Source organism: Pungitius pungitius, chromosome 11 (assembly GCF_949316345.1).
Source record: "Pungitius pungitius chromosome 11, fPunPun2.1, whole genome shotgun sequence".
NCBI lineage: Eukaryota > Metazoa > Chordata > Actinopteri > Perciformes > Gasterosteidae > Pungitius > Pungitius pungitius.
Genome location: NC_084910.1, coordinates 17,153,827 through 17,223,224, shown reverse-complemented (window position 1 = coordinate 17,223,224; position 69,398 = coordinate 17,153,827). Strand labels below are relative to the sequence as shown.

Sequence of the window (69,398 nt, the reverse complement as noted above, 5' to 3'; positions counted from 1 at the left end):
TTTTTCATTTCACACATTCTTCTGCCTTGTCAAACAATGCCTGACTACCCACAATGCAGCATTACTGGCATGAATCGATATCTTGAGCCTAAATTTCTTCATGCAGTTTGATTAAAATTAATAGAATGTGAAACGTTTTTATTCAGTGAGAATAAAACCATCTTCTAGTTCGGATTGTGGTTTTTCTGATTTCTTACCATTACCAAATATTAAATTGAATTATGTATTAAATTATAAATCCTAGGGCAAATGACTGAGACGCTGAACACAAACCGCTTCAAGGATCTTTCCATGAGAAAACTTCTCGTACCTAGAGTATCTCGCTGAGCATTAACAGCGGTAAGTGCACTAGTGAAGTGGATGAGATGAACCACAGAAGGTCCTCATGTCGGTATAACGGGCGTTGCCTGGCCTCGGGCCAATGTTTTTCTCAGCAGATGAAATGACTGTTTTCGGCGTGCGGTTCCTTCGTCTTCTGCCACAAAGAACACCTAGATGCCTTCTAAAAAAAATGTAAAAGAATCTATACAATTAGGGGCTTTTCTATGTGCTTTGCTATTGTTTTGTCTCAAGGCCTCTGTGAATTTGGGTCAGGGCTGACGTCTTTCATCCTCCCCCATGGATGACGATACGGGGGGGGGGATTACAGCGTAGACCAAATAACCGCTCATCTGATAACCAAAGAGGCCTGCCAGCTCCCGCCTGGTGCCCTCATATTACCAGAAAGAAAGCTGTTTGGTTAACGTGTTCATCCCCCCCTGCTCTAGAGACAAAAGAAAAAGGTGCCTCATTTTAAAAAGATAATCCAGTCAAATTCTGCTGTTAATTCTCTTTTGTCTTGATTTCTTTAGAATTTTCATAAATATTTGTGATATGTTTTACTTTGGCTTAATCCAGTGTTTTAAATCCTCCCCTGAGTTCAATCAGAGTTGCTTTAAAACCAGCTTAGAGGGTTTGCAGTTTAGGAAGCGGTGTCCATGAACAGCCAGTATTCACGTTTTCATGCGAATTTTCATAAAAAAGAACGCAACAATGAACCTGTAGCCAAATCCAGGTGTTCATCCCACTGCACCTGAAGCTCCATTCCCACTGTTTAACTTGGAGCCAATCCCACATCGGGCTGTTGCAGTCAGAGACGGAAATGAGTGCGCTGTAATTTGTCGTTATCGCTGATCAATAAGTAACGCCGTTTTAGTGGTTCATTTGACCCAGAGCACTTTGTTTTTCTCAAGTATTTCAACATCTTTCTCTAACGCAGCTGTTTCCTTTTAAGACGGAAGTTTATCGAAAAGAGTGTATTTGTGTCAGAAACCGACGCATGTGTGGTGACTTTCATACAGATATCATACAAACCGTTGTAGACGTTGCCCACAGGATCACGATGCTGGAAATACACACGCTGTACAAACCGTATCAATGCGCAGCTGAAAATAGTGCTCTGCTCACTTCTCTTTGGGGAAACTTAGATTTGATCAAGTAAACAATGAAGGGCTGTTACCTCTGCTTTGATTCCCCTTCACAATGAAACTAGCATTAGCGGTTTATATTTTTATTGGTTGTTTAATAGTAAAACTGAGTTAATGATTAATGATTTTAAATTCCTTTCAAATATTATAGCACATTAGGTGCAAAGTGACTTGGGTTCTTCCACAAGGTCAAATATGGTATAAACGGGAAACAATTAAACCTGCCACGTAAAGTATTTCCTCAATGAAGCGAAAGCTTATCCCTTTTGGATCAAAAGGGCAAAGTGTATAAAACTCCTGAAGAAATGAGTGGATGTAAAGCAATTATGACGGATCAGGATCAGTTAACATGCTTCTCAGGTTAGTGTTTGGTTTAGCTCAGCCTTCCATGAGCATGTGCTGTTCCCCTTCCTGTCGTCCCTGTGGATGGGAAAACAAATCTTAAGTAACATGGGTGTTGCTGCCGGATGCGTTTCCTGTATGAAGAACACAAGCGCACCGTAACAACAGAGATATAAAGTCACAATCTGTATGCCTGAGACTTCAAACTGATGTTTTGAAGCCTGGATTTGAACCATTTTGCCATCTTGGCTTAAAAAAAAGAGAAATAACGATGTTTGGAGTTGGAGTCACGTAAATACGGACACGTCAGCCTTAGCCTGCTTCATGGCCTATATGACTCCCTCATGCTGTATAATGCATGTGACTAGTGATTGACACCATAAACCCATGTTTACCCTCCTAACACAAAAGAGAAGTAGAGTCCTTTTTCTCATAGACCTTCAGCATAATTTATTTCATGACAATGGAGGTTTGGGCCGTATCAAGTCCTGCTGCATAGCTGTTTATTTTGTTAACCGGCCTGAGATAAATCCCGACTCGGCAGTGGCTTGGCGCTCACACAAACACCTGAATGTCAGCGGCCGCACGACAAGCACCTGACCTGTCTAATGGGTGTGTGTGTGTGTGTGCTCTTTGAACAACGAAGAAAATTGCAGCTCAAAAGCACTTGGGTGTCTATCCGGTGTCCCGCAGCCTGAAATGTGCACACGGTGTGTCATCTGATCCCAGTCTGTTTGTGCATGAGCTGTTGTTTGCATTTTGTGCGTCTGCTCCAACGCCGACCGGCGGTGCGTTTGAACTTCCCCCCCCCCTTCCAACTGCTGACCGCAGAATCACTATTTACGGATTCTGTTCTGCACATCGGGTTGACTTAGAGACATTGCTAATTGCGCCATTGCGTAATGTTCCCCCAACGTGTCTCCTCTGCTAGTAAGTCGATCAAATAAAAAAAAAACATTTGCAGTTTTGATGCAATCATGGGTTGCACAGAGAAAAGTGTTGTAGTTCCCACTCATTTGATCCTTCAACCGGTCTTGTAGTTCAGTTCGTACCTTCCTGGTTTGCGTTCGCTCCAGTTTGTTGGTTATTTTTTTCCGTAAATGACCAAACACGTTTGTCTCGGGTTTCAAGTCTTTTAAGCAAACAAAGATGGCCACCGGATGCTGTTTTTGACTCTATTTTGTAATATCTTTCGTTCCGAGGCATGTTCAACGGAGATTAGAGGAGCCGTGCCCGAACCCTTTCCACCGCGTCCATCGTCACGCTGTTATCATTCAGCGTTCGTAGCTCCGCCCACGGGAGTGAAGGAGCGACCATTCATAAATATCACGCACGCTTCAAGTTCTTTTGTATGCCACGTAATCACGAACCAGGAAGTACAAAGATGTCAGGGTGTGAGGCGGGTTGTTGTCTCTGGAGATTGTTGTTCCTTCTTTGCGTGCCAAACGAGAAGTTAACGTTTATCTATTCGTCATGTACCTTTCGGACCTAATTAACGCCACTTCCGTATCTATTCTAGGCCAAACCAAACCGCAATTACAGTCAGTTTTAGGAAAGAATCTGACTGTAGTTAATTTACCTAAACCGATTTCAGTTGTTTCTTCTGAAGGTAGAAGTTTATTTTCAAAGGTCCGTGTGCAGTTTCGGAGCATATTTTTCCACCCGTTAAAAATTTTCTTCCCAAAAAGTGAGTTTTTTTTTAGTGAGATACCCTAAACACCGTCTTCAGACCTTATTGCTCTGGGTCAGTTTCAAGTAGGAGGTTCAACAAACTCTGAGTCAAACCCTAAACTCGGTTTCAGAGCAGCTCATTAGAGTTGGTTCAATCAACTTGGAGTAGGTTGACCCAGAGTTGTGCGCGTGCACCACCACAGTATAAAGGCAGCATGAATGGAGCCATAATACTACGATTTATCATGGCAACAGCCAACAATCGGTCGGCATACATCATTGAGCTGGAAATATTAAATTTGCAAAAAAACACAAAGTGTGCTCTAGTGTGAGAACATGTCCATGATTGGTGACGTTAGTGATATGAGGACAGATGAGGTGTTGTACATATTTGATGGACTGAAGAAAAACGATACCGTTCAAACAAGTCGTTATCTTGACAATCTATCTAATCTGAGGATCAGAATTCTCTCCCGACATTTAACACCCTGCGAAGTAAAACCGCTTCTTCATCAACAGGATCGTCAAGAGTATGAATGAAAGAGGAAATGAAAGCGCGCTGTGTCATTGGCTGGCTGCTGTCAGAGGGAGGAGCCTGTGAAAGAGAACCTGCTCCCGACCAGGTGAGGTTCACAGGCTCAGTTACCATAGTGACTGACCCGGAGGTTTAGTTACCTCCTTTTCCAACATTTCCGAAACGGACAACCCAGAGTTTCCCTCATCTCAGGGTTAACAAACTCGGCGTTAGACCTGGGGTCAGTTTCAAGAAGCGGGTTTATGTCACCATCAACATATTAATCATCACAGAGCAGAATGCTGATCTGATTGTATTCCATTTAATAGTTGACACATTTTATACCTCCAGTGAGACGCAAACATTTCTGTTTGTACGAGAACCACAGAACCAAGAAGATGAAACAGACAGGAAGTGAGTGTATAGTACAAATCTGAAGTGGGTTACAAACAACTGCATCCTGCCCCTGACTGAATGTGAGTAAACACATCACTCCTCCGCCCACGCACAACCGCGCACTTGAAATTTGGGAAAGTCGACGGCGATTTCGGCGGTCGAACCTCGAAGCCTTTTGGTGCGATCGAACGCCTGTTTGAAATGCGTAATCTGTCTCTCAAACGAAGCGCCCTCGATACTCTGGGAACAATGGTTTGGGTGATCATACGGTTGGCCTTTTTTCATCTCTTCTGACGAAGTCCTGCCGGCTTGGTGGTTTTTTTGAAGTCTTTCTCAATGTGTCATTGTTGTGTCGTACAATAAGCTCATTGTTGAAGCGCACAGTGGTCAAAAGAACAACACAAGGCTCTAGTTGTTATGTACCAGAATGACCCTGTACAACTTAAATAAATGTGATTGTTTGCTTGTGGTTCTCTGTTTAAAAGAAGTAACTTGTTAGTCAGATTCCTGCCGTTATTAATGTGCACAACAGTCTGCACAGGCCAACCGAATGAACTAATCAAACAAAATGGAGAATAGCCAGAATATTGATGATATTTCCGCCTGCATGTACTCCAACGTCCACTACTACTTTACAGGTGTCTGGTTATCTTATGTGTGATCCGACAAGGCCTCCTTGGCCTCCCGACCACAACAACGCGGGGTTTTCCTGACTTGAGGAAAAAAAGGGGGTCGACCGAAACTGCCCTGCTGGGCGAGCGCTGAAACACGAGAGGCTTCGAGGCGAACGGGCCGAGCGCCGCGGAGGCAACACTCCGGCGTGACCATCAATAATGGACGCGAGTGACCGCTCCTGAGGCGGATCCCAGCGAGGACGCCAGCGAGTGTCCCCCGGACTGAGGTCCATACCCGATTGGCCCCGTCTCCCCGGTGCACGGAACAGCTTAAACGACCACAGTTTGTCTGCCTTTGCTGTACTGAGGAGGAGGGATGAGCACATGTAACGGATGTGTTTTGTGCATGAATGAAGTCGATCCTGCAGAAGACAGTAAAACATAAATAGTGCCTTCTGGTCTTTATTTGCACCTCAGCTCCCTAGACACAAGATTCATAGAGGGGAAGATATAACAGATCCAACTCATCAAAATAAAATTCACACACACACACACACACTAATAACGAATAACCAAAAAAAGAGATGATACATTGAAAATGACAACATGCATTTCTGTTACACACAGTCAAGTCAAAGTTTGTCGAACCAGCAAACATGGATGAGCGAACATTCAATGCAGATATTTACATCCCCTGCCGAGGGTCCGATATCCATTCAGAGGAGGAACAACCTGGATGACCCCCGCGGGTGTGTTGACGGATCTCAGGTGTCTGTGTCACATGCAGAGAGAGGGGGGGGGGTGCCCATGGCCCTGTTGCTTTGGCTCAGTGATCCGAGGCTTTTCAAGGCTTCGTTTGGCATTTAGACCCATGCCCCCCCCCCCCTCCCCCCTCCCGCACGCCCCCCATCTTCCCACCAAACCCTGTGAGTCGAGAAAAACAAGAGCATAGCATGAAGGAATGCAGAGAACCCTTCACTGGACCCTTTAGCAGAAGTTACTGGATAGAGGCAGACTTGGATTATGAGAAGCCTATTTAAAACCAAAACACATTCACAGAATTTTCTCGGAAGCCGAAGGCGTTTGCCAGTAAAATGAGGGAAAAACAATCATTTTCTTGCACGTGACCGAATGTTCGAATGCGATCCGGTTCTTTTTTAGCCCGTTTTTCTCGGTGTAGCGGCTGGAGGCTCGACGGTGATCAGCCAAAAGAGTCTCGTTCCAGGAAATACGATTTACTCATCACATCTCGTTTCTTTGCATTTTTAGTTTTCATTTTCAGTCATTTGCTCGTCTGGGCATTAGGACACTTTCAGATAAACGTGTTGGTTTCCTGTAAATCTTCTCTGCTTCATCACCCCCCCCGCGGAATAAACTCTCCCCGCTTCACCTTTTAAAATACAGACACATCTCACCCCTGGTGTGTTCTTGGTGAAATGCTTTGCCAACGTTCTGCCTCCCGCACACACACACACACACACACACACGTCTGACTTAATTCACAGGCCTTGGCGCCGGAGTCAGCGGACGGAGAAACACACGTCACACTGTTTGGCGATCTCCCCACATTCTCTCTCAACGCTCGCCCACGGTCGTTTTAAGGAAACAGCGCTCAGGTTTCATGTTGTTTTTTGTTTTTTTTTACACACTCCTACAGAAGTTTCAGTGTTATGTCTAGCTGGTAAGAGCAACTATGGTTTACTTGATATTCCCCCCCCTAATTTAAATAACCATACGATGAACTCCAAGCCCTGTGGCGACAAGAAAATGTCAGATCAAACTTTAGGTTTTGTATCCCTTTAGAGCAGAGTTCATCATAAATATGTTGTTTATTTAGAACAGCACCAGCTTCAGAATTCCTTGTGGACATTTACTATAGGATGAGACAATATACAGCTTGATGAGATGCTCTTACGTTCACTAGTGAGATTACTCGTATGAATACATGTAAAACGCTTGCATATGTATCTTAAGAGATTCAGTAATGCATGCATGTGTTCAACAATATATACTGTATATATATACACAACCTTTTCATAGATAGATGCATATAAATGTTTCACTTGTAAGCATTTCATATGTATGTGGATATGACACAGCAGCATATATGTATGCAGTGTTTCATTAGTACGTGTAAGAGTGTCTCGGTGGTTAAGTCCTAAACGGCCCCTCGTAGGTCCAACCATGTGTCACAAAGTGTCTGTTCCATACAGTAGTACAGTTCGAGCAGTAAGGTCATTTGAAAAGTTCTTTCTTTATTGGAGGATTCTGGATTTTAACGCCGTCTTCGTCCGTCCCGAAGAGCAAAACATTTCCATATTCGACATGTGATTTTAGGAGACGTTGTTTTTTGTTAACTCATTGCTCGTTGTCCTGTGGTTTAGGTCGAGTCATGCGGTGTCCATGTGAAAGGAAACCCGTTCAAAGTCAATTAAATTCCTCAATCTTTTGCTGTGGTCATGTGGCCCGTTTCCGAGGGTGTTGAACTTTGTCCACAGTTTGTCCCCTGATCGGATGAGACGCCAATGGAGCATCCGACCAGATCAGGCAGCTGGACGCCCCTTTAAACAGGAACCAGGTGACATCATCTCTAAACCACGTGGGGTTTCAACCAGCTGTGCGGTGCGCCGTCTCTGCTTCAGGTTCAGGTCGTAACGTTTTCCATTTTTTTCACAGCAGAGTTTGGATGAACCAGTTTCATTTCTCCTCCTGGTTTAATGAATGAGTTGCACCAGCTCCTCTTCCCCCCCCCCCCCCCCCCCCCCCCCGGCCCGGCCCTTCCTGTGCTCCTGTGACCTTCGCTCCCCATTGTCACGCTCACCATGGCCACGGCAGCAGAAACCTTGAACCGCGTTCACGCCGAGGTTTTGCAACGTGTTCCTCTGCACTTCACCTAAAAACCGATGACACTATGTCATCCGTTTGCGCAGCAGCTATCTCGGGTCAGTTGTTATGTCCTGTCAGCGCACTGTGTTTGCTTTCTCCCAAAGTAAATTTACCCTGAAAGCAGTCACAAGAGCAGGCTTGTCTTTTGCAAAGTCGTATACCTGTAAAACGCCCGTCAGCACACAGCTCCCCCTTTCATTGCTCCCATTGATCTTTGATCTACAGTGTATTTTTCACCTAGCGAGCTTCTCAGAAGAAGTGCAGTAGGGGGGGGGGGGGCGGAGCGGTTTGTTGTTTCTCTGTTGGGGAGGAATTTTAGGAATGGCGGTTCGGACAAAAAAACACGACTCCCAGAGACACAGAGTGCTGATATAGCTGCAGGAACGAGGCTGTGAACCATGTAAATGGCAGGGTGTGCGTTTGTTTTTCGGAGGCTATGAACCCTGTACAGTGACACGGGGAATGAGAGGAGCTTTTACTTTGCTCTTCAGCCTTGGCCTTTGTCCCCGCTGTGAATAGCAAGGTAGACTTTGAAGCGGCGCCCTAAAAAAAAAAGAAAAAAGAGAGACAATTGAAAGCCGAACCGGCCAGCTGCTGGATTTGCAACCGCCGTTTAGCACCTCAAGTCAAGATCCAACCTGCTCTTTCTTTATTGTAGCAGGCTTTGGTTTTTCCAGTTTACCTTTTGTTTTCGGTAAATGTGTGTGTGTGAATCCCAGCCAATAATGTTCCCACGCGTTTCTCTGGAGAGAAGTAAGCGTCTTGTATGTGTGTGTGTGTAATCAGAGCTCCTCATGCCGGTCACAGCTGATGACCTCCGTCCTTGGCGTCGCCATGTTGAGAGCCGCTGAGAGACAATCGAAATGCAAACGTGCACGTGGCGTTACTCGTCTGTGTTCTAAATACAGTAACCTGTACTGCATCGGACAAACCAACGGGCGACTTCTTAGCCGTTGGTACGCATCTGACATTTTGAGAGCGAAGACGTGGAAACAAAGTCGAGGGAGAGAGAAACATAAGCCCCCCCCCCCCGTTGATTCATAAATTAAATTATGCCAAGTAATGTGTCTATGCAACGTTTAACGCGCTCTGATTCATAAAACCTAGTCCTAAATGTTGATTTAGAAATCATGCCATGTTTTTATTTGTGTTTTTTAACACTTTTCCTGGTCACATTCACTGCGACGATTCCACTGTGATTGGCAATCGATTGAGGCCCCTGAGGTGAAATCGATGATTGCTGGGTGCTAACGCTAGTAAATAATGTGCTAAAGCGAGTAAATAATGTGCTAACGTGAGTAACTAATGTGCTAACCGAGTAAATAATGTGCTAACGCGAGTAAATAATGTGCTAATACGAGTAAACAATGTGCTAACGCGAGTAAATAATGTGCTAACGCTAGTAAATAATGTGCTAACGGTAGTAAATGAAATGCTAACGTACTCTGCTAATGATCCAGCACCAGAAGGTTTTACATACCAACGTGTTTTCAGAAACCTTCATCCCCTTTACTACAACAAATGAACGTAAATATTTGTTATTGTGTGATGACGTTAGCGTGGTTGGTTGGAATGCTAACGTAGAAAAACGCACGCGCTTCACTGAGTCTGTTTCCACGCTGGTATCTTATCACTTAAATATAAGGAAGCGACTCATCAACGGTTCTCTGCCCAACTAGTTCCTGCAATTCAGTCAACCTTTAGAAAACAATTGGTATAAAAAACACTCACAAATGCCTGAGGCATTGTAAACTTATAACATACATTTTTTTTAAATGTAAACAATGGGAATGATGGTGTTACATGAAAGGAATAAATAATGTATGATTCAAAAGCATTTGACATTAAAACCCCAATATAAAAAGTATTTATTAAATATTCACGAGTTAAAAAGCAGCAATTACCATCAAGTGGAGGTTATGTTATTAAGTACAAAACACATTCATCCCACAACCAATTTAGTTTAGAACCATTAAATGTTCACTCAGGAGAACAGGCTGAGAGACGAACCAGGTTTTCACATCTGGGTTTGCATTTCAAACTATTGCCGCTGTGTTTTAATACAATTCTTTTTTTTAATCTCATCAACATTTAGACACAAACGGCGTCTGTTTGTTCTTGGGATGCAGGTCAGCGCTTAAATGAGTCCGTCGGCTGAAGCGCTGCAGAAAGCGTCGCGGTGGAGCGGCCCAGCTGCTTACTGGCGCATAGCGGCTCTTTTTTTTTTTGTCTTTTGGTGCTTTGGGAAGTACCTAAATGTTGCCCTCAGATAGAAATAGTGCAAATCATCGACCCATTTTGACCTCGGTTTTTACTGATAAATTTGACTGAATACCGCTTAGAAAGCTGCAGCTGTGGCCTGAAAAGACTCTGGTGAAAGGGTGTCTTCTTACAAGGCAATTTAAACTAAATAAAAGAAGGAAGGGAACAGGAGTTAATGCTTGTAATTATGAAAGGACACTTCTTTGTAATTAGGTCGTCTGATGTTTTCATTATGTTCCATTTGGGGTTTTTTTTGCTGGTGGAGTTTCCATGGCGGACTTCAACAAAAGATCCCGCCATTTCAACAGCGTATGCAACAATGTGACATCACTTCCTTTTATATTTTTCTCTGTTTGCAGATCTAAGAAGAGACTTATTCCAACGTATCACTTCCTCAGCATCAGGAGATTCGCCTTTCCAAAACAAATTTGCCCCCTGGAATTTGAGATGGGAACATCTGCAAAGCTTTCACTGGAGTGAAGTGAAAAAAAGATGCTGTGTGTTTGAGGGTAAAACCATTCAAACGTTTTAGAAATCTTTAATTAAGATGATTCAGTTTGAATGTTTTAGTTGAGGTTAAATTTAGTGACCTTCTACATAACAAATATCTCAAACTAACTAAAAATGACCTGTTCTTGTTTGGTAAAACCCAAGTTCAAATGCCCATGACTTCAAAAACTTCAAAAAGTTTGAAATAAAACCCTTTTGTGACATTGTTGTTGAAATGATGGACGTCATTTTGGGGAATTAACGTTTCATATGGGACGTAAGCAGCGGTCTCCTCGGTTAAGGCCCTGTGTTGAGTGGCACTCTGACCTCTCAGCCTGGACCACGAAAGGAACCTACAAAGGAACTTCTGTCAAGTCAAAAAACGAAACCAAATCTTGGAGAAACAATGTTAATTTGTAGCATGGGATCGTATCTTAAAGGAAACCCGGCTGCATGGCTTCTACACTCACCGGCCACTTTATTAGGTACACCGGTCCAACTGCTCGTTAACACTTAATTTCTAAGCAGCCAATCACATGGCGGCAACTCAGTGCATTTAGGCATGTAGACATTGTCAAGACAATCTCCTGCAGTTCAAACCGAGCATCAGTATGGGGAAGAAAGGTGATTTGAGTGACTTTGAACGTGGCATGATTGTTGGTGCCAGAAGGGCTGGTCTGAATATTTCAGAAACTGCTAATCTACTGGGATTTTCACGCACAACCATCTCTAGGGTTTACAGAGAATGGTCCGAAAAAGAAAAAACATCCAGTGAGCGGCAGTTCTGTGGGCGGAAATGCCTTGTTGATGCCAGAGGTCAGAGGAGAATGGCCAGACTGGTTCGAGCTGATAGAAGGGCAACAGTGACTCAAATAACCACCCGTTACAACCAAGGTGGGCATAAGAGCATCTCTGAACGCACAGTACGTCCAACTTTGAGGCAGATGGGCTACAGCAGCAGAAGACCACACCGGGTGCCACTCCTTTCAGCTAAGAACAGGAAACTGAGGCTACAATTTGCACAAGCTCATCGAAATTGGACAATAGAAGATTGGAAAAACGTTGCCTGGTCTGATGAGTCTCGATTTCTGCTGCGACATTCGGATGGTAGGGTCAGAATTTGGCGTCTACAACATGAAAGCATGGATCCATCCTGCCTTGTATCAACGGTTCAGGCTGGTGGTGGTGGTGTCATGGTGTGGGGAATATTTTCTTGGCACTCTTTGGGCCCCTTGGTACCAATTGAGCATCGTTGCAACGCCACAGCCTACCTGAGTATTGTTGCTGACCATGTCCATCCCTTTATGACCACAATGTACCCAACTTCTGATGGCTACTTTCAGCAGGATAAAGCGCCATGTCATAAAGCTGGAATCATCTCAGACTGGTTTCTTGAACATGACAATGAGTTGGCTGTACTCAAATGGCCTCCACAATCACCAGATCTCAATCCAATAGAGCATCTTTGGGATGTGGTGGAACGGGAGATTCGCATCATGGATGTGCAGCCGACAAATCTGCGGCAACTGTGTGATGCCATCATGTCAATATGGACCAAACTCCCTGAGGAATGCTTCCAGCACCTTGTTGAATCTATGCCACGAAGAATTGAGGCAGTTCTGAAGGCAAAAGGGGGTCCAACCCGTTACTAGCATGGGGTACCTAATAAAGTGGCCGGTGAGTGTATCTCACGCGCATGCGGGGCGTGGGAGGAGAGAGGAGGAGGGGGAGTGGGGGGGGGGGGTCAATTCATTAACATAGCGGGTGAGATCACAGATTGGCCTCCGTCTTAAAAGGAGCAGAAAATAGTCATGTCGACACCAGTCATCACGCACTATGATTAATGTAAAAGGCTTCACATCCCCCCCCCCCCCCCCCTCGCCCCTCCCTCCCACACGCCTGTTGTGTCACTGCAGCTGTTTCTGCAGCAGAGCCCAACAGCTGAGAGGATCAAGGCTACGGAGAGACTGATGACAACATGCGAACGCTAAATACAAGACCTCAACGACAAGTTAAAGACCTGTGTGAGTTACATGGCTGTCACCTCACCTCCTTCTACCTGCATTCAGAGGCCCCAGGGTCTTTTGACCCTTTTTTATGCTTTAGTGGGGGGGGGGGGGGGGGATTCTCATTTAGCCCACATGGTTCAGCGGAGGCCACGCAATTCTCCGAAGGCCGGGTGAATCGTACGGCCCGGTGCTGGCCGCGCTGCACGCCAAAGCTGCAGTACAGCAGTTGTTGTTTTTTTTTTGTGAGGAAAACACCAAACGAGACTGAACAAGAATGAACAGGTCTTTGAGCCGGTTCCCAGGCGACCTGGGGGAAAGATTCGTCCTCCAAGTTCAAATATGTGCAGACGCAACTTGACACCCGTTGGCCATGGATGAACAAAGAGTCTCTCAGCGAAGAGTTCGCTGGTTATTTGTGTTCAATGTTCAATTGTCAATATATGGATACAAAGTCTGCTAAGCGTGTGGATGAAAGCTTGATGTATACATGCCACGACCTTCTACACCTTCTGATGACCAAAGGAATGTGGCGGAGTGGGCGCGGCTCTCCGTGCGTCCCCACGCGGTCGCGCTCCTGTTTTTGTTTTTGTCCCGAGCGCAGCTTCAAAAGTGCAAAGCCAGCTTCTCCCCGTTGAACTGTTGCAGATAGTGCGCTCTCAGAGAGGAGGACACGTGAGTTGTGTCCAGAATTAACCTCGCGTTATCTTATCAGGGGGAACAATTAGACCTCGTGCAGTTTGTTGTCCTCGGGGGAGACGGCGAGTGCTTCGTGCTGCGCGGCCAACTTGGAAGTGCGTTCACTTGAGTTTAGAGACGTCTGCACCAGCTGGACGTTGGGAACGCACAATCTGTTCTGTGTGTCGATTCCATGCAGCTCAGCTTTTCACTTTGAATCCATTCGTACCATACCAACTATAATGCTACATACACACACACACCTTCCTGCACAAACCCATCAATGCAGTAGTTTCTCAAGAACATTGCATGACCACACCAAGCGCAACAATCATTTAAGCTGTAAAGACAAGGAGAGATTAAAATACACCAGCTCTCGTGTTGATTTACTGGCCTGTGGGTGCAGCTCACCTTCCCCAATGCCAGGAAGCCGGATGAAAACAATACGCCGTCAGGGTGGTGCTTCTAAACCCGGATGTTTACCAGCCTTCATTACTGATTGGCAGTAGTACTGTGGGAATCTTTTTGTGGTTGCCATTATCTTTAATTAATGCACAAAGACTCTTATCTGTAGGTAGATAATTTATTTATAACCACAAAGTCAGGATGGTTCTCACAAGAACAGCTCACCAATGAGATCAAATGATAGTTATTTTTTTATCGTGAGATTTCCAGTTGTTCGTTTGTTCACTCGTTCAAATATTTTTAGGAATACCCGGAGGGAATTTGCTTAAATGAATGGTTTGAAACACCCTTGATTTGGTCATCTTAAGGTCACTTCTTCCTCACGACCAGTCCAACATTGAACCGAGTAGAACCTGACGGTGTAGCATTCAAGCAGTAATGGTTCTGTAGGAGGAGGAGCGTTGCGTAACAGCCTCTTCTCTCTGACCTCTGCAGCGGCTGCAACGTAATGTGAGGACCAGTGATCTTCGACATCCGGCTCTGGAATCGGACCTGCGCCTGCAAGGAAGCTTGATTGAACTGTTTATGCACCGACCGCCAAAGTCAAATCCCTTGTATGTCCAACACATTTTGGTAATACATGTTTTCCTGATATGTGTTTTATTGTCTGTCTGAAACCGCAGCGACGCGACTGGGTCTAAACCAGAGCTTCGGGTATCTCCTGCTACCGAGCATTGACTTGATACCAGCGTTTAATTGATCAGCTGTATTCCTCCGTGCAGGAGACTGAGATCAATGTTCTGCATGAACAATAAATCATACAGATATAAAACATTTTTTATTCAAACAGAAAATCATGTACAGACAGCTTAGCATAAACATTCTAAAGCAACTCGAAGAACAACCAATATAAACCTGTCAGATTTAGCATACGTTGGTCAATCATAATTCAGATGTTTACTTATTTAAGATGTTTTAGTGAAATCAAACTTTTCTTTATTTCTTAAGTTGTGGGAAAACAAATCTCATTAGACCGAGCAAAAGTTTAGAGTTCACAGGGAATTGCTCTGTTTTTCTTTATCCAATACTTTACAATGTATTGTATGGTTTATTTTGATGATCCAAATGTAAAAAATGTGACTTCCAGAAACTTTTTTTTTCTTCTTCAATAGAACAGCTTACCTCGTGTTCAAAGTATGTGGGACTTCTTTCAAATACTTTCAGGTTCAAACTTAATTATACTAAATTGTGTGGCATGAGGAGATTATTTCCACACCAAGCGGGTTGTGCAGGACTTAATTTGTTTTTGTTCCAGTGGTGCGAAACAGTCCTACGTTTAAATTCTTTTGCAACACTTCACAGATTTTCCCCTTTTAATTTCTGTGTGGGCGGATGCCTCATTTTGAAACAATGGCCCTGGATTCTTTATTCTCACAGATCCCGTTTCTAACACCATCCACCGGTGTTTCCAACATTTGCATCCCTTAAATCCGTCACTACACCCGTAAGCTATGATTTCGGAATCGGACGTGTTGCCCCGAAAGCTTTTCTTCTTTTCATTTCCCTCAGATGCTTTTCAATAGAACCGAAAGCACGTGGGCGGGCATGTTTTCTTTTTTCATTTTTTTTTTTTTTTTCAGCTGCACTGGTTGGGAGTCTCCGGGGAGTCTGTTGGATTATGGAGGGGAAATGAAAGACACTGTATGTTTTAACCTCTTTCTCTTGTTGCGTCATCCAATCCCAACGCCTGCAGGCGTGACGTACACCTTTTGTGGAATGTTTACATTCCTTTGTCTCGGACGAGCCTGTGTGTAATTGAATGTTGCGTCATGTCAGTCCAAACAGACCCCGTATGAGCCTTTATGCCTTTTAAAACAGCGTTGGCTTCCATTGATATCTAAATTACACATAATAAGGCCCTTTGTTGTCGCGGATAAGGTCGGCAACAGGAGGCAGATGATTTGACAACATAGACCTTGATAGGAATGGAGTTTGTGTTGCAGGAATTTGATCATAATCTAAAGAATTTGACATTAAGATTGGCCATAAATGAGAAGTCAAGGAATCACCACAGGTACTCCATCCTGTGGTGACCATGAGCATGTCAACCAAATTCCATGGCGATCCGCTCTAGAGCTGCAGGGATATTTCGATCGTGGTAGAGACAAACAGGCCGTTTGATTGGGCCCCTCGGGCCTTTTAGGTGTTTGAGGACGTGCAGAGCTGCAGCTTGTTTTGTGGCCGCCTTCATGTCCCCATAAAAGCCGCATCAGTAGCTGCGGTCATCGTGTTCTGAGCTGCAAATTCCTGCACGCAGCTTAAATATCTGGTTGAAAAGTGCATGTCTGGACTTGCCGAGTCTTACATAAGAAGTGGACGTAATCCCATTAAACGTGACTGGGCCTTAAAATAACAGGCACCACCGCAGAAGAACAGGGCGAGAAGAAGCATTTTTCAAATGACTCAATGAGTCATTACAGCAAACTCACAGCCCGCCTTCTGTGATGTCTTCATATGTAACCCCAACTACTGGTCACATGGTTGCCTATTTATATAAAGCATTCATATATATATATATAGTATATATATATATGGCTCCTTAAACCACATCAGCCGTAAAAAGTTTTCGAACGACTTCGCTCAGTTTAACATTGTCAGAATGTTAGAAAGAAACGCTGTCTGTGCCCCTTCGTACTACGTAAAGAGTTAAAAAACACTCTGCTGTTTTGTTCTCAAGGGCCTTAAACATAAACAACAGAAACCTGTTGGACTTAAAGAGCAGCAAAGAGCGCAGCGTCCACCTGAAATCCGAACCAACTTTCCACCGACAGCTCATGTGCTCACGAACGTTTTGCTGTGACATCTGTCATTTTATATCAATAGAGTATTTTGCGCCCTGACTCTTGGCACATCGGGAAAAATTGCAATCTGTAACCTCACCAGCAGGTGCCGCCAGATCGCACGCACTTTATTTCAGGCCCAGTACCGTCGCTGAACCGTCATTATCAGTATCGACGGAATTGCTGAGAAATATTCAGATGTTGGGGGCGATGGAGTAGTGTGATGCGCTGGCAAACCGCAAGGTTGGCGGTTCAAATCCCAGCTGCTCCCTGTGCCATGCTGAAGTGTCCCTGAGCGAGACACCCAACCCCCAATTGTTCTCTAGCTAGGGGTTACAATTCAAGTCGCTTTGGATAAAAGCGTCAGCTAAATGACATGTAATGGAATGTCAAGGCTGGGTAGGGACATGTCTCATGAGGGTGTAACGCACATTTAGTCCCAGACATAATGACGTGCATCGGCATTCCTTTGATGAGACAATGAATGTACCTTAGTGAAAGAAAGACACTTTGTGGTTGTTCGGTGTAACAACTTCAGTCATGTACCTGTATATGTGTTTTTTTTGCTCATATTCTTTGATCCAGGCTCTTTTAGTTCTGCTGATGACTGTTTTGATGTCTTCAATCTTTCTGCATGTCTTATCTACATATTTTTTTGATCCTTTCTTGCTTGACTTCTTTAGAAAACTCAATTGTGCACAAGAGTTGTCAGAAGACATCTTTGGCTTCTGCGTTGTTGCAGCCTGCAGGCCTTTGCCTAGCATTTGCATGATTTGAACATGCATGATAAACATTTTCCCGACAAGCCTGAAACCACTGGGTTTTTGCCAGAGGCTTTTACCAGTTCTCCTCTTTGGCTTTCATCCTGCGTTTTCTGTTTGCAGCTTGCTTCATTTGACTTGGCACAGAACAGAGCTTTTTTTTCACTGGAGGACATTTCTCTTCATTGGCCTAATTGTGTTTTTCTCTGCAGACATGATCATCAGTTTTTTTGTGTTTTTTATTTCAAACCAGTTTCTTGCTTGAAACTTGGACATTTGAAAAATGTTTTGCATAGTTTTTTAAGCTTATCCCGACTGGTACCCTTTTAGGATTTAGTCGGAGCTACATGCTCGAACATGTGAAAAAAAACGATAGTTCAACCATCAGGAGATGATTATCCAATTGGTGACCTGGTTCTGCCCAAATTACAGCTAACAACAATGAACATTTTAAACGTTTTTAAAAAAACATGAGACTGGTGTTCTTTTCACTTTTCAGTCTTGTCAACTGTAGATCGTAATACAAAGTTAAATGCAATTCCTTTACTTTAAAATCCACTCTGTGCGTCATTTCTCAAAATAAATGAGTATTGTGATGGACTTCTCCCCCAACCTTTTCCTAATCTAACTCAAACTATCCATGAACCTTCAGCTACACGCAGGTTCTCCATAAGGGTCTGTTTTCTCAGTTCTGTCCCCCCCCCCACCATTTCCTCCCCCAGGCCGCGGCTGTGTGTGTGCGTGTGCCATGTGGTTTGGATTCCTGCCCAAGGACTATTCACTGTGGGAGAACAAGGCCCCCCAGTGTGCTCTGTTTTTACACATTCCTCGGCCCTGACATCAGCCCGGCTGCAGGAAAGGACGTTGCCTCACTAGCAGTGTGCGGGAAGAGCCGCCCCCCCCCCCCCGTCCCCCCAAAACTCGACCCCGGCAGTCTGGCTGGCGGACCCCAACAAGGTGGGGGGCCCCCCAAGCCATCTCGGACCGCACAAGCCCCCCGACAACAATGCAATCAAAGGGATGCTTTGCATACCACATGTTGTTTTGGGGCATACATTGGACGGCGATGGTTAAGATGGATTATCCCTAGACGGGCCACATGGAAATTTAGGTCACATGCTGAATGTAAATATTATGCTTTGCAGAATTGCAGCGTGAAGGCTGTGGAGTCGGAACCTCTCCCGAGACAAAGGCGCGGCGCTTTTTCGCCGCCTCGAGCGACCCCAAAGGCAGAAAGATATGAAAAGGATTTAATAACTAACAGAAGCAATACGATTGCAAAGTGAAACACCGTAATGGTCGTGTAATATTTTGCGAAATAGAGGATCGTCCTTTCCCGGTACAAAGCGACCTACATATTTGGGTCTCCGGAAGATTTTAGCGGTCTCGTCGCCGGTGAAAGTCCTTTTGTGTGATTGGCTGCACGTTCAAACGTAGCTCCTCCCACGTCGCCATCGCCTCGTCGCCTCCGCCTCCATTCAGAAAGCGTACCTGAAGTCCCTCTCTCTCCTGACCACTGCCCGAACCCTAAAGCTTCTTCAAGCAAACATAATGTGGCGTTATTTCATCACTTTCCTATATAATCGACTCTAATAACACCACTAAAGTCATCACATTTCACAGCAGCTTAACCGTTGTGTTTAGCTCATTTTAGATGGTCCAAAATCAATGCTCCTCCTTCTTAAATTCTGCCATAAAAGCGTGGACATGGTCCGCATCTCTACAATAATCAGCACGCTAACATGCTAGCGGGCTTAGCTGTAAAACGCTAACAATGTTCACCGCAATGGTCCAAGGGTCATTATTATTATTATTATTATGTCATGAAAATTAAAATGTTGACCTGCTGTAAGTGAATGGGATGCTGATGGGCTGTTGAGACGTTTCACACAGAACGGGCTGTTCTCATGCAGCATTTGTAGCTACCTACGAAACATTAATGAGCTGTAGATTGGCGCATTGGCAGAAATACACCTTCATGCCAGTAATTAGTATTTAACATCTACTGATGTTTCACATCTTCATGTTCTCCTGGAGAGATACGATTTAAAATAAACCAATATGTATTGATTACATTCAAAAAGCAGTTAATCTCAACAAAAAAAATATTACGTTTATTTTCTTAAGGTCCTCTGCGTGTGAGAGGGACTGACCTTCAGTTCTGCACGTGTAAAATTCCTCAGCAATTCAAGATTAAAGAATGATTTGTTCCCAGAAACTTCACGGCGTTGAAAACGCACAACAACGTCCGTTCCGCTTAACAACAAAACATGACAAAATACTTGAACACACGGCTGCCGTCTGCATCTGTCCGTTCACAGCGGCTTTTTATTTCATCCTGAATTTTTTTCCACATGTGGTCACCCGAGGAGATATTCAGGCTTCGTGGCCGTGTGTTAACCTCCAGATGCGGCCTCCCGTTTCCCGTAAGCCGGAGCCAAGGCCGTGTGTGTGTGTGAGTGTGTGTGTGTGTGTGTGAGAGACTGCGTGGGAGGGCGAGTCAGTTGGTATTTGGTTGGGGGGGTTAGGCTAGAAAGGGAAGGGGGGGGGCGGGTAATGGCTGAAAAGAGGAGGCGTGGAAGCGTGGGAGGAGGAGACATCAAAGAGCAGAGGGAAATCGGATCCCCTCGTTCGCACAAAGCGGGCCGAGGGTTTCAGGGACAAAGGGAACGCGATCCACCACGTGACCGTGAAGGCCACGCATGCCTCCCCGTCTGGCTCCATTCAGCTTTTCACTCATTCAAACTTCATCAGGCCTCACAACACAGGGACCACCGATGTCAAAGGGCCACTACTCAGTTATTTAGTTAAATATCCACACATATAAATAATATATGCAGTTTTTACTTTATTTTAGTGCTTTCTGTTACTGACATTCTTAAAGCATCGTTGAATGCTTCTTTTACAATGTGCTTACATTAGGAAGCAATTTGGGCATCTAAATAAATGTTTTTTAGTGTTTGTGTGTGTATGTTCTAACCTGTAAGGTTACACAGAGGGCACTTTTATAAGCACAGCCATGTTAAATTGACAACAACAATTTCTTTTATCATTATTGTGTTCACTAGGAATGGCCTTAGGAAAGTGTCTGTCCCCAGCGCAGCACAAGAGACTGCAGGGGCTTTGAGGCGTTCTCAGCAGATGTCTCTTTTAAAGCTGAGGTGACAATTACGCCTTTGTTTGGCGTAAAACATTCAACAAAAAAAACAGCTGGTTTGGTAAACATGCTTCATGCTGGTAATCCAAGCATTAGTGTCCCGGTCCCGGTGGCGTCCATCTGGTTCCACTGATCTGAGAAGTTGACCATAGAGCAGCGAAGCGTGTCCGCAGCACATATCAGCAAAATAAATTAATTTAACACACAACGAGGGTGAACTTCGGGACGTAAATGGAGGAAGCTGCTCTTTCGGGCGTGTTGCACCATGAGGTTATATCTAACTTGTTACAGTATACGATGTTCTATTTAACTGATATGAAACATTTTAACTTTGAATCCAACGCGTTAAACATTCATCTTATCCAGTGTTTTTTCTGACCATTTGTTTTAGAGGGAATTAGAGGGAAGAATGACACTCATCACTTCTACTTGTACTGCACCCTTACCAGAGGGACCACTAATGTGTTGACGGCCGCTTGAGTCACACAATAGTTGTTTTTTCACATTCCCAGATGTCTGGAAGCGAGCGGTTATTCTGTTCTCCTGCGGGGTGAAAGTCATTGTTTTCAACTGCACCACCTTTTATGTCCCACCTTTCATTACCTTTCATGGTCCCCCTTTGACATTTAAAATGGATACTTCGCCATAACATACTTTAGATCCAAACCAGCCTGGCACTTCATTCCCATGACCTGTCACCCATTGACGATTTTATAACATCCTGATTACATAATTGAAACCCAGTTGGTCATCACTGCCACACATTAAAGTGGTCGAACCATCTACATACTTGTGAGCGCACCTTGATGACAGGTGCGAGTAATTGGCGCCCAGATTCTTTGAAAAGATGTGGAGCTATAATTACTTTTCCGATTATTGGTCTACAGGATTATGACATTTTTTATTTACCACTAACAGTATACCTTTTTTAATATGTAAGAAGCAAACAAACAAATGTAGGCTTGATGAAATAACAGCCGTCAAAAGACAATAAATATGAACATTGAAATCACAATAAAAAGAAAAGAAATTAATTCGGTGAAAGCTTTTCAGCCTATTTCACACAATGAGTCTGCTCTTTTCCATAGAGGTTTCCGGGGCGTGAACTACAGTCATCAGTCTTTGTTCTGATAATAAATGCTTGGGTAACTACTCAGAATATCTAGTTTGTTCTGGTATGTAAGATCCAACCATTCCTAAAAGAATGAGTAATCAACTCCACCTTCAGCAACGTGTACAAGAACATATTAGTGTCTCATATCATTACAGTTTTTATACTGATGGACTTAAATCAGTAAGTGAATATATAACACCATAAAATGTCAGATGAGATATGAATAACATCAGAAAGAATGAGGCCTAAGGTAAGTTTGGATGGAAGACTTTTACTTGAAAGTCTACCTGACCCTTTCCTTTAGTCCCGCCCGTTAAACACAAACTGGCCAATCATAGTTTAGCTTTTTGCCTCGCGCAATTGAATACATTTTGTCTCCGATTTTCTTCATATTCAGGCGGGTTTTTCTATATTTCTAGCTAGTCTTCTTTAATTGTTGTGTAGCAGTGGTACTTGTTACCTGGAGAGGTTTGAAGGAGACACAAGTTTGTTAAAAGTTACATTTCTAGGTGAAAACTAGGAACCAAGCCACCGTTAGCATGGTACGTTAGCTCATGATTAACTAGAGTTAACGTTAGCACTTGTATTTACCGTTAGCTACTGTAGATATTTAATGAGCAATTTAACATTGCGGTATTGCTCCTTTTATTGAAAACTGCATTAGTGCATTTGTTGTGGCTAATATGGACGTTTAGCCCTGTTCACGGTTTGTTAACAAGATGTCTTTCGTAGCCTCAATTGAAATAATCCAGCCTTTTGGTTAACAAGATCAAGAGGGGGGTAGCGCGGTGCTACTGATGTAGAGCCAATAGCATAATCCATTAACTCTCAATATCCTTATTAACTGCTTTTTACTGGCAACAATCTCTTGATTAGATTAGCAAATTAGAGAAGAAAAGCTGAATCAATCCCAAAAGGGGAAACCTTCCCAAAACAACTCGTGGGCGCAACAATAAACACAACTTCAGACTGAAGACACATTACAATAAATAAACATTACCATTAAATGCCAGGTGAGTTATGAATAACATCAAAATTCAAATGGTATCTTTACTCATCGCCAAGTTGAAGTAAAGCTAAAAGACCACCGATCCATAGCTGTCAATGGGACGAGTGCCATAAACAGGTTGACACTCCCAAAACTATTTAATTGTTTAATTTGTGTGCACCGCTAAGCTAACTGCTAAACCATTCCTCAATTAAGTTTGAGAGACGGGTTCGGGCCGTTTTTTTTTTTGAGGTGGAAGGAAGTCTTCGCCCCGAGTCGGACCCACTGGAATGTTCCTCACGTGGTTTGTGTTTGGTTTTCACTCTGAGCTCGGGTGCCAAGTGGGATGTAAGGTCGTCCACAGGGAACATCGTAAACACGGCGAAGGAGTGTGTGTGTGTGTGTGCTGTCAACACAACCGGAGTAGACCAGCTGTGATCATGGAGACACACACATAAAGGACAAGCAGTAGGATGGGCGGCATTCTTCATGAGACAAAGACCTTTTGTCTGTCAGGGTTTGCGAAAATGGAAAAAAACCTGGCTCATTTGTCCCCTCTAGTGGTGGTTGTTTTTACTGGAATTTCATGCATGTGGTTCCTCTTTTCGGCAAATGAGGAAGCACCAGCTGGTCTGAAGGTGTGTTAGAGAGAAGGGAAAGAAAATGTGATCATCTACCACACACACACACACACACACACACACACACACACACACACAGAAGGCCTGCTACGCTGCATTGGTTTTGGTCCACTGAGGTTCTTTGGGCTTGAATACGAGGGGAGAACCCTGCGCGCTTCCTGTTAAAGCGGTGCATCCCCTCCCCCCGTCCCTTCAGTCACACACAGATGTGATGATGAGCGGAAAAAAAACACCAGTTTTAGTTTGGATTTTTTGTTTTCCGTGTCGATCTTCTTGGTGTTTGCAAAAAAAGATAAACTCAGTCAACTTGTCTGTCTATAATCTGCAGCCGTGAGCGGATTATGAGACAATGAGGCTGTGTGGCGCTGGCATGTCAATCTGAAGCAGGACACACACACCCATAGGGGATTGTCCTCTTTGTGTTACTCTGCAGCTGTTTTGAGTCTTGTTGTCGTCATTTGGAATCTTGTTGTAGTCATTTTGAGTCCTTGTGGTTGTTTTTTTTTTTTTTTGCAGCTGTTGTAAATGTCTTTAAAGTTGTTTTTGTCTCTTTATAGACCCACTGTGTCTCTTTAGTTGTTGTATTTTGTCTGTAGTCATTTTGAGTCTCTAAGTTGTGTTTTTGTGTCTCTTCTCAGTTGTCACTCTTTGTTGTTGTTTTTCGTGTCTTCTAGTAGTTCTTTGTGATATTGTTGTTTGTGGTTATTTGGCCCATTTCCATAGTCATTGTAAATGTTACATTGTCGTGTTTTGCATTCATTTTAAGTTTCTTTCCGGTCACGTGGAATCTCTTCCTGCTTTAGTTTCCGTCTGAGTGACATTTAATAGATGCAGACCAGGAGTGTATATTGGCTCCTCTTATCCCTCTTTCCAGTTCTCTCTCTCTCTCTCTCTCTCTCTGTCTCTCTGTCTCTCTGTCTCTTTCTCTCGCTCTGTCTCGATCATACTCCCTTGTTTTGGTTTCTTACCACATTGCTAGCTCACTCCACCCCCCCCTATCTGATTACTGAGTAATTTAACTGGAAACACCCACGCAAAACACACACATACACGCCCTCGAAACAAACTAGAAAAACTTAAATTGCCATGCGTTTCACGTCAAAATGAAAACAAGTGAGTTGAATCTGAGGACGAACTATTTAATAACAATATCCCTGCAGGTATGTCCATTTAAAACAATGGTTTATTGACCTTTTAAGGTTTTATATCTATCCCGGTTGTATGCACACAGTACATGGCATCGCTCAAACAAAAGAAAAGAAAAGCTCAACATCCAGAAACATTACATATTACATGCATAATAACCCATCACTGTTTATTTCTTAACTGTGAGTCACGTGAAACCATCTTTTGGGCGAACTGACCCTTTAAGAAAGTAATTCAGATGCAAAGGCTGCAACAGATCACATCAGGGCGTGCAGAGGAATGTGCCGACTTGCAATAACAGAGACGCTGAAGTAAGTGCTTATGTGACAGAACGAAGAGGACAAACTCTGTGAGAACTCCCAAGCTTTCTGTTCTCACTCGTATCGGATTATGCCATCAGATGAAAACGACTGAGTGTGTGTTGTTGGTATCGCTGCCTTCAGAGAGATGATGAAAACCAAATGCAGTCAGGTAGCATGTTAACACTAAGATGTGCACTATGTGGAGAATTTGGAATTTTCTTTTGTGTAATAAAACAAAGTAAACAAAGTGTAAGTTGCACAACTCGCTTGAATAGACGTGTACATTGCATTAATAGCACATTGAAATGATTGCGTTGAATAGAATCAAAAGAGGTTGTATGATCTAAATCAACCGCACAATAATGTTTTTCCTTTTTTCCCCCAACAACATGTTGCATTTATCCCCTTCAATAATGAAGTCACTATTGCTCGTTGCACATCTTGCTTTGCTCATCCCACCCTTCGGCTCATGCAGGGCCGGGGTGCCAAACACTGCAGGGCATTGTGCAGTGAAAACATTGGGTTGCCTGTGCGGAGGCAATGATTTCATAAGAACACCAACAGCTGATGCCTTTACATTTTTAAGCATTCAGCTGCTGCCATCTGGTGGCCTGCAGATGTGTGCCGTCTGCTTCGAAATGACTCAATCTGTCTCATTTAAGATAATATATAAGAGACAGATTCCTGTAAATTTGAATTCAAAGAATTCTTCTTAAAATAGTTTTTAAATTTCCCTCCAGGGGGTAATTCTTATCTGGTAATTCTTAAATGGCAGAGCAGGGAATGACTGTAAGAGATGGCGGGACATATGCTACACGTCATTAATAAGAACTGAAACCAGCAGAGTGAATAAAAACAATCATCACCACAGGATAGAACCTCTGAGGGACTAGGGGGGAAATACCTGTCTATATATTAATAATATAATTATGTAATACAGTGATACAAACAAGAGATGGAGCATGTCAATGTGATGTGAAAACATTTTTGAAAAAGAAACTCCAAAAATGTCATGGAACAAAAGCCAACAAATATTTGGTCAAAAATTATTCATAATATTAAATGTCTAAATATGTAAAAAAATAAAAAGCAAATACTTATTTGGAAGAATCATCAACAAAATATATGGTTAGGTCAAAAAAAATTCCCAGAGAAAAGTCAGAAAACAATACACTTTTGCAAAAAAATGTATATTTTAAAAAAAAATGTTCAAATGAAGGTCCAAATATGTTAGGTCAAAAATATTTTGAAAGAAAAGTAAAAAGATATTAGATCAAAAGATGTTAGGTAAAAAAATATTTGGTGAACAATTTTTTTTTTTAAAGTTTAAAAAAAAGTTGCATGTGTGTGTTGAAACAAAGGTAAAAAATACAAAAGAATAATAGACTTCAAATTTCTTTTCATCTCAGAATCCATGAAGAAATGCATCTATTTTATAAGACAGAAAATAATGCTGAAATATCCTGTAAAACAGCAATAAAATATGTTATTAAATAGGAAGGAAATGGTTTTGTCTCATTTGCAAAGGTAATACTCAACTCCAACCACCAGCTGTCAGCCTCTATCTGCCTGTGTTCAGATTTTAATGGGATGACAGATGAACTCATTATTTCATGCCCCAATTCTCTCTCTCTCTCTCTCCTAAAATAATTCTCTGACCCCCCCACCCTCCCCTCTCTCAGCCAAAATAACAAAATGCTGACTTCTCAAAGTGCGCCCAGTCAGCATGCCAGCTTCAGCAAAGCAGCCACTGAAGAGCGTAGAGAGTGAGTGAGAGAGAGAGGGAGAGAGAGAGAGAGAGAGAGAGAAAGAGAGAGAGAGGGGAGGGGGAGAGTGGGGGGGCAACTTTCTCTGGTTTCTAACTGCAGACCGCCTTGCAGAGGGGCTTCACCACTGCGCTTCTGTGACGGTAGGTGTGAGGCTGCTTATCCTGTTGCTCTGTGTGTTTTTTCATGGGGGGGGGGACCCAGTTAAATGCGACTCGTTGTCCAACAATTAAAATATTCATTTGCGGACGTTTGGTGACTTGATGCTCAACATTATTTGTTAATTAATAGACATCTTTTCTTCTGTTGCTGGTTCTGATCGGTGTGAGTGTGACTTTCCGGGCTGAAACTCTCCAGCTTGTGTCACCTGATGGGCTTCTGGGGGGGGGGGGGGGGGGTGGGGTCTGCAGGGGGGTCAGGCAAAAGCTGGAATCTTGTCGCTCTAATGAAGCTCAATAGCGGCTCATTGCTGTCCCAGAGGGGATTTGGAGATGTTGTCTTAGTAGATTGCAGAGTTTTGGACCCGGGGGGAGGAGGGTTAAGTTTGCCCTGCGCCTGCACATCTGGAACCAGTTTAGGTACAATATTATATTTTATTTTATATTTATCTGTCACTGGATCAATAATCTGCCTTCGTTGCGGTGAACAATGAAGATCTTTTTACATACGTAACCTCACTGCAGAGTCCAAAGACACACCACCAAACAACCTGCCCCGTGAATCCTCTCGACTTCTTGCCGGTTCCAAATTGGCTGACGTGGTTCGAATGAAACTTTTATGCTTCTCCTTTGGAGCGAAACCTGTGCATCCGAGTGGTTCTCTGGTGCTCACAAGTGGCGCTCTGACGGAGTCTCAAAGAGCAACCCAAGCCGGGGGCAGGATTCACGGGGCTGGAAGTAGCTGACTTGTGAAGCTAAAATTAAGCCGAGGGCAGATTTCGGAATGTTACACTTGGGCTGTAAGACGAGGAGAAGACGACCCGCAGGATGGCGACGAATCTCCTGAGCCGTCCGCGGGCCGAACGGTCGGGTTAAAGGAGACGAGACGAGAGAGTCTTTTGCTAACATCACACCAAAAGAACAAAGATCGGGCAGAGACTGAGAGAGATGACCTCAAAGTTTATTTTCCGCTCCAGTAAAAACAAGCACTCGGCACAGAAGCCCGAGTATAAATAATTCTGGAGCATTTATGAGTGTACAACCTTTGTCACTGTGAAACCCAAATCCTTGTAATGGTCTTACTCCCCGCTGCTGCTCGTCTCGATGCGCTACTTTTGTCTTCCCCCAAAATGAAATCTGCGCTCCTCAAGCAACTCCACGAGCATGTCCTCACTCAGAATGAAGCACCGGCCCGCGACATCTCTGGACGTTTCAACTGCCAAAGGGCCCCCACGCTCAAAGCTCAACAGATGGTCGGAAGGAGCGACTTGGTTGCAAGAACGAGGCCGGTCGGAGCAGCTGCTGAGGCACTCGTCGCGTCCGGGGCACCAGGGCTACGTTTGGGCTGCAAATAAAGCCGATTCGTGTCTCACTGCAATCTTATATTAAATCAGATTTGCGTTATCCAGGCCATCACCAACCCATCTGCATTGGTCGCTGCGGTAACACACTCTTGAAAGGGCGGCAATCCTCAGCAGAACCCAACTCTAAATTGGAATTGGCTCCTTTGATGGCCCTGGAAGGCGGGTTTTCCCCGTTAATTTACAGTAATCTACTGGCAGCCACATTTCCTGTATTCTAGTGTAATTCTACAGCATAGCTACAGTAAATAACAACAGCATAATACTGTTAAAAAATACAGTACAGTGTTCTATAGAAAAAGCATTGTACCGTTATTTTACTGTTCCTACCGTGATGACCATGAACAATTAACTACCGTAAAATGTTTTACAGTATGACCCTGTTAGAAATTTATGATTTAAAAGTCTTACATTTCAAAATAAAACCCCTTAGAATTGCGAACATAAAAAGAACTCGAAGAGATAGTGTAGAAGCTATTATAGTAATTTATTCTTAAATATAGTTTGCTTTATTGTTTGGGTAATTGGGTCACTAATTGGCTGATGCTGTGGGCACCTGGAGGTTACTTAGGGGCATAGCCAGCTGGGACCTGCATGCACCTGGGTGACCAATAGTTGTTACCAGTGAGACAGAGCAGTATGTGTTTGGTGGATTTTGGTTGTAAATAAATGAGAAACAACAAGAAAAGATCGCCTGGACAATACGCTTTCTTACTGCGTGAAAGAAAACAAACTAGGCCAACACAGCTTTTCAATAATATACTTTTATTAAAGTTAAAGCAGTGTCAAACAAACTTAACAGTAATCACATTTTTGGAAAATACAAATAATAAATGTAACATAAAATGGGATTTATTGCAAATGCAAACATATTCAACAACAAAAAACTACTTAACTGTTCAATACAATTGGAACACTGAGCACATTCTCAACAATCTACAACCAAGACAAAGTCTCGAACTACATTTTTAGGGAACTGAACGCAATTTTAAAAGGAAGGAGAGGTAGCACGCTGCATCCTGGTGTGCTTTTCTCCAATGTCCTGTGTATTTTAACACTGAACATCAGTCATTAAACAGCCAGAATAAAAGGACAACCAGGCTCAGGTCGCAGCTTTCGTAAAATAGATAGTTGGGTTTTACAAACTGGCACAAGAAAAGGTCCAGGGCCAGCTGGCCACCGCTCCCAGTTTGTCGTGGTTCATATGGAAATCGTGCTGGGATGCTGTCAAAGTATTTACATCTTCGGTCCGTGCTGCTCTGAGCCGTCCCACTTAGCTCAGGTGTCAGCTCAGGTGTCACTAAACACCCACACGTTTAACTCCACAATAAGCACGGCTCAAAGGCTCGACGGCTGGCAAGTCCCATCAGGCTGTGCATTAAATACAGGAGAAACGCTGATGATAAGCGGGATTGGGAAAGGTTAATGGATGAATTACTCGTTTTAATGTTTTAAATGTGAGACAGCACCTGTCCCTCAGAAATATTAGGTTACTCCAATTTGGTTTGGTACCAAATTTCCAGTTTGGCAAGAAAAAGCCGACGGCCCTGTGGTCGCCCGGCACGTTTAAGAGTTTGTGTTTGTCCCTAAACCAGGACGCTGCGTCTGTGTTTTACATGAAAACGTTTACACCAACGGCCGGGTGGATCCATCCTCCGCCCTTTGAGCCGCAGCCTCATTCCCCCATCCATTTAAATCTCCTCCGTACACGCGTTATCTTGAGCCGGACCAGGTTCCGCTCGAATAGTTTGTGTGTTAGCGGAGAGCAAAGAGTTGCGTTCCCATGGCGACCGAGATTCCGCACGGCTGTCGAGAAAAAACATGCATGTTTGGAGATAGATGGTCGTACTCAGTAGTTTGGACGACTCACCCCGAAGATGCTGGTGCATCCAAGTGCAATATTATGTACTACCAAGTAGAACATTTGGAAAAAAAAAAAACTACCCATGGAAAGATCCCCAACAGGATCCCAGAGCACAGACGTGATTGTGTACTTGTTCCCACGACAGCCCTTGGATGGGTTCGGTTCCTGACGCCACATTCTGCAACCTGAGCTGCGACGGCTTTTCCGTCTCCTGCCAACTTGGGATGAAATTTGGACTTGAAATTAAAACGTCGGACCTCGCGAACCTGATAGCTGCGTTCCTCATAGTTCGACTCGGAGCCGTCCTCCTTCATGCGTAGTTCAAACCAGCTGCTCTTTGCTTCCTCGAGGAGGGTGTTTGTCGTTGTGTTTTTTTTTTTCCATCACTGGGTGCAAACACATTTCGGGTGTGTGCACTACCGTAAGAGCGAGTGTCCGTCAATGATAAATAAGGGATTGCACTATCCACCCCTCTCCGTTCTGCTATTCTTAGTCTCTGTGCGGTGGGCTACGGGGTTTAGAGTTACAAAGAGTTTGCTCTCTCTCCATTTCGCTTCTCTTCACTTCTCGGACTCGCTCTACTTCCTGTCATTTTCAAACAGCGACACACCGGTGGACGGATATTCCCCTCTTGTGTGTTTCTTAAGGTAGAATGGAGCTCTTGTTGTGCTGGCGTGTCTCTATGCAGACTGCAGATTGTTCTTTGCATCTATTATTATAATCCGACTGAATAAAGCTCAACGATGATCCTGGTTGAAATACCGTATTTGCACTTGTTGTGTTGCTCAGGGGTTAAAAGTTTGATGACCCAAGACACTGGAGGAAAAACAATGACACACCCCCTCCCTCCGTCTCCTCTTCCCTTCTCCCACAGTGCCCTCTTGCCCAGGGGTGTGCACCGGCGTGTATGACTGAGTGTGTGTGTACGTGAGCCAGAGCCTCAGGAGCCATGTCGGACCCCCGGGACATCGACGAGGATGCCATCCTCAAGGGCCTCAGTGCTGCGGAGCTGGACCAGCTGGAGTCTGAGCTGCAGGAGATGGACCCCGAGGTACGAGGAAGCTCAACAAAGTTCCTCAACCAGCCGGCTGCTGGTCTCCACGGGCTTCAGTGAGCCCACGCAGTGATTACGTTTGCTACTAGAAGTGAGCAGCGGGAGAACAAAGGTCAAAAGATCAATTGAAGTGAAATCAAGCGGCAAACTCAACCAGTAAAAGGACCTGTTGCCATAACAGCGTTTAAAATGTCCAAAAAAAAAAAGAGAAAAGAAAAGTTGTGTGATGTCTTGCGCGTTCTTAAAAGCCGCATCTACGTAATATCTGACCCCCCCCCCCCTCTCTCTCTCTTCTCCCAGAATGCCATGCTGCCTGCCGGCTTCCGGCAGCGTGACCAGACGAAGAAGGGCCCGACGGGGGCGTACGACCGCGACGCCCTGCAGCAGCACTTGGAGAAGCAGGCCCTGGAGCACGAGGACAGGGAGGACCTGGTGCCCTTCACTGGGCAGAAGAAAGGTGTGGAAAGACTTTTTGTCCCCCCTCCCCCCCCCCCCAGCTGGACGCGATGCACCACAGCACAGCAGCTCCGCCTCTTAGCTTCTGCTCTGTGTGGGGTTTCTGCAGCTCACTGAGTTTCGGGGTAATTTCCATCCCCATCGTCAGGAATTAGATTGGCTGAGAATATCTGGCCTGTAGTTTTCCATCTACATGAACACCAGTTCCAGATGTGTCTTGTGAAATACACGGTTTACACTATTCAGACGGAAGAAACACGACTAAAGAGCGACCAAAGAAAGTTGGCAAACTTGGTCCGCGCACTCACAAACCGTACAAACCGATCTGTTCTGACGTCGTCCCCCAATTACACCTCTCTGCCGTTTTTTTTCCTTCATTTTTCATTCCCTCCTCTGCGTCTCCAGGAAAGAGCTTCGTGCCCAAGAAAGAAGCCGAGATCCCGGGGCACGAGCAGGTGATGCTGGAGCCGGAGCTGGAGGAGGCTCTGAAAAACGCCTCCGACGCGGAGATGTGCGACATCGCAGGTGAGTTCTGACCCACAGAGTTCTATAACACGGACCCCCCACCCCCCCCACACCGATACAGGGTCCAGCCCTCCACGCTCAGCAACACCAGAATAAATAAGCCTGGCCCGTGGCCAGAGGACGGGTGGAGTGGAGGGTGGGGGTAGATACTGTATCTGTTAGAAACAGACCAGGGGGGCGATACGGATGGACGAGCCAACGTTTGTCTACTTTTTAATCAGAGCTCAGTAATCTTTCTTTATATAATTAACATTTTGGATTTGTGGGATTCGACATATTATATGTTGTATTTCTACATGAGTATAGTTCAAGTCAAATACAAACAATGGATTCTTGATTTCAGACCCAGTTCATTAAGCTTTAGTGGGAACGAACAGCATTGAAGCCATTGAGCTTTAGTTCAGCGATTGAAGACAGGTGCTTTGTTTCCTGTTCTGATGTTTCTGGTTTCTTCAAAGCTTAAAGAATAAGACACCTCCCTCCAAAATGTATAAATGCAGAGCAAAACAGAGATGTAAGGAAAGGTTTCTGGATCAGCGAGTACTTCAGCAAGCGTGAAGACCCTCTGTAACTGACATGGACGTTTCCAGGCAGCATCACCGCACCACCCATCAGGCTGGATTGAGATATAGAACCGTGGAGATGTGTTTTTCGTCACTGAGTGCGACCCTTTGAAAAGGCCTGAACACAGAGAGGCAGGCATCCGGAACGGCAGAGCGCAGGGGTAGGCGGGGGGGGGGGGCTTGTCCGACTCCATCGACCTGGATGGAGTCCAGACGAGGATTAAACCCTCAGCGAGACGCGGCCGGTCTTTTGTTTGGGCTTTTTGGCAAAGCGACTAAAAGCAGAAGCTCTTAATGCAGAGAGTTCATCCTCACACTTTATCCATATCCCCACGGTGCTAAATCTGCTGTCTAGTTTGTGTTGTAAAGCTACCATGGGTTATTCTAAGGAGCCAAACCGGATGACGGTGGGAGGATGGGGGGGGGGGTGCTTACTAACCATAAAGTAAGCATCCCCCCCGCCCCTCCCCTGACACCCACCGAGCAGCTGTCTCCCTGGCCTCCCTCTCCTCAGCAGAACCTTCCCATGGTTCCCCAACACTGTGTCAGGAGGCTGGGATGGTGGAGTGAGGGCCACCTGCTGGTCATTAGGAGTAAGGACAGAGAAAAAGGAGAAAACTTCAGTTTAGTAAAAGACAAGTGGAACACTTTATATTTCATATATATATATATATATATATATATGGAATGCGATTATCGTAAGTCGTGGTTGGAATGCGATTATCGTAAGTCGCTCTGGATCAAAGCGGCAGCTAAATGACGCGTAATGTAAAAAATGTTGACACAGCCTTTTCTTCATTTCCCTCCAACGTCTCACTTCACAACATCACCACATCGCCTCTTGACCACCTGACTTCTGTTTTTTGGAAGGAGCAACAGCCTGGCAGTGGCCTCCTCTCTTATAAGAGTGTGTGTGTGTATGTGTGTGTGTGTGTGTGACGTCATCCAGACCTCGGGGGGGCCGTCTCCATCTCGCTCTCACGCCGGTTGTTTTTGCTTTGTTTTGTCCTCGCAGCGATCCTCGGAATGTACACGCTGATGAGCAACAAGCAGTACTACGACGCTCTGGGCACCACGGGAACCATCGCCAACACGGAGGGCATCAACAGTACGTATGGCGCCGCCACATGGGCCATCCAGCGGGTGTTTCATCGGGGGAAAAGAGCTCATTTTGAAAAAAAGTCTCACGTGCTGCCCTTTTTCAGCTCTTAGATAGCAGCAAATCCAATGGGAACAAAAGTTAGTTTTATTTATTCATTAGAGCTTATTAAACTTATCTGTATAGGAGCAGGTGGAAACAGACTCGCAAGTTGAAGAGAAAAAAGAAAAAAAGGCAAATTGATCTTACACTGAGACAGGTTTTTTTGTCCTCTTTTGACATTACGTGTGCGTCATTCGAACGAAAAGGGGTTCCTTTCCTTTGTTGAACCCCGATAAATGAACGAAAGAGGCCTCAGACTGGATCCCCCCCCCCCCCCCCACGTCCCTCTGGAGCCTCAGCTCCAACGGTGTGTGTGTCCTACAGGTGTTGTGAAACCAGATCCATTCAAGATCTTCCCCGATGAGCTGCCCAACCCCACCAACGTGGAGGAGACCCTGGAGAGAATCCACAACAACGACAGCAGCCTGACCGAGGTCAACCTCAACAACATCAAGGTCAGACTACAGATATGTCCGTGGCTAGAGACGCTTCACTGTGGTCACATGACTCCCCACCGTCCCACACTAAGCTAAAGCGGTGCCAGTGCTCTCGTTAGTTAGCATCCGCTGGATTTTGTTTGTGTTTACACTGCAAAAATCCAAAAAGTTAAGAAAAATGTGTCATGCAAGTTGCAATAATCAAAAATCCAATGAAGTAAATCCCACTGTCTGATAAAACCAGACTTCCTGGTAAAACCCATCATCCCAGCTGCTCCCCTTTGAACGAATGAGCGCATAAAGCCGTGTCTCGTGCTGCAGGACATTCCCATCCCAACACTCAAGGAGATCTTTGAGGCCATGAAGGGAAACTCCTTCGTGGAGTCTCTGAGCATCGCCGCGACCCGCAGCAACGACCCCGTGGCCTACGTGAGTGCGACGCGCCTTTCTAGCGCCTCCGCCGTTACACCCCGTCCACGCCGTCCGTCCACAAACCCCCCACGTGGTTTTCGGTTTTCACCCATCCAGGCGTGTGCCGAGATGCTGCAGGAGAACACCAGCCTGCAGAGTCTTAACGTCGAGTCCAACTTCATCACCTCGGACGGCATGATGGCGGTCGTCAAGGCGATGGCCAGCAACGCGACACTGGTGGAGCTCAAGATCGACAACCAGGTCCGGGGACGCGGAACCCGAAACGTGCCTTTTTTTTTTTTTTTAATTTAAAGGCGTAACACTCCTTTGTTTTCCCCCCCGACAGAGGCAGAAGCTGGGCGACTCGGTCGAGATGGAGATCGCCGCCATGTTGGAGAACAACTCCAGCATCCTCAAATTCGGCTACCACTTCACCCAGCAGGGTCCCCGCGCCAGGGCCGCCATGGCGATCACGCGAAACAACGACATGAGTGAGCGGAATCCTTCTCGGTGTCTGTGGAAAATTTTTTGGGAGTGAAGGTGGTGCGTCTTTTGGGGGTTAACGTCGAAACGCCGCGTTTCTCCTCTGCAGTTCGCCAGCAGCGATTAAGATGAGAGCGACGCGAGGCGGGCCTCCTGCGCGCCGGGAGCGCCGAAAACCAGTCCCCCCCCCCCCCCCCCCCCCCACCATGGAGCCGGGGTTGCTGCGCGCGCGGCGCGACCCGCCTAACACCCCATTTTCATTTCATCTGCCCCAGCTGTTTGTTTGTAGAGTGCTGAATTCATCATAAAGGCATGTGTAGGTCACGAGCAAAACGAGAGGTGTCTTTTCTTTCCGTTCTTTAATCATCGTCCTCCTCGTCATCCTAAAACACACAAAGTCTTTTCATGCATGAAATGACATTTTCCAATGTGGCGCTGCCTGTTGGAAGAAAAACTGTAAATACTTTAAATAAAAATATATATATATATATATATTCAAGTATTTATTTTGTAAATGTTTGGCAAGTTGAATTGGATCGTTTCTCCGCCTCGTCTGAACATTGCATATTTTATTTTGGATATATGACGTTCTTAAGTTGAAATACACGAAAGAGGGGCCTACTTTGATGCACATACATATTTAATGCATTCGGGCATTTAAATACCTACAGCTCAACTGGACAGAATGAACTAACTGTGATATAAATCTGCGTTAGAGGCACAGGTCCAACATTTCCACAATCTTATGAGGAACATCCTCCTACCTCAGAACGACAAACACGGCAGCATTTTAAAGCTGAAACCTTCAAATAAAAGAGTCGCAGCGCTCAAGTCTCCTGATCCTCCGACTCTCCTCAAGCACCTGAGCTATTTTTACCCCCCCCCCCCCCCCCCCCGATGGGACCCGTAACCTCGTCCGCTGGGCTTGAGTTACCTTGTTCCAAATATACACCCGACGACTTGAGGAGGGCTGCACCCAAACTTTTACGACCACAAGCAGCTGCCAACCTCCACGACCTCCTCTCACTGCGTCGCTTCTTTGTATTTCGAAGCGTTCTCAACGTCATCTTAATGAAACCATTGCACGAAAGATAGAAAGCTCTTTCATCGTCCCATTAGTGCTACAAGTGAAACGGCAGGCGGTATTAAAAGGTCGTCGGTGTGAGTCTCCACAGCCAGGTGAACTTTATCGAGTGTCTTCTCTCTGTGATGCTCTCAGTTCGGTAACGAGATAAGCGCGTTTTTTTTGTTGTTGTTGTTTTTTTTTAAACGCACATTAGCAGTGTCATCAGAAACTAACCCCGCGCTAAGTCCAGCTGACCCTGGCGGTGTTATCGGATTCATAGCAGCTGTGTGCCGGGGAGCAGCACAGAGCGAACGCCCTGTGAGGGGGAAGCCAACCCGGACACTGAGAATAGAACCTCTGGTTCTGCGGGTGATGAGAGTCGTTCAGCTTTTCACTGCTGAAAAACACACGTGAGAGGGATGGTGCTCTGGTTGGTTTGGAGCGCAGTTTGAAGTCAAAACCACTGGGGCTGGAGAGGAGTCCAAAAAAGTGTCAAGAGGGGCAGTAAACAAGATCCGTCAAATACAAAACGCCGTCCTCACAAAGCACCTAGTGTTTGCCGCCGTATGCGTTCGATTGGGCTGTGCCGAGGTCTCATGACATGGCACATTGAACTTTGACCCAGAGCATATTTGCTGTGCTGAGGAGTGCCTTCTTCAAATTGTTTTATTTTCTCATGAAATCATGATGGTTTCGAATCGGCTTCATGTTTAAACCCCAAAAAACGATAACAAAACAACGCAGGAAAAGTTCGGAATCCAATAAAAAGGTCAATGAAGAGGAACTCCTTGCACCGTGGTCCCTGAACGCACCATTGTGGTGAGAGTTCATCTGTGCTCGCCCACAGTTCTCAGTCCTTTCTCAGGGACGTGCAGGAAGGGGCCCGAGCGAAGGCTCCTCCTCGTCTGAATCAAACTCCACGTTCTCGTCCCTCACCCACTGGCCGCTCCGGTCCTTCAGCCACCCGTCGCTGGGAGGCAGACAAAGAACGATGACATGAAAGCACCCACGTTGGAACAGTCAACAGTCAAATATACTCAGCCGACTTCTGATAAGGGAAAACGCACAAGGTCGGCCTGAGCGACAAAAACCACCGGCCTGTACCTTTTCAGTTTGAGGTAGTGCTGCAGCTCTCTCCTCCTCTCGGCGGGTATAGGCTCCTCCTCCTTCTCCTCCTCCTTCTCCTCCTGTGTCATTGCACCTTTAGTTCCTTCTACGTTTTCCGACGGTGGTCCCCCGTCACCGGCTACACAAAAACATCGTCTCAATTAAAGCACACCGGGGGCCAGGGTTCTCCTCAATAAGGTCTGAACATTAAAGACTTTCACCTGCTGAAGTGCTTAGTGATGAAACGTTTGAACCTTCAGCTTTTCGTTGTTCGGACGCCGTTCTGTTGCTGAATTCGAAGCCCGCGCGCAGCGGCTCCTTTTCAGGTTTCGTACTTGAAAATAAAAATAGATTTAGCTCACGTTTGAGTGTTTTTAAATGATTTGTGGGAGTAGGCGCATTAAAGAGCCCCACTCACCTTGTTTTTGAATGGCAGCTGTTATATGGTGCGGTCTTCAATAAAGCGTGATGCGTCAGCCGCCGTGTTTGTTCCAGCAGAGGGGCTGAACAGGAGGGCTCCTAAAAATGTCACAAAAAACACTGGATGTAGAAGTGATTCAAAAGCCCCCCCCGAGACCTTGGCTCAGAGGTCAGCTCTACCCAATGCTCCGTCAAGGGTTGTTTGTCGTTTCCACAGCAGACAAAATGAAGTCATTCGTCAGGGTCATATGATAGTCACACGGGGGGCTAAAAAATACCTTCAACACCCAACAACAACAACAACAACATGCCTCAACTGTCTTTTGCTTTAGAAATCAGCTGAACGGCAACTGTTAAAAGTCACGAACCTGCGTTGTGTCTTCAGTGTGGACGTAGTTCTCGTGATGCCTTTTCATCCTTTCATTCTTCAGTCGGGCTTTCTTGCCGTAGAATGCTTTTAATCCTGAGGAAATGACACACGGAAAATCTATACCGCGCAAGAACATACACATTCTATGTTTTTTTTGGTATCATTGTGATATAATAAGAGTGACTTAAATAATTTTCTGCATTAACCCAAAGACATCTGGTTATTCTATGCGTAAACATTGATGTTGGTCCAGGTTCTTATTCCTTTAAAAGATGGATAATGAGAGCGTGTCTCACCCTCCAGGTGCCTCTTCCCGTTCCTGTGGACCGTCAGCGTGTCCACGGTGTCGAACACCGGACGGTGGGAGCACACCACGCAGCTGTATCTGCAAACAGAATCGACATGCTGGATTGTAAATGTCTTTTAAACGTAAAGTGACGAGACCTTTCACCCTCAAAACAGGACTGCGTGTTCGAGTTGAAATTCACCTTCCGTTTCTCATTAGAGCCGCTTCATCTTCTGGTATGAAATTGGACAGAAGATCCGCTACGCGACGCTTCTGAAACACGAGGACAAAAAAGAAATAGCAGAGTGCTTGACTCATTGTTGTTGTAAATGTTGTTGGTAATTGTATTAGTTTCAAAGCTGTCATTTATCCCCAGGTGGCTATACATAACAACGTGTTCAACGCAACGGAAAAAACGAAAGTTAAATGATACCTGAAGTATGTTTAGCTGACTCTTGTCATCACCTTCTCTTTTAAAAGACATAATATGTATGGTATGATAATCTGAAACCGATGTCAATAACAGGTTAGCCTAGTTAGCTGGCTAGTAGTAGCAACGTCTTCTTTCAGTGCTACCTTCTACTTCTTCTTCTTCGTTGTTGTTATTAAATGTAGTTAATTTGTTGAACTAGCTTCATTACCACCCTCTACCGACCCTCCGCTGCTATTACGTTCTAAAGCTAGATAGCAATGTTGCGTTCGTAGTTGAATAGGAAATGGAGAAATACTTAGTTACCATATAAAAAAGTACGGTTCACCAGTTTTAGATGGTCATTTGTTTTGATGCCCGTGCGCACCGAACTATTCAATCGACGCGTCGCTAACGGAATGACGCTGTTCCATGGTCTCCATTTTTCTTTACGGGATTTCCGATTGTAACTGAACGCAATTCTTGTGACAAACCACGGGACTGGTTGCTGGGATTCGGCAGCCATGGCAACACATGGCAGCCAGAAGCTAATTATTTAGAAGACGCCAACACATTGGCGACTTTATCGGAAACGTTTCAGTCGTTTGTTTAAGAGATGTACTCTGTGGGACTTGTTGCCAAGTATGTCTGTAGCCGCCACACGGGTCGGACAGGTAACGTTAGCAAGTCAGAGTTTAACACGGGAACTAAAGGACCGGCTGTCAAACCCAAATGAACGCTAGCTAGGTTTAAAGTTGTTAACTCTGCTAACAGGCGAAACTAAGCCGCTTGGTGGGTTACTTAACGTTAGCTTATATAGGCTAACTAACGTTAAATACGCTGCTTTCTCGCGATGTGAGCGACGCGTTAGTTTTCTGGGAGCTGCCACTTAACACCAGTTGATCGGTTTTAAACTTAACGTCAACACCAAGCGCTTCACGACCGTCATGTCCGGGGCCCGAACGCCTTCGCAGCCCGGGGCGAATGGCCTGCTGCGCGGCAGCCGCACCAGGTCTTACGGGAGTTTGGTCCGGTCTCCGCTGTCCCCGGTTCGACAGGGACGCATTGAACACACGCTTCAGCCAGAAGACACACTGCAAGGCCTGTCCCTGAGATACGGAGTGTCCGTAAGTATTCATTTCCTCCTGTCACTACTTCACTTAAGATAGTGTGTATTTATTTTAGTTCCTCTCTCAGCGAGACGTGTAAACTTGTACATTTTCTATGATTATGTTCACAATTAACATTGAATGTTGTGTACCCGTTTTTTCTTGCTGTCTGTTTTTTACTTCTTATTGCAAATTACATTTGTGGTAACTTTATAATGATAATAATATATATATATATATATAAAGTAATAATAATTAGTATGCTCTTTTGCTCCATAATTAAAGTAAGAAGCCAAAAAGCAGCACTCAACTTTTTTTTTGATATTTCTAGACAAGACTTCTGCCAAGTTTGAAACTGATGACTTAATCTCTTGCAGATGGAGCAAATCAATCGGGCCAACAGGCTGTACACCAACGAGTCAATATTCCTGAAGAAGTCCCTGTCGATCCCAGTGTGGTCGGACTGGGAGCAGGGCAGTAACCGTGTGGATTTGGTTGGGGAGGACAGCAACATAGACTGCTGTGCCGGGCTCACCGGGAGCTCCTCTGAGACGGAGCAACAAAATGACGGCAAAGACAGGGAATCGGACCTCACTCCGGTGGATTTTCTGAAGAGGCTGGATGGATTGATATGTCAGTCCAAGCACGCCGCCGTCAAAGGATGCCAGGGCGCAGAGAAGAGGTATGGCCACGCGGCTATTGCTGCTTGACTGGTGACACACGCTATTCACGCCCTTCCGTCACCTTTTGCCTCGTACTCGTACCAGAGCAAGAAGTGCTTGACTAAGATATCCCTGACCGCTGCAGACGGTCGGAATGTGCATTGTGAATCGTCTCAGTCTCCTGACTTCTTGTCTTCCCCTCGTCTGTTCGCTCCTCTCAGGGTCACCGCCATAGAAGCGGCTTGCTCCAGCAGGACGTCAGACTGGCGGCCGTTGGCGAGGTCGCAGAGTGTCCTTTCACCTTCCGGATTGCAACAGCAGCAGGCGTCACACGTGTCTGTGCCCCTCACTATCACCAAACTGACCAAGAACATGAGAGACCGGGAGGATGAGATCTTCCAGTTGTGACATGCTGTAGATCAGGGGTCTCCAACAAGTAGACACACTATTGATTACACAATTTCAGTTCTTTTTTTTTTCTTTCTAATTCGCAGACATCATTTTTCACCAAATGATCACTTCAATTCAGATCAGCTGTCAATCAAATGAGTTACGGAGCTTTCAAGCTTGGTTACATCAGTGAAGCCGTAACATTTGACCGCGATGGCAGACTTGCAAGCGGCCTCCAGATTTGAGTAAGAGTACAAAAAACAGCGAGGCCAAAGATATTATATTATTATTATTAAAAGATATTATTTTATGAGGGTCGATTGCCAAAAGATTCTGGCGCCAATTCAAGTCCACAGCAACTTCTCGTGGGACTTTCTGGCTTGTCTTTAGTTCGGTTTTACCATACGGTCAACAGAGGCTTTGTTTACTGACTACACAAAAAGCCTTTTGCCAAAGAAAAGATTGAAATAGAAGTGTTGACTGCAGGGGCCGAAACCTTCTTACATCACCATAAAAGTAAGACAGGAATTACTAACGATGTACAACTTGGTGCTGTGAGTAGCTCTATGCCACTTCTGATTTCTCCATAGAAGCTGTCAAGGGGTAAAACACGTTGAGAGAGAGTCCGCTGCTGTGGAATATGAGGAGCTTCATACGTCCCGTGTCAAACGTTGATGTGAGCTGACCTTGTCTCTGCCTGTAGAGATGAAACCAATGGATGTAGTTCTAGTTTAAAGTTCCTATACACCAGGGGTCACTATGTTTCACCCTCAAGGGCAAAAACCCCTATTGTAGTGTAATGAATCGTTAAGATGCAAATTTGCTGCAAGGACTCACAAGTTGCTTTTCTTAAAAGGCCTTTTGTCCATGTTATCCCTGCGCAAGGTGTCACTGGGCCCAACAGATTATGAAAAACAAATAATAGACAGCATTTTACCTCACAAAAATATAAAAATGTATAAACACTCATTTATCTAAGCAATAAGGTCATTTTTTATTATATTCCTAATAACACAAGAATAGTGTTGCCTTCAGTGATATAAATGATTTCTTAAATTAACAGGCTATTAGGTGATCTTTTCTTTTTATTGCTTTTATTATTACAAATAAAATTTGTATTTATTTTATAATTTAAAGTGTGGCAAACTGGAGTAACCAGAGAACCACAAAACACCTCAGCCCACTGCCACTGTTTTTAATGTTAGTGGCCAAGTAGAAATATGTCATTATTCAAACCATTGAAGAGATTAAAGCTGTGCTCGCTCTGCTGATGGGGAGTCCGGAATCAGGGTGTCTGTGCATATCCATGTGTGTTGGTTTTGCAAAGATATAGAGTATAGAATGCAAGGAGCTGAAGTGAAAACCTATTATTTTTATTAGAATGCAAGAATTGATGTAATTAATTGTAGTGTATACACCCTATAATGCAATAAATAATAGGTGGTGGCTGGGGTTATATTTTTTGCTATTTGCATATTTTTGTATTTGTTTAAATACGTTTTAGTGTGTGTCCGTGTAAGTATTCATTGAAATGGATAGTTGATATTTATTGCAGATTTTTAAAATGAATACAACATTTTATCACAAAAAATGAATCTGGGAGCCGGCGCTACGGGGGTCTCTGAACAAGGGGAGGCGGCCTGGGCCTAAGCAGACGGGGGTAAATTGTCTGCCAGTGCGGTGACCACCTTTTGATCCTTTGGCAACTGATTTAGTTAGTTTTAAAATGTAACATGTAATAAATTAACTGAGATTCATTTTTCCTTTTTTCTGCGTTGATTTTTATTGTTTAGTTTGATGTAAAACCAAAGAACACTGATCTCAATCTCGGCAATTGTCTGAAATCCGAACCTCCGGGAATAACACAAATCATAAGATCAACGTACAAGCTTGTTCAGTCAACACTATTTCAAGAGTCGAGTGTTTGTGTTCACGCTTTTGAAGCAGTGTTGGTGCGTCATCGTCCGCTCTGTGGGTCATTTGCTTTATTATCGGCCGCCCCGGTGCACGCGTCCAGTGTGTCGGGCATCGTCTTCACCACCAGAAGGCAGTGCTGCTTTACAGTGGCATTGTTCCCCTCCTCTTCTCTTTATGCAATCTTCCCAGCTGTTTGAACTCCTCCTCCTCCTACTCCTCCTCATCTGGATGCACAACATCAGTAGTTTACAACGAAACATTTCAGGGTCTCAAGAATTTACATTAGATGACTTTACCTTTTACTAACGACTGATACATAGTGAACCGGTTTATCTTCAAGTTTAGTTCCTTGTCTGAAAGGACAGGTATTCATTACAACTATACACGTTTTATCTCCTATTAAAAAAAAAGTCAATCAGCTGTATTTGTATCCCACATGTTCTTTAAGAACAACGTGGCAGCGGTTGGGTTCTTAAATCTCTCGTCTTGCGTCGCAAGTCCTCAGCAGAACAAAGACTCAAATGGTCTCGGCTGCGTTTCCCCCCCCCCCCGTTGACCTCCCGGCGTCCGTGTGACTTTACAAAAAGAGTTCAACGGTCATATTGTCCCGTCCTCCACGAGTTTGTTGAGTCCTTTGCAGATCTTGGTGAGGTTGGGTCTGAAGGCGCCGCCGGGTTCGTACAGCTTGGTCAGGAGCTCCGGGTCCGAGTAATGGTTGAAGACGTGGTTGATGCGGCCGTGGGACTTGGGGGTGAGGTGTGTGTGGACCAGCTTCAGCAGCAGATCCCTGCAGCTGGTGAGCAGCTCCTCCATCACGGCTTTGTCAAATGTAAAGTCCACCTGCAACAGGCAAAGGGGGGGGGGAGCACACAAATGTTAGAGCGTTACAATGATCAAATCATTAAAACCATCCTTTTTGTGTCCTACTTGGTGGCCCCCCTTCTCTTTGGCGACGTTTCAAAACCCGGGGGAAATGAGCAATAACGGGGGTTCGTTACTTTAAAAGTAACTTACAGTTTGAGGCCGGTCACGCTAACTAGCTAACTAGCTAACCGTTGGGCCTTGAAGGAGCTCCAGTTACAAAACCGTAATCAAGGAGTGGACTTAGTCATTGTGGCGTCACCCCTTGGTTTGTGGACGGGCCGTTTCGAAGCCTCACTTTAGTGATTTCACAATGTCTACAATACGGCCATAAAGCAAAATAACATGGCATTAAGTCATTTTGTGCTTAGTCGCACTTAAATAACTCTACACAACAATTGTGAGCCGCGTGCGCGTTGACCCTTGAACACTGAATGAAGAGACTTTATCCATCGGCCTTTAGGAATTTAGGAAAACGATATCGGTGTCGTAGAAAAGTGCAACTCAAGAGACGTACCTCGTAGAAGCTGATGGCCGTCATGGCCCCCTGGTGCAGCTTCTTCTTGAAATCCGTGGCCACCCCCAGCTCCGCCGTGCTGAAACGGTTGTTCCTGAACAGCAGGCCGATCTTCACGGCGATCTTGATCAGGTCTTTGATCACCTTCTGGGCCTCCGGCTTGTTGCCCGAGTACTCCTTGGAGACGCGGTACAGTTCGTCCAGGATCTCGCTGGTGGTGTCGTCGATGAACATCTGGACGGAGCTTTTGGTGGCCATGGAGCTGAGGATCTTCTTCTGCGCCCTCAAGGCCATGTCCTTGGAGCTGAAGGCGTCCATGGTTGCCTGAACTGTGGAGAACACGGGGGGGGGACAAAACCGTATTTGACTAAAGATAATACATTGGCAGAGTGAGGGCTTTAGACGACTGCACTTAAAATGGGGGAAAACGAATCCGGGTACACACAGGTGCGGATTTAACGGAAGCTGGTTGCCGCTCTTTCACTGGCAGGCAGCGCGGATATTTTTATATTTAATATTATATTTTTTTATTTCCGGAAATAAGTGTTGGTTTAGTGACTTACTAACGCTGTAAAACTACGGGTCATTGTGTCATATTTAAAATAGAAACCAAACGCTGCTTTCATGTTAGTTCCAGTTTGTGTTTTGTTTTTGCAACTTGTTGTCGCTGCCGAGAGGGAAAAGCACCACGCGAGAGACTCCACAGTGGACTTTAATTTCTCCACAGAGACTTAACCACACCTAGCAAGCGCCCCCCCCACACCCCCTCTCCCTGCCCCCGTGGGAGGTCATCAGCATGCGTGCTGCAGGCAATGACACAACTACGAAATCCACTGTTTATCTTCAACTGTCAACACATTTCCAATGAATTCCTTTTTAATTGGGTTTAAGCCCCCCCCCTCTCTCTCCGGAAGATCATTCACTAAGGAAAAACTGCATTTTACGTTTGATTTAGTCAAGAGAATCACGGAGGAAAATGGAGACTGAAAGGATCAGAGTAACACAAGAAGCAAAATGATTCCTTGTACAGCACTTAGAAAATGTTTTGTCTCCGGTGCCACAAAGCCAGAGGACAATGTCTCGTTTCAATTATTGACTGAGCAAAGAGATCCTCCAAGACGTACAGTATCTCTGGCTGGCCTCAGTTCCACTAAGACGTCCGTGCGTCCTCTTCCACTTCCTGTGGCATTTGGTCGCACATTCCCATTTTTACGGACCCTCAGAGCTCAAACAAGCCCCACTTTTTTTAGCTGTAACTTTCAGTGCACTAAATGCCACTTCTGGCCTGTGTGGACAAGTACAGTGAGAGGAGCAGCGAGGCTGCATAGCTGAGGCAGGTCCGTGCCTGCGTCTCCCAGATTGCATCAGTGGCGGAGGTGCAGAGATCGCCGAACGCCGAGGTCAGCATCGCGCTGGTTCCCTCGAATCCCAGAAAAAACACTGGGAATTTTTGGAAACTGAACTCAAGGTGGAAATGCTCCACTAATTTCTGGGGTTTGGGACCAACTGCTTTATTACTGCCTTCATGCTAAAAGAAACAAAAGCTGTTACTCTGTGATAGAGACAGCCTGTGCATTATTACCAGCCTTTTGTCCACTAGCTAGCGGCTGCGTTAATGCGTTCTTTCCATCCTTGTTAATACTGTTGATGACTCACAGTTGGAGATGTGAGCAAATGACTCGACCGAAAAGTGATCTGCTCAAACTAACGATCTTATCATGTAAATATGCAGAGTTCCTCCCCGTCCCCGATGTGCAGCCCGATTCCCGCCGGAAACATCCATAACAAGCAAACATTCACTTCTTCTTCTTTTTAATGGAAACTCTCTCCAGGTTCCATTTCCACACTCAGCCATTAATCCCGAGTGTCACGTTTTGTCAACGGCTTGCTTTGTTACACGAGCCGTGGGGGGTGGGGGGGGGGAGTTAAAGAACGTTCATTAGATTCATGTCCCTCAGCAGCGACGATGGAAGTGAAGCAGCGTGATAGCCGCTTCAGACTCGTGCTTCGATCCACCCCCCCCCCCCTCCTTTTCTTTTAGCCTGAAAAAGAGACGCCAGGGCCTCGGTGAGATGTGGCTCCTCGACTGGAGACCCGCCGGCTGCTTGTTTTTTTTGTCTGTTGTTGTTTTTGATGCAGACCCACCAGGAGATTTGAGGCCGTTCGGCGAGAGCCTTGAAACCTTCCACGCTGCACGTGAAGCGACGAAAGAAAAGAAAAAAACACCCTTTTCCCGCGTAATGGGTGTCGCTCAGTCGGTCACAGACCCGAGGACGCTTCAGATGCAGGTGGATTGAAGAGGGCTTTCAAGCATCCATCGCTTGGTCGTGGGCGAACACCAGAGAGCGACACCCATTTCCCGTTTTCGAGCGTTTGTCGCCTCACCCAACTGATGCCCGTTGGAGTGGACGAGTGAGTGAGATCCGACGGCCCGCCAGAGGGGCAAAGCGATTAACAGCAGAGGCGGGAACTGACCTTAAATCGCCAGGCGGCGAGGCGGGGGGGGGGGGGGGTGTGTGGAGGAGGTGGAGGAGGAGGAGGAGGAGGCCATGACTCCGGGTTAATGGACAGTCAGAGAGGCGGAAAGTGGTGGTTGGTTGGTTGGTGCCAGGGGAGGTAAATATTTAGCATTCCTCGGGAAGACTCCGGCATCGAGCCTCAGCGGACATGTGTGAACTTGTGCGTGTGGACGTGAGCTTTTAGAGTTAAAAGTGGTTTCCGGTTGTTTTTTTGCATCAATGTGTTTTTGTGTGTGTGTGTGTGTGTGTGTGGATAAACCATCTCACTCAGAGGGGGATTCTTGATGCTCCCTTTTCCCTTTTGCGCTGTTATCAGAGCGCATTACGGAACCTGGTTGGCACGAGCTCGACAGACAGACATCCTCAGTGACTTTCATCACCTGGGGATGAGCAGGAAAGGGGGGGGGGGGTGGAGGTTTCTTTCAGCCTTTGATCACATTGAACAATGAGGTTGTTCCAGAAAGAAGAGGAAAAACAAAAAGCCATTCAACTGGGATGAAAACAAGCAGGCCGTTGTGTTGAAAGTTCACCGTTTAACTGGTAGAAACGTTTGATGATGAACCAAAGATGATTAGGTAATAAGAGCGAGGCTACAGGGGGGTGAGATGTCACTTCCTGTCTGCCTTTTGAACTAGTTTCTATCTTTAACTCCTGTGCTCCTTCACGTTAATCTCACATTGCAAATCTCTCACTAAGCGTTGGGTTAGCGTCATCAATAGTTTGCAAAAGTTTGACCTCATGCATTTGTCAAATATCTTTGTTTCCCGAGCTTTTTAATGGTAGATGAGAAAGCATTTTGAAATCCTCCAACAAAATCCCCCCCCCCCCCCCACGTATTGCAGTCATTCTCTTACGTTGCACAACCCTCACGGGGAGCCGTTGCTCGAACGGGAAGCGAAACCGACAAAAAGTCGTCTCAAACACGGTGGGGGGGGCGAGGCCCGCAAATAGAACCCCCCCCCCCCCCCATCCCTTTCTGTGATTACATTAAATCAAAGTTCACTTCTGGGGAAGTGAAGAGAAGTCACACAGTTAGTTCCAATCGTCACCTGAGTGGCATTAATGTGTCCACAGAGAAACCAATAAAAAAAAAAAAAAAAAAAAAAGAAGAAGAAAGAGGAACTCAAACACTCCTCTGGGCGCACAAGGTCATTCATCTCTTCTTTAGTGACACATGAACACGGTACAAGTCCTCTTACCTGTGCTGCTGCGTCCCCCCTCCCTCCCTCCTCTCTCTCAGGGTCTCAGGTCGACACAAAAGGCCCGTCGGGTTTAATGCGATCGCTTCATCTTCACCTCGAGCGGATTCCAAAAAAAAAGCAGCCCTCCTGCAGCGCTTCTGTCGGTGCCGCCACCCTGTCTTAAGATAATGTTGAGTTGTACTTCCTTGAGGAACTAAATGGCAATGACACACCCCTTACTGTCTCTCTCTCTCTCTCTCTCTCTCTCTCTTGAGTTTCCCTCTGAAACTCCAGGCCTGCAGAACAGCTGTGCTCTCTCTCTCTCTCTCTCTCTCTGACTCTACCCCGTCTCTCCTCAGTGCTGCTGATGTTGTGCCTCTGCTTGTTCTGACAAGTGAAAACCCCCAGAAAGAATTTGGCAATAATCCGGGGATGCGGCCGGTCCAAAAGGGGAGCGGCTCAGCCCCTCTTTTCTTTGCGTGTGTGTGTGTGTGTGTGTGTGTGTGTCTGTGTGTGTGTTCACCTGCTCTGGAATGCAGCTCCTGTCAGCGCGGCCCGAGCGTCCCTCCCCGTGTGCGCACGTGTCACCTATTCAGGGTAGAATGAAAACAATGAGTGGCCCGGGTGTGTGTCTCAGTCTGACACATACGCACGCACGCACGCACACACACACACACACACACACACTCCCGTGCTGCTGGCTGCACTGAAACTCACTGTACTTTCATGCAGCTCGGCCCATTTTCTATGTGAATTATGCTTTTGTAATCATTTCTGAGGTCGTCTGTGATCTTAATCTGCCAAATTATTTACGTAAAAATGTCTTACTGTAACTCCGCCAAACACCACGGGTCATGTGACAATCATAATCATAATGTCTCGGTGACTGTGGGTTGTACGGTTTCGACTCGTTTGCTCTGGGTTAAGGTTAAGAGGTCAAGAGCCATGCACACCGCGCTTGTAAGTGCAACTGGAGGCTCGACTCCTCTCCACACACAGCACGGAGACCCGTTTGCATCGGAGCACGAATAGGCCGATCATTCTTACATTACGAGACGCAGGCATAACATGCATTATCTCAACACATATTCAAAGCCACGGCATCACACAACAGGGGAATGATGGCAGTAGATGCGGGACTCTTCCAATGAGCTTTATTTCCTCCTGGAAAAAAGAATTGCTGTCGGCCGTTTGCGTGCTCACACTTTGCCCGGGTTTTATGGTGTGTGTAACAACGCTGTTCGGTGTCAAATCACAGATACACTTCAACCTGAATTACCTGCACACAAAGATACAGCCGCTAAACATTGACGCCATTATGATGCCTGCGAGTGCCCTTTGTCCCTTATTTTATACGTGAAAAAAAGCAGTTCATAAAGTAATTCCCTCCTTGATGGGGGCGTTCCGTTGTACTCGCAGTCTAATAAAACCAAGCGGCCTGAATTGAGCTTTGCTCAGCTGATTAAACCTCATCAGACACTTTTAAAGTCTTATTGACAGGAGTGAAAATCCAGTTTGAGGGGAGCACAGCACGTGACGAAGGGAAACCGATATCCACACTGGTGTTGTTCACAGCGGCAGCCGACACCGTCTCAAGCCATCCGTTTAGAGAAACAGGAAGCGTCCCCTGATTCTCAAGCTCATGGCGTTTAATCTGTGAGTTTATCTGAATTGCAGCCAGCTGTGCTGGGGAAAAAAAAAAAGACCCGTCCAATGAAACCGTTCGCAAGCGTTAGTTGCTGTCAGATGTCCGGGCGGGGGGCAAAGGTCACACTGAGACCCAGCTGGACCGAAGGAGCGTCCGGACGCAACACCCACCCACCGGCGTGCCGGCGTGCCTTGAGCCACACACACACCTGCCTCCATTTTTTCGGGCTTTCGGGCCCCTCCTGACAAGAAATTAACTCGGGTGAAGTTTTGCTCAACTTCGCAACTGCAGAATGAGGTCTGTTGTCGTGGCAACAGACAGGAAGTAGTGCTTAAGCGGTTTCCTGATGGCTTCCTCTTTATCGTGTAATGACATCTCACGAGGAAACATCGGCAGGGAGTACTCGGCTGAGCGCGCGCGCGCGTGTGTGTGTGTGTGTGTGTTTGTGCGTGTTGGTGTGCAAAAGGTGCGCACCTCACCCAAAATCACCTCTTACCTGTCACCACCTGCGTACTGTACACGGCTTACAGACTGGCCTCTTTTGGTTATGAGATAATAGGAGGAATTTCAATTATATCACTTATCTTTCATTAAAAGATTGCGTGGACCTTTCTGCTTCCAACCTTGCGCGCACACACACACACACACACACACACACACACACAGAGTCACTCACATAATGGCAGCCTGTTATCACCAGATGACTAAGACAGGAATAACTGACCTGCTAAGCACCGAGGGCCGGACATTACGCCTGAAGATGTGGTACCTGAATGGGACGGAGGATTTAGTGAGCTCAGGGGCTTTCCACCGGCAGCGTCACTAGATTGAGATGAACCGATGCTGCTCGGAGGAAGACATCATTTGATGAGTCTGCAGCTGACAGGGGCTCCCTCCATGATACCATCAGATACTGTACAAGATCCTACCATCTGGATTTTTTTTTTTAGAAGCCGGAAAGTGAATCACTCACTGTTCCCCAGTCCCTGATTTATTTAATTGCAACTTCACTCCCTTTTTTTGAGGCCCAAGTCTACTGCATAATTTTGTAAATGCACATCGTGAAGCACGCCACTTCAGCGGGACCAGAGACGAGCAGGTGGCAATCTCGGCTTATCAGCGTGATACCGAGTGGTTTAGAAACGTTCATTTTCTCCACTGGCCGGCGGGGGGATATTTTCCTCCGCTTGCGAAAAGAAACAGAAACAGGTGCTTTAAGTTTGGCAGGTCAGCGCGCTGGTTAAAACTACCAACCCCTTTAACCTGCAGATCAGCACGAGTGTCAACACCTCGAAGGCTCCGGAGCGTAAGGCCGCTCCCCAAATGGCTCACTTTGACTTTTCTTGCATTTTTTTGACATAACTGGTGAAGCAGTGACTTGGCGAGTGCCTTTACGGAACCGCACAGCAAATTCTTCGCGCAAAGTCTTCGTTGTGGCCGCGATCACCTGTGGCACAGTCTTCAAATTCTCCAGTTTCCTCCCTGAATGTGCGTTTTCTTGTAGAGGAAATAGCACCTCACAGTTGGCATACGGGAGGCGTGTTGTGCAACCTGTTGTGAAACTTGTAAATTCTTAAGAAAAGAAAAAAAAAAAAAACCCAAATGTTTCCACATTTCATCACAGGTCAAAATCCTTCGATGCATGACGCCGATGAAACGAAGGAGCGACGTGCCGGTCGTCTTGGAGAAGCCTTAAATGTTGACTTGACCATAACAAAAGGGGACTAGCGGGAAATGTTTGAAATGTATTTAAAAGTGTTTACCATCGTCTTAACTTCCTGTTTAACTCTTTATTTTAAACCAACGAACCGGCACGGCGTAGCATTCAAAAAATCAGAGTGAACGATTTCGAACGTAGACGTTATTTTTTATTTTCCATTTTTTCCCCCTGATTCACACTGAAATGATATTCTCAGCGTGACATCCCCCCCCGTCGCCTCGTGGTCTCTCAACCCGTGACCCCGCTCACAGGACGCAGCAGGAGCCGCTGCGCATGGGCAGGTTGGCGGGCAGCTTGGCGCACTGCTGCATGAAGCTGTTCCTCTTGATGGCGAGGTGAGGCGCCGCGTTCTCCGGCCCGCCGGCGGGCGACGAGGACGCCGCCGACACCGCCGGCGGAGCGTCCCCCTGGGGCACCTCCAGCTTGGCCCCCTTGTTGTTCTTGGTCCTTTTGGCCCTCTCCCCCCCGGCCTCGGCCGACCCGCCGGGGGGCTCGGCGGCGTCTCCCGCCGGGGGCAAAGCGTCCGGCGGGAGGTCGCTGGGGCTCTGCTTCCCCTCGGCGTGCTCCTCGCTGCCGCCGATGTTGAGGTTGGAGCTCATGCGCTTGGCGTTGGTGCTCATGGAGCTGGGGAGGGTTACACATTTATTTTTTTCAGTGACAAAGGACAGCACAAGTATGAGGAAACCAAACGTTTCTAAAGGGTTATTTAGAGGAATCTTCGGCGTGACATCATCGACCTTCTGTCCACTCACCCATTAGAGCTCTTCTCCTCCGAGTCCTTCTGCTCGCTGCTGTAGCGCATCTCCGCCGGGGTCTTGAACGACAGGTCCCTCTTCCCTTTCAACCAGTAGGTCTTCATGTACCCTTTACCCTGTTTCCGTAACGCACCAGGTGTGTCATTTTGGTTCTGCGACCTCATCTTTGGAACAACGCGTTTCAAATCTCACAGCCGCAAGGCGGTTGTTGTGATCCGTCGTCTGCATCGTGGACTCACCTTGACAAAGATCTTGCCCCTCTCCTCGATGATGTAGGGCTCGTGTTCCAGGTGGTCTTTGCTGGTCTGACTGATGTGTATCTGCATGCCCTGCTCACACACACACACACACACACACACACACACACACACACATGCGCAGCGGAAAGGTTTGGATTCGAAAGAGCGTTAATTCGGGGGAGTTTTCTTCCTTTCCATGTGCACTGAAGTGTTATTCAGCCTCCCTTTTTAATTTATTTTCTTTTGATGGTGAGAACAGATTTCCATCAAAACATGACATCACATTACTGTAAGTAATGGAAAGCAAATGAGGCGATTTGCCAGTTGCATTAACTAAAACGCAGCGTGCGCAATGACTTCATTAAACAGAAAATGTTTTTTCAATACTAATCGACTCTAAAATGGGACGGAGGCGGATTGTTGCTGCTGTCAATCATTGAGCCGCCGCGGGGGTATTTTGCCACACTTTGCCAGGTGGCGGCGTATGAAATGTGATATTCACCACTCCGTTGCTCTCCATCCTCGAGGCTGTATTCACGGTGTCGCCAAACATGCAGTAGCGAGGCATCTTCAGACCCACCACGCCGGCGACCACCATACCCGAGTGGACACCTTGGGGGGGGGTGGAAGAGCTCATGAAAACAAACCTGCAGCCGATTTGTTCACAAAATGCTCGTTTTGCTGCAGACATCGTGAAACGTCTTACAGGCAAGTCCTGGTTTACTTTCAAAGTAATTATTTATCCCAACATTTATGTAGGCCTCTACATTCCAAAGTTCTCTTAATAAGCAACCAATGACGACAAGAGAGACTGCAGCCTGCAGGACATCCTCTCTCCCGTATGCAGAACGGTATCAGGATCAGTGGCCTAACAGAGAAAGACACCAATGCATGCTGGGATATGCCCCGGCACTACAAAATCCAGTTGCAGAGCATAAGATGATTAGTTTTTGTCATAGATCTTTGCAATTTCCAATTCCAACAAGCTGACGATTTAATGCAAAATGAGTTGAATACATCTTTACACCCCTCAGGGTCTAGATGTGATTGTAAGTCGCTTTGGTTCAAATGTAAGGTGATGGATAGAGTTCTTGTTTTTCAGTGGTTGGAGCTGGACAAAGAACAGCGGCCCCTTGTGGCCCTTTGGAAATGAGGCCTGTTTGTTGAGGGGAATAAAATGGAGAGCCTCTCACTGCTCACCGACTCTGATCTGGATGTTGTCCCCGGTGGAGGGGTCTTTGAGGTGGTCGATGGAGCTCAGCATGTCCAGGGCCATGTCGCAGATGTGGTGCGCGTGAAAGGTGGTCTTGTTGGGCACGCCGGCCACCACCATGTAGGCGTCCCGGATCGTCTCCACCTGGATGGAACGGAGGAGCATTACTGTGGAGGAGAAGCTGAACTCAACTTCATCTCTGAATCTATTTCACAGGTCTTTTTATATTTCACTTTGAGTAAATAAAAGGTTTTTGTGAAGTTTGCTCATTTCCACGTGCAGACTGCTTCCCCTTGCAGACCGACCTTGTAGACGTTGTGCTTCTCGCTGAGCGTGTCGAAGACGATGTAGATCTCGTTGAGCATGTCCACCACCTGCATGGGCGTGATGTGGATGCAGATCTCGTTGAACTTGACCACGTCGCTGAACAGGATCGTCACATCCGGGAAGACCTGGGACACGGAGGAGGAAGAAGACGCCGTCACCGGGGCAGAAGCACGCTGTCGCGGGCCACCACCACCCAGCCTACGCACGCATGCCCACACGCAAGCCGAGCGCTTCTGAGCTATGGTCAGGTCTTGCGGGTTACATCGTGCACATGTAGCACCGCCATGACTGACGGGTCGTACCTGGCAGGTCTCCAGGGCAGTGATCCCCTTCCGGAGGCGGTCGGCCACGGCTTTGGGGATCATGGCGTACAGCAGGGAGTCTCCTCTCTTCTTCTCCTCGTCCAGCTTCTTGATGATTTCCTGCAGCTGAGCGTACTTTTGTTGCTCCTAGAGGATCGTAAAAAAGGGACCAAAGGGTTCCCCGGTTACAGTCTCACCTCTATTAAAGCCATACAAAAATCCTCTTAATCCATATTTCAATGCCTTGACCGATTTGGCTTTAACGGGTTGAATCAATGCAGGAGCAGAGTTTTCACCTGGGCTCACCTGGCTGTTTCAGTGCTTTCAATCACACAAGCTTTTCAGAACATTTTTATGAGGCGACTTTTGTACACATTTGAGGTCCCCCCCCCCGCCTGAGGCCGGCTTTGTTAGCCCGGATGCTCTCTGCCTGCCAGACAAAGCGGATCAGCGGTGTCTCCGTCACCTGGTCGAGGGCCAGCTGCAGCTCGGCCGACTGTTGCGTCCCGGCCAAAATCAGCTCCCTGCTGGAGTCGTGCAGGTTCAGGTCGTTCACGTACACGCCCATCTTTATCATGTCCTCCACTGTCTCTATACTTTAAGAGTGAGGAGAAAGAGAGGACGCTAAATGAACTGTCCTTGAAATAAGTTATTCCACTTAGTTAAAATGAATAAATCCTGCTTCCAAAATGTAATTTTGACCTAAAAAGGGTGGCAACGCAACACGATGAAATAATTATAATTTAATGGGAAAATATGGTTATAATATATTCCGAATACTACTGCGTAAGTTCTGAAATATTCAGAAGAATAGCAACTAAATGCATGTAAATTTTATATAGAATTAGAATTTCCTTTAATTAGCCCTTTAGCAGCTTTAACTACTTCTGCTCTCACATTCTGCTTCATTCTAATTAATGTATGTTTTACTGCACAAATTATAACCCAGCACTTGCATCTTGGTCGGGGTGCGCCCCCCCCGACACCCGGCAGCAGGATGGAGTGCCGAGTTAGTGATAAGAGCTCATTATTAGAGCAGGAAACTGTAAGGCGATTTTTTACTCCGGTAACAAATCAACTTGAACAGTGGCCCCCCTGCGGAGACGTCTTACATGGGCGTCCCGAGGAAGATGAGGGAGTCCCACTGGGGGACGTACTTCATCTGGCCCTTCAGGTGGAGGGGCTTCTTCGGAGGCTCTCGCATGTCCTCAAAGATGGTCTCACTGCACTTACCTGAGGTGGGAGGGTGCGGGGGGTGGGGGGGGACAATGAGGGGTGAGGGAAGGGAGGGGAAGGCGCGTGTGGGCGATGGAATGCGTGCGAGAAGATGAGGAAGAAGTGGAACAAAGGCCTCTGACCGGTGATGGTCTGGAACGCCAGCAGCTCGATGTCCTCCCCGCCCGAGTTGGCGGAGCTGTTGTACTGGGTGAGAGCGCTGCTGTACTCCTGGTCCGTGCTCTTCATCTCCTCCGCCTCCTTGGGCTCTGACAGGGGAGGAGGCGGGGGGGGAGGCAGATTCAATGGATCAGGTTGTGAGTTAAAGGAGGCCAGGAATGTGGTTAAAAAACAGCCAAATGTTCAACAGGAGAATTGCGTTGCAGATTCGGTTCCTGCTGGTGATGCCGTGGGTTTTGTCTTTTTATTATGATTGTATTGTCTTTTCCTCTTGAAATTACAACACCATCTGCGAATCTTCCCGTTTCCGCAGGCTACGGGTTTGGTGAGTCAATGTTTTGTTACAGTATATTTAATATGTGTGCTTTGAGCTCGCGGCACTTTCAACTTCACTACGTGGACAAAAGAGGTCTGTCTTCCTTCCACATGAATATGGTATAAATATTTTAAACGTCTCTTTCGATGACCTCGAAATGAGAAAAACGAGGCAGCGACTTGATTGACGTTCCGTGATCCCATCTATTTGTAATGCGACCCTTTTCTTTTGTTTAATACATAATGCATCTGAACTGATTGAAATGGAAAGGCCGGCACCTCTTTCTTCTTCCCTCGCCTTCTCGTTCTCCTCCTGGGACGTCGAGATGTTGACTTTCTGCTTGCTCTCCACCACCGCTTTGGACAACAGCTCAAACACGTTGTTCAAATGGGTGTAGATCTGATGAGGAGAAGGAGGCACAGATTGAAGAAGAAAAAAACCCCAACCTTTTCCGCTTTTTTAGTATTCAAGGACTGGACTCACGTTCTCCCAGCTGAACTCCAGCATGGGTCTGATCAGGGTGAACTCCTCGTCGACCTTCTTGCCCTGGAGGTCAGAGAAGACCTCTTTGAGGCCGTCGCCGATGCGGTACATGGTCATGTCGCGGCGGAAGATGACGCTGAAGGGGAACATGACAAAAAAGATGCCTCGCTTCATGGGCAGCTTCTCGTAGCCCGGCGCCGTCCTCTGCTGCGGCATGCGGTGTTTGAAGGCGGCGTTGTCAAAGTTCATCTTGTAAACCTGGAGAAGCAGCGTGGAGTTCAGGAAATTATTTTAAAATATAACTTTTTGTTTTTGAACTCTTAGCTCGTGTGGACCTCTGGGAGTTCTTATCCCAGCAAAATGGGTTCTGGTCTTCTCTCTGGAAAATGCTTTTTGCCCAGAAGTGCTGAACAAGTCTTTGAATGCACTTGTCATATTGTGCTGAAATAAAATGTTTGTCTACATTAAGCCTCTCTTGTCAGAATTAGTTCCTAAAGCTTCAATCAGACCTCCATACGCTCTGATTGGCAACAAAATAAAATAAAAGGATATTTTGTCAACTAAGTCATCCTTTAAATGGAGTTTTAAGTTTATCTTTATCTTTATTAGCATCTGAACTAAAGTCTTAACTGTCGCTATTTAGATTTTCCTCTATGAAGCGAATCTAATGACAGTTCATGAAGGCCCCTCATCTCCATCCAACAAACACTGCCACAGTGTGAAGGAGAACCCCTGGAAGGCGGTGGAAACCACTTCCCCTCGTGCACCGTGGCGGGGGCCACCCGGGCAGCTCAACCTCTACGCTCGACCCCTACCCCCCCCCCCCCCCTCCTGAGTACCTACCACATACGTCATTTTCTCCGTCTCTTCTTTGGACAGGATTTCCACTTCAATGTCCGTGTTGTAGAACTGCCGCCCCACTTGAGAGAGCTGGCCTGCAGGGGGGAGAGGGGGGGGGGGGGGGGAGACGACACAGTGTTCCATCACAGAAGCGCGCCGACCCCTTTTCGACCCCCTTTTGGTTCTGTAATTCATTAACGTGCTACACACCACACTCGGGTCCACGAGGCCTTTTCCCATCGTGAGATGGTCCGAGACCCCCCCCGGTTACCTTTGACGAACTGCGTGAAGCCCTTGCGGGTGCTGCGGTAGTGCAGCGTGAGGCTCGTCTCGCACTCCTCCTCCACGCAGAAGCTCGGCGGCTGCACTTTGGGGAAGGAGAAGCGGAAGTACTCGTGCAGGTTGTCCAGCTCGTTGATGAAGTCGCGCACGTTTCGCCCCAAGACCTTAAAATTATTGTAAAATTGTTAAATATACATGCTTTTTTTCCATCCACCATAGTCCAATACGGTCTAGGAAGAAAAAAAAAAGGAATGCAATCTGGAGGAGGTGAGGAAGAGGAGGCGCTCTGTCACCTTTAGGATCCGCTCATACCCGTAGTTCCCAATCCTCTTGACCATGTAGACCCCGAAGGCGTACATCAGCTCGTCGTGGGTCTTTCCCAGGACTTCCCCCGCCGCCTTCGCCAGCCGCAGGATCAGGTTGTCACTTTCAAAAGCAGAGATGGTTTTTGGTTTACAGGTTGTTGGTTTTTTTTTTTTCTCGCTTTACACAAATTGGGAACACGAGTCAAACAAACCAGCACACCAACAACGGGGGAAACGTGGGAAAAAAACAACGGACTTGTACCCACTTGTACATCTGATGGCGGTTGAACTTGAGGTGGGGGATCTCCGCCCGGTTCTCGATCAGCCTCCACACGTCCTCCCCGTAGGATTCATTGATGTAATCGTTTACCGCCTCCAGGTACAGGCCGTACATCTTAAGGGGGTTGGAAACCTCCAGATTGATTCCTTGGTTAACTGCTCAGCTGAGGAGAGACAAAGGGAAGGTAACGAGGGAACGAGGGAACCCGAAAAAAGGCTGGTTGAGCTGATCTCTGTCCCTTTTCGAGGGGGGGGGGGGGGGGGCACAGAGCTTCGCTTCGCTGTCTCCCTCGCGACGTTGAAATCAAAACCCTTTTGCTCGGTCTTTCAGTGACGCATGAGGGTTCCCTCCCCGCCGGTCAGCTCTCCGCTAAAAAACCACCAGCCTCCTCGCTGAAGCCTCCCCCCCCCCGAGAGGAGGCGCCCAGGAGGAGGCCGCGCTCCCTCTGCGGCAGGACGCGGGGCCGCACGAGGCGCTCAAGAAACCTGGGATTATCGCGCCAGTCGCTACACGGCAGAGAACGCGACAAATAGAAGAAAAAACCAGCTACAATTGGGGGGGGGGGGGGGGGCGGAAAGGTATGAAAAGAGAGAAGTCCACTTACATGCAGTCCTCGGCGACACGGTGAGAATTTGGTCTCCAACTGAACCAGCCGGCGTCCCGCAGAATCGCTCCCTGCGGAGAGTCCCCACCTGCAGCTGACATGTGGGACACTTGCCTGTCAGGTCAACAGGTGAACGAGGCCAAAATAGCAGCGGCGAGGCGTGTTTGTGGCAGGTAGCAGGAAAAAAATAAAAAAATAGATGTGTACTCTGTCTGTCAAACACACTGGGAGTCGTTGGTGGAGCTTTTTTTTTTTTAATGGAGGTGGAGTTTGCGAGCGGTTACTGCATAAGGGAGTTCTTTAAAAAAACTAAAGACACTCGTTTATTATTATTATTATTTAAACCCCGGTGCACGATGTGAGGCGGTTATCCCAAAATGAACTCGTTTACATCAGCTCATTAGGGCTAGCAGATTTCTCAGGCTAATTACCTCACATTTGCATAATTACAGTCAGGTGCACAGCGGGCCGACGCACACTGTGGTCGGATTGGCATTTGACCGGTTTTGCATAAAGCTGAGTCGATCCTTTTGCAAAAAAAAACACTTCCAACAACATTTCCATCACTTCCAAGGACTGAACATGTGACAACATCTGTGTTTTCTTGACTCGAGTCCTTATGTTTGCTTGTTTTTTTGACTTGCAGGAACTACTCCTGCATTTGGAACGTCATTAAAAAAAGAGCTGCAGCTTTATTCAACAAGTCGGGCTCCATCATGTGTGTGTGTGTGTGTGTGTGTGTGTTTATTCATACATGTGTACACACAGTACATGCCTGCTTCGTGGCTTTAGTGCTTCTGTCAACACAAGGGGGCACTGTAACAACACCCGATCCGGTCCGATGTCTCCTCTGGAGCGAATGAGCTTGAACATAAGAAGAAGTGAGTCACTCAGGCCTCCTCGTTAGGCACCGGACGAGAAAGACCAAGACAGTCACATTTATTTCATTTGTGGAAATGTCCCCAGATTTTGGTTAAGGACAACGACCTCCACCTCTTCTCCATGTTTAAGTCCTAATCTGGAGGGTGAGGAGGCTCACACCTGTCGAGTAGACGTCTAATTATGAAAACGCTGTCAGCCAGAATGAATCTTTCCCTCCATCCACTCCACCAGTGAACCAAAGGCCTCGGAGCGATAATGAGCCGCCCTACGTTTTTCTCCTCCCCTCCTCCCCTCCCCTTCATTTCCTCCCTCCTCTCACCTTCATTTCCTCCCTCCTCCCCCCGTTCATCCCCCCCCCCCGTGGTCCAAGGTGCTGCTGCCGCCTGCCTTTTTAACGGCCTGCGCTGGGACCGGGCCGCCCTGGGAGCTCCGCCGCCGTGTGGGAGGGCCGATGGTGCCACCACCACCACCCAACTCCAACCAGATGCTGCCGGACGCTTTTCATTAAAAGACGTTAGACAAAGAGAGAGAGAGAGAGAGGGCTGCGACCGTTGGTGTCGTTTTCTTGGGCGCCGTCCGGGAGGAGGGGGGGGTATCGGGGTCAGATCCATTCAGGTCCCAGCACATAGTGAGCCGCCGGTGTCTCATTTATTCATAAATATAGATACGTATGTTGGCACACAGCTCACGGTTCAAAGGTGAAGCTTCACAGCAAAGCCCCCCCCCCCGTGCGTATGAACGTGTTCAATCCCTGGCGGTGGTGCGGTTGCATGAAAAGCTGCGGGGATGAACCCTTTACGCACGTGGCAGAATGGAAAATGTCTGCCTCTGTGGAGGATCCGTCGTGAACCCCCCCCCCCCACCTCCTACCCCCCCCCCCCCCCCCGGCAGTGGGAAACTTAGAACTCAACCCACCGCAGAGGAACGTGCCGTGTTTCGCCTGCGCAATCCCGTGACACCTTCCTCTGATTGGTTTGGGCAATAATGCTACGCTAGCTGAATGCTAACGACGTTGGGGCATCTTATTGAGGCTTCATGCAGCAACCAAGCCCCCCCTCTCTCCCTCTCTCCTGTATTTATAGCTCTTCAGTTCTCCCCCTCGCCTCCCCGCTTCCTCCCTCTCTGGTTCTTTTTCAGTTGTTCACTGTCAGCAACTCCATCTCATTCCCTACCGCCCCCCTTCCACCCTCCACCCTTTAATCCACCTGCTGCTTTTCTCCTTTCTCCACACCGACCCGCTCTCAATCTGCTTAAACGGCGCGATCGCTCGCTGCAGCGTTTTGGGCGATTCCCGGGACTGCTTGCGGCGGCGTCACATGTCAGGGCCGCTGTGTCTCTCCCCCGCCGTTGGCTTAATTGAATCTATGGAGAAGAAAAAACAAAACAAAAAGGACAAGTATACGTGATGCAGGGAGGGGGGGGGGGGGTTTGTGTGGCATCGATTTCCACGTGGCGAGGCTCACAGCGACTGAATCCACCACCCGTCTCTCTACAGGCCCTTTTTTTTCCTAACTTGCAGCAGATGGAAACACAGTCCTCTCGGAGGTGTAAAAATAGTGTCAAATCCTAACAAAGGCAATTCTAGAACGAGCCGATAGCGGGAGAGGAGGAGGAGGGAGGAGGAGGAGGAGGAGGAGGGGGGGGGTTGCACAATGTTCGTAAAAGAAAGGATATTCTGGGTTCCACAGTCTGCATATAAATATTCCATTAACTTCAGCAGGGCTCCATAACGGCATGGCGGCGCGGTTATGCATTCAGTGCCTGGAATTTGATATGAAATTATTGCGGGAGGTGGAGGTGGAGGGGTGGGGGGGGGTGAAATAGCCGTTTCCTTTCTTCCAATTTTCTCCCTTCTCCCTCTTTTCGCCCCTTCGCCTTATCACGGATGACACTAATCCAATTTCGGCTCTGCATGTGACAGCTTTAACGTGGGTTTGTGTACCGATTGCGCCCCCCCTTCCCCACCTCTCCCCCTCCCCCCTCACTACCCCACACACACACACACACACACACACACACGCAAAACGCTCCAAAGGTCACATACAGTATCGGGACTCAACCAGTGAGCATGTGTTCAGCGCACACACAGACACACACACACACATAATGTAAAAGCCTCCCCCCCCCCACAACACACAGAGCTGTCTGTCACTTCGCAGCTGACACACATTACCTCAACAGTCCTTTAGCCCGCGGCCAAACCGCATCCAAAACTGGACTAATCCAATGGATCCGCCTTAGCGGATTCTAAAAGGTCAGAATCAGACAAACGCGGGTATTATAGTCGCGTTCCCGCCTCCACGTATCGCCTCCGCTCAGACTGTCACAACGTCACAACGTCTGCGCGGCCCCATGAAGGGAAGCCGCGCCGTGAGGTTCCCTTCATGGGGCTCAGGGGGAAAGGGTTTCGTAAAGCGAGGTCAGCGAGGTCAGCGAGGTCATTCGTCTCTCTAACCATCAACAACCACCTGAGAGGTTTCATAGCGGACCTGAGCTAGATGTTGAGCTTGTTTCTGAGGATACGTTAAACGTTGCATATTTTTTTGTATTTTAAAATGAATTAGCCATTAGTTGAAAGCCATAAGAGCAACATGTTTATTTCTAATGAAGGTGGACAGGCTCCCGGAGTAAACTCAGCGAGTTCTTGGGTTCAGTCTGCTGGTTCGGGGCGGGGAGCAGCTTCAGTGGTAATGACACTTTGAGTCCTTCCTTTTACTTCCAGCGCAGCGCGCCGATCAATTGCACTCAGTCTCTCGGGGGGGGGCGGGGGGGGGGCGACTGTTGATGAAGAAAGACGTCTCCGCGCCGCCGCCGCCGCCGTGATGGATTTCTCGCCGCGTGATTGTTGAATGTCGGCGCCGGATTGTGAGATCAGAAACAGGCCGTCGGCTCTTTGATTTTGAAAGATTAATACCAAAAGTCTGACAATTTGCTATTGGTGTTTTTAAAAATTCAGCATATTGGAAAAATACACCAATATCCAGGAATAGAATCCGAGATGAAAGATGTCGTTTACGGGACATATCATGTTCACTTTCATACATTCTGACTACTTTTTGATACCTGCTAGTCTTTGAAAACAAATCTTTATTTATAGTCAGGAAAAACACATTATGTAAAAATGCAATTTGTTGTGACCGTCCTCACGTCACCACCAATGGCGTCATTTCTCACAGCAGGGCTCGGCTTGACAGAGACCTGCAGTGAGCTCATGTGACTCATCACACGTCGTCACACAGCTGCTGAAGCCTGTCTAAGAGGATGGATTATTCGTAGAGGGCTGTATTGGAGAGACGGTTCATTCCTGTTAACTAATTAACTAATGAATCGCACATTTTGAAATGTGTTTAGCGACAACATTCATGTATATATATAATGAATTGTTGGTAGGCTTGTCTTATCCACAGGTCACCATGCCCACCACGCAGGATGGAGGCAGAATGGCAGGTGGCTCACCGGGAGAGGGGGTGGGGGGGCCTCAAACTTGCGAAAAAAAACGGCTTCATCCGCCTGGGCGAGGAGATGAGAGTGTGAAATTAAAGCGGTTAAAGATAGAGCCCACCTGGCTGTCTCGTGTTTTTTTAAACACTTGGGAAATAGAGATATCAGGCCGTAAGAGCCATTTCAGGGCTTTTTTTGGGGAGGGGGGGGGCGCCGTGCGAGGCGAAGTTGCGTTAACGGCGTTAAATCTCGCCCCCCGCGTTAATCTGACTCTTTCCCTCTTATTTCCTCCCTCACTTGTGTGCTCGGCCGTTTTTTTTCCGTCACTCGGGGTGGGTGAAAAAAAAAAAAATTGGGCAAAATGTGGAGGTCGACGCTTTTAAAACTGCGGTAGAGGAGCCGATCTGTGTGCGTTTGTGCGTCGGCGCTAACGGATGCTGCGGCTCTGTGTTGATTTCACACCTAAGTGGCTGTTATCTGCGGACAGAAGACATTGTGCCACTGCAGCGGGGGTGAAGTGAGGGACAACAAAGGCACTCGCATAAGTGATAAATGAATTGTAATAATAGCTTCCGGTGCTATTTGCCCTCTTGTATCTGTGATCAGTCTCCGGGTTTCAGCATCAGCTGACTTTCATGTGAAATTCACTGATCTGCCATCTGCCCACACTGATACACGCGGGGGCCGAGCGGCTCAAACCGGACTAAATAAAAGCAGATCATTGGGCCTATTGTTATCGTTCTGGCAACAGTTTTAGTGTCACTTCACGCTTGAAATCAGGATTCAACTTCACATGTCGTTTCACGAGTGCAGTCGCTCGCCACTCGGTCTGTTGCTGATCACAAAGTGTCGCCGTGCACTGTTTTGCAATTTCGAAATCACAGCAGCAGATCAACACAAAAGTTTCCTTAACCAGTTTTTTTGGGGGGGGGGGGGAATTTCCGGCCAGTATCCATTTGCCAAGCGTTTCTAAACTAGTGGAACCTCTAAGAACCGGTCTCCTGGGTGAGCGATGGGCGCCTGGACGTTTCCACGGCGACGCGCTCATTGACTCCCTACAAACGAGTCGCTCCACACGAATCGATCTTCGCTCGAACAGCTTGATATTTAAATTCTCCCCTCGCATTGCACGCCATGAGGCCCAGCCACGCTGAAGTATTTCTGCTCCTGTGAAATAATGGCGAGCAAAGAGTGTGTGTGTGTGTGTGTGTGTGTGTGTACATGCGCCTGAGAGAGTCTCTGTGAAGTAAAGCAAACTTTTTTTGCATTTTTATTTCAGCAGCTGGAAAAGGCGCTGAGGGAAGCAGTCTTCCTCGCGGCTTTCGTCTGTGTCCACACAACACGAGGAGCCACAAAAAGACGACAACAGAAAGTTGTTCTCCCCTTGGAGTTTTATACCGGGACACACACGCACACAAGGGCACACAAGCGTGTACACACACACACACTTAACCCAGATGCATTGCACAAGCAATCATTGACACATCAGTGAACACCCCATTTTCCGCTCTTATTCCCAGTTCCCACTGGGAATCGGTCAATTGTATTGTTTTTATTTCCCTGTGTTTTTTTTATGTCTAAGCGGGGGTGGGGGGGGGGAGGTCATGGAGTCTCCGCAGAGAACGTCCAACATTGCCCAGACGGCGGGAGGTAATGCATCAGGAGGTGGTCGTTTAAAACAGGCGGATGGTAATGCCAGATCTTCACACACAAATGTGTGTGTGTGTGTGTGTGCACAGGCTTCGGTATCGTTTACGATGAAATAATAGATGCAAATCAGTTTTGACCACATTGGATGTAATTCTTACCACCAGGTCAATGATGTAATGAAATGCTTTGTGGGTAATAATGACGCCGCTTTGTGTTTGGCTGCTGTTATCGTTTCACTGATGCTATGAATAGTATTAGAAGTATAAGTATAGTATGAGTTGTTTTGATTCTTTTTTAGATACCAAGAAAATCCAAAGCATCAAATCATTTACTTTTTCATTCATATACAAGGTGTTATAATTAGATTCCCAGGTAAATGGAAGGTATACGATAACTATAATCACTTTTTTATATTCTTCAAAAGCTTTGCATGAATAGAGTTAAAGACACAACCTTTTTAATGTCATTTATTTGCTACAAAACAACACAATGTTAAATATCCATTGATGACGTGTTCATTCAGTGTAGTGAAACTCTGAAAACCTGACAGCCCTCATCCAGAACAACATAACGTCCCATTTTCAGTCACACGGGAGGCGAGGGTCGCAAATACTCGTCACTGATTGGTCGACAGCAGCACCTCTGTCCGACCGGATCCTGGAATCACGAAACTCTTCATTTCTGTTACTGCTTAAAAAAACAAAAAACAGAATACGGTACCATCAGGAGTGGGAACTGTCCTTTAACACCCACCCCCCCACCCCCCACTCTCCCCTCCCCTCCGAGGCCCACAGCTGACCGGACGCCACCTGGAATTCTAAGACTCCTCCGGGAGAGCCGGCGGTGCAACAACAACAATTGTCGGTGGCACCACACCTGATGGTGTGCATCAGCGTCTGCTGTCAGCTCCTAACGCGTCTCTGCAGCGATGTCACTCTCGTTCAAGGAGTGTGACGCTTTTTTTTTTTATTGTGGGGAAAAAGCGGCTGAAGGAGGACAGAGTGACGGAAGGACAAAGGCGCGCCTGAGGTATTTATTTATTCAGTTCCTGCAGGACAGATTCATGCTTGTTTCGTGTCCAGATTGAATGAATTTTCTTGTTTATTCTCCGTTCTCCGTTTTGCAGAGAAGCCAAATAACCAACCAACCAACCAACCAACGCGGTTTCATGGGCTACCTGCAATGCAACAAAACGTTAAATCTGGGCCCTGGGTAAGATGATGCCGCTGCGGCGTTCCCTCTGTGCACAGCTGTTATTTTTCCATTTTCTCTCTCCTTTATGTTTTTTTGGCTCACTTTGGAAACATTGTGAGGGGCTCAAAGAGTCAAGCTCTCGTGAAACGGAGACGGCTCTCGTCCGGCTTGTTTCTCGCCCCCCGTTGTGTGTGGATTGTTTTTTTGTTTTTTTTTGCCGTGCCAGTGCAGATGAGACAGGTCACGTGATGGAATGTCCACGTAAGGGGCTGAATGGAGACCGGACGGTTGGTCTCAGACGATGTGACTCATTCACGATGCGTATCCAGGCTCTGTATGAAGAGCGAAGCGTTAAACACGAGGTGTTATTTGAATCAACCATTAGACCCTTCGATCCCCTTCTAAACATGCTGATGATGCAAAAACCACCAAACTACCCGTTCATTTAAACACACATTACATTTCAATGTCCTAAGAAATCCCCAACCACGGCTTCTATTACAGCATCAAAGAATCACTTTGTACATCAGTTAAATGATCTCAACACCATTTAAAACTGTTTAAGGCCGCAATGGAGCAAACATTTAAATGAGAGCGAAGGAGAACAGCAGCAGCGTTGGACACAAAAACTAATAATGACATTGTCGTTTGTCCCCCGTGTGCAGACGTAAGACAAAGCTCCTGTAAGACACACATTTGTCCACTTGACTTTTTAAGTCATCATTTTGACTTTTTAAGTCATCATTTCGACTTTCTGCACGCCGTGTACAGAAATGAAGTCAAGTGTTACGTGCATTTTAAGGACACCAAGGTTGATAGCCGGTAAAATACAACATTTTTATTAAAACTATTTTCTAATATGCTGTTGCGTAGTTTAACCTATAACGGTTCATTTTAGTGTCTAAAATATATATTTGGATAAATCATGCAAAATCAATTTGAAGTCAATCACACATTTTTGTCACTTGCGTAGGTCACCTTGTGATTGGCTGATTGACAAATCTCTATGTCACTCACTACGTCTGCAGTCCACATGTGGAAACTGTCATTCATTGGTTGGGGAATTACAACATGGCGACGGACTGAATCCAAATTGGCGACGGTGCCCTTAAAAGGGCGGCGCCCCAAACCAACGGGTGACGTCATGATGACCACGTCCTCTTGTTTGTACACCATCTATGGCAACACAATCTACTGCAGCTACAACTTTCCTTTTATGCTCCGCTTGCATGCAACCACCAGGTGCCCCCCCCCCCACCCTCCCCCCCCCCCCTTCACACAGGCTCGATTATAACAAACCCTATTGTCTCCCCCGGAAGCTGGGCGTCGAGATAAACCGAACACACAGGGCGGCGGGGGGGGTTCTCCTGCACCACTGGTGCCAGATGCTCGCCTTGTGCCAGGAACCCCCCCCCCACCCATCACCCCCCCCCCCCTTCCAACCTCTGCCAGCTCGACACAACCATCTGCACGCTCGCTTGGCAGCGTCTCCCCCCCCCCCCAGTCGAATTAACGCTCTCGTACAACAATTCTCATTCCTTCCCCGTGTGGGACCTTAGGGGGAGGGGGGGGGGTTGTGGTGTGGTGGATGTGTCAAGGTGTTGGGAGCGCACGAAGTCCCCCGAGGACGCCCCGCCGAATGAGCTCAGCGATTTGTAATTCCTAAACTCCCCCCCCCCGGGGCGCCGCGTATTCTATTAACATTTATTAAAGCGCATCAAAGGCCCGAGAGGAAGCGGCGAGGAAATGACATTGTTGATGCCCGTCAGCTTCATCTCTGCACCGTCGTCCCCCCCGAAGGTGGACACACCCCCCCCCCCCCGCAGAGACGAGGGTTGCAGCTCTTTCATTTTTTTTCTGTCTGTGAGGGAAGAAAGCGGATCATGTGATACCTTGCCCCCCCCCCCCCCCCTCGTTACCTGCGTCCCCCTCCTGCGGCGCCTCGTTGTCTTTCACGTCCCAATTAAATCGCTTTTCAAATCGTTCCGATTGTTTTGTTTTTTTTGGTCGTATTTAATCGTATCTTTAATATTTCATCTGCAGCTGTGTGGGCCCGCTCTTCATTTCATTTCATTTAAACCTTCCCCCCCCCACCCCCTCCCCCCCGCTCGGAATAGAGGTGTCAGAACGCCGTCTGAATAACCATGGTGACATTTCGTGACTAATTGATGCCACGGCCCCCCCCCCCCTCCCCCCTCCCAGCTCGACGGAGAGCGCTGTTCCGTCCGAATGTCGGGATCAGAATCAAACTAATTCAGAACAGTGGTATCAGCGGCGGGGGGGAGTCGCGGTTGTTTCAATGAAACTTCAACAGCACGGAAGGAATATGTGGTGGCACGCCTCTTTAAAAAAAAGAAAAAAAGGAATAAAAATGTGTTTTTTTTTAAATTTAATTTGACAGTTACTAAACATTTAATGGTTTACACTGGCTGTGGGAGGGTTGACATCATTAGTCGGGAATATTCTGGGAAGGAAACTGACGAAGACGTGCTGTCAATGAACATCTTAATAAGATAATAGGTATCAGCGAGGAGGCTTCTCAGAACCAGGCAAAAAGACATTTCAACTTCGGGGCGAGACGCCGAGTCAAGGCTCCGTAAAAGCGAAGTCTGGAAAACCCCGGTGAGCGGTTTCAAGGCCTCCCATTGGCTACCGAACCAAAGGCGAGGTGTTTGGTCTCATCGGTTCCGGTGGCTAGACTTTAAAACGACGTAATATGACACGACAAGAAACTAACTTTCAACCAGTGTGTCTCTTTAAAACACCGTCACATGACACCTACACCCCCCGTTCCCACCGTGTGACCCTGACGCTCCTCACCATTTAGACTGGTATCAGTATTGATTGCCATGTAAACAGGATGTGGGCCCCGGCTTTTTTCCCATGGTGCACTCTCCCCTTAACTCATTCATCAATACGTCAATGTTGTCTTCCCCGTCTTCACCTGCGCACACTGACAAATTGATATCCAGCGTGGGCTGAATCCCAACCCCCCCAACCCTCACCACCCCCCCCCCCCCCCTCCCCCCCACACAACTATGTGTATCTTGTTTATTTCCTACAAAAATAGTTGTACGTCTCAGGTGTGGGAAGCTAATCTATTCGGCTCAGCTTGTGAAAGTGCTGCAGGCAAACCACTTTGTGTAATGAAAGAATTAGTCTTAATTGAGACACCGAGGGGGGGGGGGGGGGGGGGGCTTGTGTGCGATGAATTCACACGTCAATACATATGTTGTTTTTGGTTAACAATGCGCGCCGTAGCAAACCTCCAGTATTTCACAACGATTACTCCCCCCTTTTTCACAAAGACGTTTAAGCCGAAGCGGTCGTGGACGGAGCTGTGAGGCCGTCGCTGCGCGTCGAGCTGAAGCAGTGAAACATTAAAAGCTTCATCTGACGGCTCATAGATCTCGTTCCGCTGAGGCCTGTCTGAGCCGCTCCGATGCTTATCAACAGTTTCAGTTAGGAGCGTTTTAATGACCCAGTTGCATCCTCTGCTGGAAAGGTGGATTGAATCCATTATTCACATTCTAATATTGTGGTGCCATTACACCCCCCACCCCCCCCCCCCCCCCTCTCCCTGCCCCACTTCTCATCACTGCGTCCATCCACACATAATAAATATGTGCATACTGTTTAGAGTCTCATGAATTGAGGATGCAGACTCAGACATAAAAGATTACACAAAGCAATTCCTTGTGGTTATTTAGTTTTATTCACATCACAGTTGAGGCCCCTCCCCCCCCCCCAC

General features: G+C 46.7%; 5 protein-coding genes across 7 annotated transcripts; 2 read left to right on the top strand and 3 right to left on the bottom strand.

Moving 5' to 3' along the window:
* Nucleotides 1-26,460: 26,460 nt before the first annotated feature.
* Nucleotides 26,461-35,290, top strand: tmod4 (tropomodulin 4 (muscle)). Its single transcript, XM_037453661.2, has 10 exons — nucleotides 26,461-26,587; nucleotides 30,702-30,878; nucleotides 31,182-31,338; nucleotides 31,743-31,862; nucleotides 33,441-33,533; nucleotides 33,951-34,081; nucleotides 34,385-34,492; nucleotides 34,592-34,735; nucleotides 34,821-34,965; nucleotides 35,067-35,290. The coding sequence occupies exons 2-10, from the start codon at nucleotides 30,777-30,779 to the stop codon at nucleotides 35,087-35,089; spliced, it is 1,023 nt and encodes a 340-aa protein (XP_037309558.1). The 5' UTR covers nucleotides 26,461-26,587; nucleotides 30,702-30,776; the 3' UTR covers nucleotides 35,090-35,290.
* Nucleotides 35,291-35,838: 548 nt separating this feature from the next.
* On the bottom strand, nucleotides 35,839-38,782 carry scnm1 (sodium channel modifier 1). The gene is made up of 8 exons (XM_037453662.2): nucleotides 38,640-38,782; nucleotides 38,409-38,479; nucleotides 38,217-38,305; nucleotides 37,919-38,013; nucleotides 37,549-37,649; nucleotides 37,352-37,464; nucleotides 37,128-37,269; nucleotides 35,839-36,993 (listed from the first exon to the last, which is right to left on the bottom strand). The coding sequence occupies exons 1-8, from the start codon at nucleotides 38,688-38,690 to the stop codon at nucleotides 36,885-36,887; spliced, it is 771 nt and encodes a 256-aa protein (XP_037309559.2). The 5' UTR covers nucleotides 38,691-38,782; the 3' UTR covers nucleotides 35,839-36,884.
* Nucleotides 38,774-42,315, top strand: lysmd1 (LysM, putative peptidoglycan-binding, domain containing 1). The gene is made up of 3 exons (XM_037453663.2): nucleotides 38,774-39,742; nucleotides 40,102-40,406; nucleotides 40,608-42,315. Exons 1-3 carry the CDS (start codon nucleotides 39,563-39,565, stop codon nucleotides 40,792-40,794), a joined length of 672 nt encoding a protein of 223 aa, XP_037309560.2. The 5' UTR covers nucleotides 38,774-39,562; the 3' UTR covers nucleotides 40,795-42,315.
* Nucleotides 42,316-42,464: 149 nt separating this feature from the next.
* Nucleotides 42,465-48,367, bottom strand: tnfaip8l2b (tumor necrosis factor, alpha-induced protein 8-like 2b). 3 transcript variants are annotated; one of them, XM_037453666.2, is made up of 3 exons: nucleotides 48,295-48,367; nucleotides 44,072-44,400; nucleotides 42,465-43,533 (listed from the first exon to the last, which is right to left on the bottom strand). In XM_037453666.2, the coding sequence occupies exons 2-3, from the start codon at nucleotides 44,387-44,389 to the stop codon at nucleotides 43,291-43,293; spliced, it is 561 nt and encodes a 186-aa protein (XP_037309563.1). In that variant the 5' UTR covers nucleotides 44,390-44,400; nucleotides 48,295-48,367; the 3' UTR covers nucleotides 42,465-43,290. The 3 variants fall into 3 exon arrangements, with proteins under 3 accessions (XP_037309563.1, XP_037309562.1, XP_037309564.1); XM_037453665.2 differs by lacking the exon at nucleotides 48,295-48,367 and adding an exon at nucleotides 47,790-48,211; XM_037453667.2 differs by lacking the exon at nucleotides 48,295-48,367 and adding an exon at nucleotides 46,858-47,358.
* A 2,898-nt stretch (nucleotides 48,368-51,265) lies between these two features.
* LOC119198150 (soluble guanylate cyclase 88E-like) lies at nucleotides 51,266-58,607 on the bottom strand. Its single transcript, XM_037455051.2, has 17 exons — nucleotides 58,481-58,607; nucleotides 57,863-58,039; nucleotides 57,585-57,717; nucleotides 57,281-57,455; nucleotides 57,013-57,104; nucleotides 56,170-56,427; nucleotides 55,965-56,085; nucleotides 55,334-55,459; nucleotides 55,088-55,208; nucleotides 54,442-54,571; nucleotides 53,976-54,122; nucleotides 53,652-53,798; nucleotides 53,334-53,490; nucleotides 52,636-52,745; nucleotides 52,134-52,223; nucleotides 51,892-52,010; nucleotides 51,266-51,763 (listed from the first exon to the last, which is right to left on the bottom strand). Exons 2-17 carry the CDS (start codon nucleotides 57,988-57,990, stop codon nucleotides 51,385-51,387), a joined length of 2,433 nt encoding a protein of 810 aa, XP_037310948.2. The 5' UTR covers nucleotides 57,991-58,039; nucleotides 58,481-58,607; the 3' UTR covers nucleotides 51,266-51,384.
* Nucleotides 58,608-69,398: the final 10,791 nt, after the last annotated feature.

Coding starts and splice junctions, on each gene's coding strand:
- tnfaip8l2b (XM_037453666.2), bottom strand. CDS start 44,389: ATGGACGCCTTCAGCTCCAAGGACATGGCCTTGAGGGCGCAGAAGAAG. Junction 43,534..44,071: donor CGGCCATCAGCTTCTACGAG/GTACGTCTCTTG, acceptor TGCCTGTTGCAG/GTGGACTTTACATTTGACAA.
- LOC119198150 (XM_037455051.2), bottom strand. CDS start 57,990: ATGTACGGCCTGTACCTGGAGGCGGTAAACGATTACATCAATGAATCC. Junction 57,718..57,862: donor AACCGCCATCAGATGTACAA/GTGGGTACAAGT, acceptor TGCTTTTGAAAG/TGACAACCTGATCCTGCGGC. Junction 56,428..57,012: donor CGGAGAAAATGACGTATGTG/GTAGGTACTCAG, acceptor CTGCTTCTCCAG/GTTTACAAGATGAACTTTGA.
- lysmd1 (XM_037453663.2), top strand. CDS start 39,563: ATGTCCGGGGCCCGAACGCCTTCGCAGCCCGGGGCGAATGGCCTGCTG. Junction 39,743..40,101: donor CCCTGAGATACGGAGTGTCC/GTAAGTATTCAT, acceptor AATCTCTTGCAG/ATGGAGCAAATCAATCGGGC. Junction 40,407..40,607: donor TGCCAGGGCGCAGAGAAGAG/GTATGGCCACGC, acceptor CGCTCCTCTCAG/GGTCACCGCCATAGAAGCGG.
- tmod4 (XM_037453661.2), top strand. CDS start 30,777: ATGTCGGACCCCCGGGACATCGACGAGGATGCCATCCTCAAGGGCCTC. Junction 30,879..31,181: donor TGCAGGAGATGGACCCCGAG/GTACGAGGAAGC, acceptor CTCTTCTCCCAG/AATGCCATGCTGCCTGCCGG. Junction 31,863..33,440: donor GGAGATGTGCGACATCGCAG/GTGAGTTCTGAC, acceptor TTGTCCTCGCAG/CGATCCTCGGAATGTACACG.
- scnm1 (XM_037453662.2), bottom strand. CDS start 38,690: ATGTCTTTTAAAAGAGAAGGTGATGACAAGAGTCAGCTAAACATACTT. Junction 38,306..38,408: donor GCTCTAATGAGAAACGGAAG/GTGAATTTCAAC, acceptor TTCTGTTTGCAG/ATACAGCTGCGTGGTGTGCT. Junction 36,994..37,127: donor CACTACCTCAAACTGAAAAG/GTACAGGCCGGT, acceptor TCTGCCTCCCAG/CGACGGGTGGCTGAAGGACC.